The sequence below is a fragment of the Nannobrachium achirus genome (genome assembly GCF_963921795.1).
Source record: "Nannobrachium achirus genome assembly, chromosome: 9".
Taxonomy (NCBI): domain Eukaryota; kingdom Metazoa; phylum Chordata; class Actinopteri; order Myctophiformes; family Myctophidae; genus Nannobrachium; species Nannobrachium achirus.
The window spans coordinates 31,572,490-31,644,578 of record NC_137818.1 but is presented as its reverse complement, the minus strand read 5'-3'; the positions used below and the strand labels follow the sequence as shown (position 1 = coordinate 31,644,578).

Sequence of the window (72,089 nt, the reverse complement as noted above, 5' to 3'; positions counted from 1 at the left end):
AAATCAAAGCACTTAATTCCAAACGGGGAGTGGGAAAGCTCAAAACTAGAGAGAATTAGTCTTATGAGTAAATAACACAGCTTAATATGCTGCATTTCAACCAGTGTGAGATTTGTATAATGTTGTTTAAGGCAGAATTCTTGTGTATGCCAGTGATACACTTGCGAGTCCCACTAAACCACAACCTCTACGTGTGCAGAAAGAGGGGAATCCCTCCCTGTCCCTGCCATGTTTTTCGATTGTGCATACACCTCAAGCTCTCCTGCCTGGTACTTGTAGGCACATGCCTAGAATCGACTGGCCCCACACAAACATCTTATTTTCAGCTGAGAAAAACGTTGAAAATGCTCAACACGGTGTGCCAACACGGTCGTTCGATGAAGTATAAATTGGCCTTAGCCTCTGTCCCTTCCTCTCTCTCACCCCTCCCACCCACCCTGCTTTCCATGCCCCTCTGCTGTGCCCAGTCAGCCTGAGCTGACTCCACACATGTGGGGAGATTAGAGGGAGAGAAAAGCAGGGCTCTATTGATTACCGAAGCTGTGAGATGACAACTTTGGTCTCAGATCATCCTGTTTACAGCTGATACACAGCAAGCTGGGGTTTTTTTGCTTTCAAAGAAAGGCAGACAATAAAAAAGGGAGGAGAGGAGAAGTAGAGAGGAAAATGTATCCTTGGACAAGGCGTGGCAGATGTTTGCCTGTAATTGCATTGTATATCAGAGGCATGTACGAACAATCCATATCAATGTGTATATTGTTTTGGTTTGCACAGAGTAATGCTTAATTTGATGTGAGTGTGACGCTTTGTTAGCTTGTAAATCTGCTGTATCCGGCGAACTACACTGGAACACAACAAAGCATACTGTAAATCAATGTCTCCCGACCTGGAGTCTGGGCCTCCCTTGGGGGGCGCCAAAGGGTGTGTGTGTGTGGGGGGGGGGGGGGGGGCAGTCCGGTGGTCTAAGACAGGTCTTCGATGAATAACGGCGTAGAAAGGTGGTGGTGTAGCATGGCTTGACGCAGAACTGCTAGGTCAGATTGCAGTGGATGCACATGCAGGGAAGAGGACGGTGAGTCACGGTGGAATTTGGAGGAGCTGGGGGGTTACCAGCGGATGAAAGCCACTGTGCCTGCAGATGTGAGCCACAGCTGGGGCAGGCGGACCCAAAACTGCAGCACTGAGGAGAGTGGGGATGAAGGGTTGTTTTAGGGTGGTGGGGAGGGAGTGCTCACTAGGACTTGGAACACGGTATGGCTACATTGTCAGGAAAGTCCCTTTTCTCTCACAACACACACCCACACACATGCACGCACCCACACACGCACACATGCACGCACGCACACTGGACTCAAATCAATATTAAACTGTACCAGTAAGACGCCCTAAGGGCGAGAAGTGAAAGGGCAAGGTTGCGCACATGGGTGCGTGCACATGAGCTGCTTTGGCATGTATACCCTTCTGCTGAGCTGTGATGTCAGAAAAGGTCAGCTGCATATAGTCTGTGGGGTCAGATGAAGTCAAGAGGTATTGACCTTGCCTGGTTAATAAACCAGACCGAACACAACAACACCCCCTGGCGGTAGTGGTGTTGTAGTACGGTCTGGCACCGATCCATTGAGATTCTATTTCCTCAACCAGCTTCAAGGGTTGGCCAATCAGGATTGTATGCTTGGGGCACGTGGTTTCTGTAGGCTTGGGGCACGTGGTTTGGGGCAAACCCCAGAAATTAAAACTCTTCCTGAAATCCCAGACTCTCTTCCCAAAACTAAGTGTGTGATAGAGGCTGGCAACGCCAGGCAAGTATTGACCAGCTCCATGTATGGAGATCTAGGTCAGAGTTTCTCAACCTTTTTCGAGGAACACCAGTCGTCTCCATGTATGGATATCCAGCGTTTGATGAGGTCAGTGTTGTGATCCTCATATATGGATATTCAGGTGATGATAGTCAGCTTGATTTTCAAATGAATTCTGTCTTGGCCATATGGAGCATACATATATGGGCATTGCCAAATATGGGCTTAATATTGATAACATCAGGGATCTCCATATCCTCAGGGCGACATGCGACCAAGGGCGAGGTCGCGCAAACAGTTGGCCATCTGGCCAGTGATATATCGGACCGGTTACCCATATATGGAGATCCATGTACAGTATATAGTACATCCCATTTATGCCCATACATGGAGATCCCTGTCCCTGTCTGAACCAGCAGCCGCACAGCTATGGGCTGTCTTCCTCCATATATGGGCATTCCCATGTGAAGTCCTGTTAGACATGGGTTTAATATTGATGACATCAAGGATCTCCATATATGGGCATAAACTGGATTCTGTTAGAGTGGTTCCCAATCCCATGACATCACAACATACAATATATTGTATGCCCATACATGGAGATCCCTATCTGAACCAGCCACACAGATATGGACCATGTCTAGGCCATCTGGCCAGTGATAAATATATCGATTGACATCAGGGATCTTCATATATGGGCATAAAAGGGATTCTGGGGACTACCCATATATGGACTTTTACATACAGTAGGTGATGTCACCTGTGATGTCACAGTGATGTGTCAAGGGAACCAACCCATAGACTGTAAAAATGTGTACACACAAGCTGTGACATTTCTCATGGTAAACTGCGACCTTCGGTCGCAATGATTGCCAGAACAGGCTGTCTTGGTCATTGAGTCAACAATGTGATGTCACAACAGGTCAGCTATTGACATTGAGGCGTTACCTACTGACCCACTGGTTTGTGGGTCGCATTTTCATGATAAAAAACATTTTTTCTAAGTAATTTCATGAATAAATAAAATACAAATCTAAGAAAGTCCATAAATTAGAAAACAAATGTTGAATAAGTAGTGAAAACAGCCGATCTGTGAGCTTGTAGATCTGCTGTCTTCACCTAGTTTGGGTCACAAGCTAAAAGGTTTGAGAACCACTGCATTAGAGTAACCAAAGCTGGCCAGGAATACTGCTGCAGAGGCGAGGAGGAACACCAGGGCTGGAGATGTGCAGGTAGCCCACACTAACATCTATGCCTGCAGCTGACTGCTTGAGCTCTGATGATGCTGGCTACTGGTTAAAATCCTATGTAACATGTCATTACGTCGAACACCCTTTAGATCGACCACCAAACTCTAACCCAAACCCTAATCCTAACCTCAGTAAAACTATGCTTAACTCTAACCCTAACCCTAAACTTAACCTCACGGGTGATTATCTAACCTGCCAACGCTGTTCGACCCAACGGGAGTTCGACCTATGGGGTAGTCCCCAAATCCTACACATGAACACTGATTGTGCAGATAGCTTTAGTGAATTTGGCCATGTCACGCACGCACGCACGCACGCACGCACGCACGCACGCACGCACGCACGCACGCACGCACGCACGCACACACACACACACACACACACACACACACACACACACACACACACACACACACACACACACACTCACACAGAGACACACATATGCCATCCCTGCTACCACCAACTGATGTTACACACGATTGAACCTGACATCAGTCTCTAAACCCTGACTCTTTCTGACCATTGATGACCATATTATCCCCGATGCCTTGAAGTAACAGTGACACAGGAATAGGTGTTGCTGTGTTGAAGAACAACACAGCAACATGATAATCAGGTATTAGGATTATACTTGGAGGAAGGATTTTTTTCAAAAAAGTAGTATTAAGTATACCTGGTTTTCAGGTGGGTGGTGACCCAGCTGAAGTTAGCCACACCCACAGTGAGGGGATGATTTTATGATGAGGTTTTTAAATCAGTGTATTTCCATTGGGCCTTTTGACTCGGGGGCTTTCAGCTTTCAGGAAGAAACCAAAACTACACAGGGAAGACATATTATTGACACATTATAACCACACCTGGGGGTTTATTTTAGAGTAACGTTAACTCCATAGACAAAACAGAAATGTAATATTTATTGTCATAACCATGCTGTCCTATTATAGGCTATTCAAGTTAACCTAATAATTAACACACTTAAAGAGCATTTGTGTTTAACTTTACTATTGTTATAATGGACATCATAAGTCAATGGGCATGTTAGAGAGTGGCACCAACACTCCTATCTATGCATTGTCTTGATTAACCACATGATATCTACCTGTAGCGTCCCTATTGGGGTAAACATTTGGCCAAAATAGATCCTCTAAAAGCTCACAACACATCAGGTTATGACGCGTTGTGACTGTGAGCTTGTAGATCAGCTAAGAGATTTGTTGAAGAAGGAAAATAAGGAGCATGCCTACTGTAGTATAGAGCCTTGGAGGACCACGGTCACCTAGGGTTTAAGTGGTTAACCAGATGTGGAGCACTTGTCCTTATAGATTCCGTCCGCTGTCTTTGTGAATCAGTCTTATGGTGGTGCTGTCATTGGGACTGTGGACATTAAGGGCTGACAGTTTATCGACCGGCCTGCCAAGCCCTGCTAAACCCCCTCTGGCAGCTTTTTACCAAGACCAAAGCCTTCCTCTCTCTTTTATTCCAGACAACAAAGTTTCATCCTTCCCCACACCTATTTATCCACCTCTCAATTTACGTCTCCTTTCATTTCTCCCTATTGTCTCCGACTGCCTCTCTGCGGCTCTGCCCATGTGCTCATGTGAGATGCACGTGAATTTATGGCAGGTAGCCCCCCCCCCCCCCCTCCCCCCCTTCACCCCTTCACAAGCATGCAGAGATTTCATGAATTGCATCCTTAAGGAACATCAAGAGCCGCCCATTATGCTGGTGCCCGGCTCAAATAGTATCGCTGCTGTGCTTCAAACATCATCTCGCCTCCGCTGCTTTCTGACTTATTGTTTCTCCTGAGGTGCTGTTGAGGGACAATAGTGAGCAGGGGCAGCAGGGAGGGGTTTATATAGGCTGCGTGTGTGTCCATCATGTGTCATGGCCGATCCTGGCTTTCATGTTCTGTCTGGCTGAGTCTCCTGCTCCAGCAGTCTCAGTTTCCTTCACTAAGAATCGATGTCCCTTAGTGGCGAGAGCATGCTCTCTCCTCCTCATCTATTTCGGCTTAACTCAATGTAGCTGCGCTCAGCTCTCACCTTGCTGACACCAAGTCCTCAGCAGACACCTTCTCCCCTGGACAGGCTCAGCTGGGTTACTGGCAGCTGTCCGTATGGATGACACACTTTACCCCGGAGCCACCCACACTAAAGGCCAGTGGTTCTCAAAGAGGGCTCTGCGGACCCCCTAGGGGTTCCAGCCACCGCCCTCCTTGTGAGCTTGTGGATCTTCTATTTTTGAAATACTAAAACCTTAAAAATCTCTGCAGAATTGTGAACAATTTCAAAAATGTTAACAGAAAACCTCTATTACGGGGCTTCCTGGCACACGTTTCTTTTTTCAGATGGGGGTCCGCGGTCAAACACTTGTTTGGGGGTCAATTTGGGGGCCATGAAAATGTATGAGAACCATGGCTACACTCTCCAGCATCATGTTGTTTATGGGAATGTGTTAAATACACTATGGCTTTGGTATGCCTGAAAACATTTGTTATCTAGAAGAATACCTCACATTTTGATCAAAACATGTCACACTTTGGGTTTTTTGATTGCATAAATTCTAAAGCCTTTTGTCAATAAACTCTAATTAACACTTTTTGCAAACATTTGTCTTCTGTCAGTTATAGAGCAGCAGAGTTTGTGTTTCCATCACTACATCCTACTGATGAATCCTTGAAAAACATGAATTATTTTGCAATACATTTTGTGTTTAAGAACCCTATAGAGTCCCTATTCATGGGGCGAAGATTTGGCGAAAATAGCCAAATGTTCACAACGTGTCACAGTTTTACAGGTTGTGAGCTTGTAGATCAGCCTTTTTTTTAAGAGATGGGGACAAGGGAACCAAGTATATAGACCCCTGTCCCCCAGTCAACTAAGTATAGGGTTTAAGTGGTTAATTGTCTGTTCATTTCAGTAACATAATAATTACAAAAAACATGGATATTGTCAGCAGTCAAACAAGACTGCTATTGTCTGGTTATACTGGCTAAGCGGCACAAATGTGACGTGATGCCAATCTGTGGGTTGGCAAATCAGGAAAGACAGATATTTTATATACATCTACATCTTGTACATATATATATATATATATATATATATGCTTAGGAATGCTACAAAAACAAATAAAAACTCCAAATTGACAAATTACTTTTCTAGTTTCAATTGGGAACACATACAGCAGCGACTAAGAATTTAGCAAATAATGATGCGATAACCAAAGGTTATCGCGTTGATTTTCTTATTTTTCCATGAACTTTTCCCATAACTCATTATTACTTTAACCATTATTTTATGCTAAACTATTAATAAAAAATAGCAGATATACAAGTTCCAAGCACCGAGTGCCGCGCTGCGAGCTTGTAGATCTGCTATTTTTGAAAAATCTGCCTTTGCAAATCTTTGAAATATATCTTTTTTAAAGCAAACTTGTAACTCAAAGATTTGTCTGTGGGGTCCCTGATACATAATATTTTGAGATGGGGTCGGTGGCCATACTTACTCTAGGGGTCCTTGACATTAAAAACTTTGAGCACCACAGATAAAGAAACATATGTTTTTCAGAAAACCATTAGGATTTGGAAGAAATGTTTTAGGTATTTTTTTTACATTTGTACTCTCAGTGTTACAAATTGATAATTTAACAGAGTTAACGCTGATTATTATTATATACTAATTCTTGGCATCTTACTCGATGACCTTATGGAGATTTTTCTTAATCTGATACTGACTTCTTTATCTCGTTGTGGCTCTCATCACATAAATCCCTGTTGTTTACTTTTTAAACTTACACACAAAGAAAAATCCTGGGGTTAATTTAACTCAGGAGAGCGTAAAGATGGACCCGTAAGGGTCCATTCCATCGTGCACAATTGAGACGTCCGCGTGTTTGATTACCATGGGAACAAGAAAATGCAGTCACCAGGGCCACAAACAAGCCAGTGGTTGATGAAGACAAATGTGCAAACACATGTTGGCAGAATTGCTTTTTGGTTGAGCGTGATCGGCTGCACTCAGGAGGGCGGAACCGCGACTCGTGATTTATAGTTTTGTGTTGTCCCTAGACCAACACTGTCTGCTGCCTCCCACTACTGTAATTACATGTGTCTATTAGAATAGTGCTGCTGCCCACCATGTATCACCTCAGCCAGGAGGAGAGGAGAGAGGAGAGGACTGAAGGTGGGAAATGGCACTTCTTCTCAGCAATAGTATTGTTATTCAAACAGTGTTCTCTGCAAAATGACATGATAGAGAGGAAGAGGGGGAAGCTAAAAATGCACTGCAGATGATGAGATAAAGGTCAGAAAGAACCCTAGTGAAAGGTTGGATGTAAAGAAAGGAATGATAAAGGCACAAGTAACACAGGCTACAGTTCCAGTTTGTCGACAGCTTTATTGGAGCTGTGTGAAGCACAGGCTCCCTATACGTGGCTGTGTGGGTCTGTGTGTCTGTCTGTCTGTCTGTGTGTCTGTGTGTGTGTCTGTGTGTATGTAGCCTGAACTTCCTAAACTTCGGCACGCCACTAGTCCCACAGTTTTGCCACCACACACTCGCGCCATATGTCAAATCGACCGCCTTACTCGGGAATCGTGGGCTATTACTTTTCTAAGAGAAAGGTTCTATAGTTTAATTGATATTAATTTATTAGTGAATTAATTTTCCCCATTGACTTATAATGGGAATCGCAAAAACTCACATTCAATTATTTGTCTCTCGCAAACCATAGGGCCTAGAGTTTCAAGACTTGGAGAGGAGGTTCATAATGATTTCAAGGATTAAATAAAAAATAATTGTGTCATTTGGCCGCATGGTGGCGCCATAACACCCCACTTTACGTTTTGGCCTGTAACTCTTGAACCGTAGGTCGGAAAATTAAAAATATTTTTTCCCTGGATTCCTTGGGTCATGACGCATCTCCCCATATAGGCCACGCCCATTTGCGCCATGATAGATTTTCCGCCATCTTGAATTTTCTCCAAAACACACTTTTTGCTCCTTTTCCTACATATTTTCTTCAAATGTCACAAAAATCGGTACACATGATCCACACACACACACACACACACACACACACACACACACACACACACACACACACACACACACACACACACACACACACAGCTCCACTTCACACGGGTGTGATTGTTTTTTATATTTTTGGAGCTGTGTGAAGCACAGGCTCCCTATACGTGGCCGTGTGGGTCTGTCTGTGTGTCTGTGTGTCTGTCTGTGTGTCTGTATGTAGCCTGAACTTCCTAAACTTCGGCACGCTACTAGTCCCACAGTTTTGCCACCACACACTCGTGCCATATGTCAAATCGACCGGCTTACTCGGGAATCGTGGGCTAGTAACTTGCTAAGAGAAAGGTTCAATAGTTTAATTGATATTAATTTATTAGTGAATTAATTTTCCCCATTGACTTATAATGGGAATCGCAAAAACTCACATTCAATTATTTGTCTCTCGCAAACCATAGGGGCTAGAGTTTCAAGACTTGGAGAGGAGGTTCATAATGATTTCAAGGATTAAATAAAAAATAATTGTGTCATTTGGCCGCATGGTGGCGCCATAACACCCCACTTTACGTTTTGGCCTGTAACTCTTGAACCGTAGGTCGGAAAATTAAAAATATTTTTTTCCCTGGATTCCTTGGGTCATGACGCATCTCCCCATATAGGCCACGCCCATTTGCGCCATGATAGATTTTCCGCCATCTTGAATTTTCTCCAAAACACACTTTTTGCTCCTTTTCCTACATATTTTCTTCAAATGTCACAAAAATCGGTACACATGATCCACACACACACACACACACACACACACACACACACACACACACACACACACACACACAGCTCACTTCACACGGGTGTGATTTTTTGTAATAAACTGAATAGAACTTGAGCTATATCTAGAAATGTAACAACATCAACAAAGTAAAAACAACAAAATTATGTTTAATGCTGACCTGCTATTTACTGTACATGTTTTGGTGAACATAATTCTAACGATGCACAACGCATTCCAATGTCACCCTGCTACAGTACTGTATGTGCTTTTTCTGTAGTTTAATTGGTTCCATGATAACTGGAATATGGACTTGTTTTACATAACCCTGCATTTTAACTGGATAGATCTCTGCTGCTACTTCCTGGTGTGCTGCTGGTCTGGATTTAGTTGGCTTTTGCCTTGGGCCTTTTAGCATCTCCTAGTGGGCAACCTTCCTGCTGTTTTCAGCCCCAATGAAAATTAATGCATTCCCACCTTGTAGGCTATAGATTGACACAATCAATACTTGGGGAACCTTGACAGATGAAAAAATGTTGACGTGCTTTCTCGTCTCATTTTGTGAGGTGGATTTTCATGTAGTATTTTCCATTTTTATAAGACATTTTATAGACAGCGTGCTCGCCTATGTGCATGTGCCACGCTCCACTGCTTACAGCTAACATTATATATTTTAAGGCAGTTGCTTTCTCGGCTAGACATAGATCATTTTCACGATGAGATCTTTTTGCACCATAGATCTACTTCAAAATATTCAAAAACACACTCTGCTGTATATATATAGTTGCTGTTGGTCAGAAACCTTATCTCCATATTTAATCTTTATCATGTTTTTTGATAAATGAATGCCCTATTTTATGGTCAGTGTAAAAGTTGTGAAAATAGCAGATCTACAAGCTCACGTCACAATGCATCGCCATGTGACACGTTGCAAGCTTTTAGATTGGCTTCTTTTTTTAAAAGTTTTTTTATGTTTGGGATTTCCAGGGGGTCCCCCGGCAAAATGAGTTGATATGACATCAAAATCAGGTTGACCACTTAACCCTACACATCGCATTTTTGAAAATAGCCGATCTACAAGCTCGCAAAAGTCAGATGGGGTCCTCGGCCAAATATCAATTTCAGGGTCCTTGACCTAGACTTAGATCGGATTTCTCCACATACATTTCCTTAGATGCAAAAAGATGGCACAGGAGGTAGAGCAGCAGTTTTGGAATCGGAAGGTTCTCGTTTTGATCCCTGGCCGTTCCTGGCTTTGTGTCGAAGTGTCCTTGAGCAAGACACTATTATCTGCTCCCAAGAGCAGACTGGTGCCTTGCATGGCTGCCTCTGCCATTGATGTGAGAATGGGTGAAACGCTTACATTTTCGTCTGAATGGTAAAAGTAATGTCACCTAGCACTTGTCTGTGAAATGAGGTCAGTGCCATTCATGATGTCATTGGCCCAAGGGTGTAATAAAGACTGACACCCAATGCTAACATAACTTATAAAGACAGGACTGAGCAGGTACTGTAACAGTACAGTATAGCTTCTATAGCAGGGATGTCAAACTCAAATGCACAGGGGGCCAACATTTTAAAATCACACCCGTGTGAAGTGGAGCTGTGTGTGTGTGTGTGTGTGTGTGTGTGTGTGTGTGTGTGTGTGTGTGTGTGTGTGTGTGTGTGTGTGTGTGTGTGTGTGTGTGTGTGTGGATCATGTGTACCGATTTTTGTGACATTTGAAGAAAATATGTAGGAAAAGGAGCAAAAAGTGTGTTTTGGAGAAAATTCAAGATGGCGGAAAATCTATCATGGCGCAAATGGGCGTGGCCTATATGGGGAGATGCGTCATGACCCAAGGAATCCAGGGAAAAAAATTTTTTAATTTTCCGACCTACGGTTCAAGAGTTACAGGCCAAAACGTAAAGTGGGGTGTTATGGCGCCACCATGCGGCCAAATGACACAATTATTTTTTATTTAATCCTTGAAATCATTATGAACCTCCTCTCCAAGTCTTGAAACTCTAGCCCCTATGGTTTGCGAGAGACAAATAATTGAATGTGATTTTTTGCGATTCCCATTATAAGTCAATGGGGAAAATTAATTCACTAATAAATTAATATCAATTAAACTATAGAACCTTTCTCTTAGAAAAGTAATAGCCCACGATTCCCGAGTAAGCCGTTCGATTTGACATATGGCGCGAGTGTGTGGTGGCAAAACTGTGGGACTAGTGGCGTGCCGAAGTTTAGGAAGTTCAGGCTACATACAGACACACAGACAGACAGACAGACACACAGACAGACAGACAGACCCACACGGCCACGTATAGGGAGCCTGTGCTTCACACAGCTCCAAAAATGGTACAAGTCGAGGGCCGGACTGGTTCAATGTTTATTCAAACGCGGGCTTGTGGTCACCGGCCCTCGATAAGCGCCAATGCACTAGCAGTGCATTGTGGGACTTGGAGTATTATTAAGCCTGATGGCATCAAAAGTCTAATATCTCCCCCAGTCCATAGAGATATCCCTTTGGTCTGATGGGTAAGATGTTGGACTTTCATGCGGGAGACTTTGGTTCGAATCCCAGGCATTGCATGTGCAATATACCAGTGGCCAGTGGGCCAGTTCTAATAGTAATTAAATATCATCCCGCGGGCCGAAGATAATTCAATCACAGGCCTGATTTGGCCCCCGGGTCTTGAGTTTGACATATGTGTTCTATAGGGATAGCTAGTACGATCCCCACGCCTGGGTCTCGGTGCAAGTACTTTCCCACTTGTTATTGTGTCATTTGCCATGGGAATGCATTGGGTGGATTTATTTGTAATTGTATAGATGTATTTAGAGGAAAATATGGCTGAGAGTGGTAACAGCAGGATGCCCCCCCCCACCCCCCACCCCCTGCCCAGCCCCTTCTGTTGCTCCTTTGAATTCCTTTGAGTCCTGAACCTGTACGTCACAGCCTGCAAAACATCCCTGCTGAAGGTGCTTTGTAACTGGACCAAAGCCAGACATCCAAATTAGTTAAACGGTGTATTCCTCATGACCACACACATTCGTGTGTAGTTGTCACTGCTGACTCACCTGGCAGTGAGGAGCCCCCACCGGGAGGAGGACGACGTACGTAGAGCCTTCGTCCTGTACTTCCTCCGCCCAACACTCCCTGTACTGCTGCTGACAGGTGCCACCCCAGCCCGTTGGATTACACAGGCCAATTCTGTTTGTGTAGACCAGAGGTTTTCAAACCTTTTTGACTCAGGGCACCCCTGTAAATATTTTTTTCATCCACGTTGTGAGCTTGTAGATCTGCTATTTTTGGTGAAGAGGGTTGGCCGTAGATGGAAAAAGAACTCATCGAGTCCGGTGCAAATCAGGTCTGTTTTACTACGCATAGTGAAGTGATATTGGTGAATTCCAAATGTTATCAGATTCTTCTGCAGCACCCCTGGACTGGCATCATGGCACCCACTTTGGGAAACCCTGGAGTAGATACTAAACAAAGCTGGATATGACAGTGGATTTAAACCCACAACCTCTGTGGTCGTAGCAGTGCACCACTTGAGGGGCCGCTGATGTCCTTTTAAATTACATAATATAACATCACAAATAACCTAATATCAGTTGCCAGCGTGCTTCATTTCCATCCGTCAGCACAGTATAAATCAGCTTCATCATGAATCGTAAGCATCTGATGATCACTGCGATACAGGTGTAATCATAAGTCATTATAGCTGTAGACTATGACTAGACATGGAAGCCAAAGGTGGACAATGCTGTCCACAGAGCTCATTAGAGAAATAGACAGTGTGGCCTCAATTGATCTCCATGACCATGAGCTCAAGTGGTTCAAGCCGAATTTGTTGTCCATTGATTTCTATGGCTTATTAAAGGTATGAGTAGCTTACTATACAAGAGAGATGTGAAAGCAGGATTACTGGGAAATAGAGGTATTGATTGGGAGGGGCATAACAAATTCCACCAGGCAGAGAAGATTTGAAGGTATAAAACTGTGCTGACCGGAAGATGAAGAAAGATTTTGCTGAATCACATACCATGTCTGACTCACACATGTCGCATTTTCTTTCTCTGATTAGCATATCAATTTCATACTCTATCATTATTAAAAGCCATTAAGACCTGGAAAGCAACTGTGTCACTTTATATCTTAAAGGAGTAGTTCACCCCCAAAATGACTTTTTGGAGCGGTGAAAGCGCTCCCAATAGACAGGTATGTCCGTGGGTATGTGGCTGGGTGGCTGGCTGGGTGGCTGGCTGGCTGGGTGGCTGGCTGGCCGTGTCCGTAGTCTGGCAATACCTTGAGTGGCCACACACAACACACTAGTTAAAGGAGGGGCGCTGTTTTGTGCAGGCCAGGCACACTCACCACTCACTCACAGGCACAGTTTACAGTTTAGGCATTTAGCAACACACACAGGGTATAGCTGCTCAGATTCACCGCTCCACTTCGAACCGAGGTTTGATTTTTTCTATTGATTAGTCATGCCATGGAGACTAGAGTTCAATATCACCTTTCTATACTAGACCAATTGGAGGCAAACCTAAACCAGAATGTTTAGCTACATATTCCCACAAACACCTCTCACAAACATAGCCACCACGTCGAACACACGTGAAAATTTTAAAATGTCCACATTTTAAACATGCCACTCTTTCAAACGCATTTCTTTCAATTTAACAAAAAATGCCTCACGCAGAGCAGTCACTCCTGACGGAATGATCCAACGTTATGCACAGTTTTCAACTCAATTGAGTCTATATCTGCCAAGCAGTGCTGTGTGACTGTCTACAGCCACTTTTGCCTCAAAATTGTATGGGTGTACTTTTACTCCACTAGAATTATTTGACAACTTTACTATAGTTAATTTGCAGAGATAAATTATTATATTATAAAACATACATTTCATTTGTCCATTTCAGCCCCAATTCTTTACCTACAGTATTTGACAGTATACACATATACATCTACAACCTCACAATTAAAATAATAATTATGCCAATACTTACTTTCAAAACAGTTCAATACCACTGTGTTGATACTTTACTTATTATTTATATCTTTTATTTTGGCCACATCTTGGTATGGTAACACACCATGCCCCCCACATTCTTGTGCTCAATGGGGAAGCCTCTGTTTGTTTACTCTGTCCCTGCCCCCTGTAGCTCGCCTTTGTGTGTTGGTTGTTAAAATTCCTACCACCAAGCCAGGCATCATGTATACTGCACTCCCTGTACAGTATGTAACGCATCCCTACATCATGTATATTGCTCTGTATGTAATACATTAAACAATACATTTAGCCCAATGCCATTTGCAGATATAAATTATTATATTATAAAACATACATTTCATTTGTCCATTTCAGCCCCAATTAGTATTTGACAGTATACACATATACATCTACAACCTCACAATTAAAATAATAATTATGCCAATACTTACTTTCAAAACAGTTCAATACCACTGTGTTGATACTTTACTTATCAAGCAAACTTTTTTTTTCTCAAAAAACTTTTTTTTCTCAAAAAAATGTTTTTCTCAAAAAAAGAATTACCCATATTTGGCCATTACACACACCACACTGCCGCAACATGGCGGTGAAGGCCGCACAGCGGCCTGAACTCTAGACTTTTGCGGCCCGAAGGGCCGCAAACTTCTAGTATATATATATTTTTTTTGTCGCATTCCTAAGACAAAAATCTGATAACAATAAATTTACCCCCATTCATTCCGGATGGTGACCCGTTTCGAAACCATCCGGAATCAATGGGGGTAAATTTACTCAAATCAAATTTTTGTCTTAGGAATGTGACAAAAACCAAAAAATATTATTGAACTCTACTCTCCATGGCATGACTAATCAATAGAAAAAAAGTCATTTTGGGGGTGAACTACTCCTTTAACCACTTTAACCATAATTTTATATTTGGCTATTCAAAAATAGAAGAAATACAAGCTCATAGCACGGCACGACTGCCGCACTATTGGCTTGTAGATCTGCTAATTTTTTTAAACCATGAAAACTTAAGCAAATCTTTGAATATATATATTTTTAAAGCGAACATGTGTAACTAAAATCTTTCTTTTTCGGGGTCCCTGGAACTAAATATTTTGAGATGGGGGTCCATGGCCAAATACATAATAACTCTAGGAGTCCTTGACATGAAAAAGTTTGAGCACTGATAAAGAAAAAACGTTTTTGTAGACCATAGCACTCATTCTTGTGTCAGGGGTCAAAATAAGTTTTTTGCTACAAATATTTTACTTTGCAGTGCAATGTAAAATATTTGTAGCAATCCTGTTATTGTTTATGACTTGTCTTCCTATTTCTACTTTCAGTGTCAGCCTATATGTCAACCAATAGGTGGCAGTGTAAGTACACATTTCTTGATTCAACGGCAGCCTGGAGGAAGAATAGTCCCCGGGGCAAAGGCTTTTGTTAAAGTTCATAGTTCAGGAAATATTAGTGAGGAAGGGAAAAGAGGAAGGGAAGTGACATTAGCAGAAAATGAAGGTTTAATGCAAGAGGAGGAAGACAGCGAAGATTTACTTAATAAAATGTTTACAATGACAGAAATGAATCGTGCCTTAAGGAAAACAAAGATGACAGCACCAGGGAAGGATCAGATTTGCTATGTAATGATAAATAAGTTAAGTGAAGCATCGAAGGAAACATTGTTGGAGCTATACAATAGAGTTTGGAGGGAAGGGAAACTGCCAGAGAGTTGGAAGGAGGCAGTTATTGTACCAATACCCAAACCAGGGAAAGATAAGTCAAACCCAGAGAATTATAGGCCGATTGCATTAACGTCTAACATATGTAAAATAATGGAGAAAATGATAAATGAAAGATTGACATATTATATGGAGAGTAAAGGATACTTATCAACTTATCAAAGTGGATTTAGGAAAGGAAGGAACACAATGGATCCAACCTTATGTCTGGAACATGAAATTCGGAAGGCACAGATAAACAAAGAAAGTGTAGTAGCAGTATTTTTTGACATTGAGAAAGCATATGACATGATGTGGGTAGAAGGATTACTGATTAGACTAAAGAAACTAGAGGTAAAGGGGAGAATATATAGATGGATTAAAGATTTTTTAATAGGGAGGTCTATACAGGTTAGAGTGGGAAAGAGCTTATCAGGTAAATTTAAAATAGAAAATGGGACCCCACAAGGAAGTATAATTAGTCCACTATTATTTTCGATTATGATAAACGATGTGTTTAAAGGAATAGAGAGGGGTATGGGCTTCTCATTGTTTGCAGATGATGGGGCAATTTGGAAGAGGGGAAGAAATGTCCAATTTATAGTAAAGAAGTTACAGGAAGCGATTAATAAAGTCGAAGAGTGGTCATATAGATGGGGGTTTAAGTTTTCAGTAGGAAAGACAAAAACAATGTTCTTTACTAGGAAAAGAATTGGAGATGAGGTTAAATTAAAAATATACAAACAAGAACTGGAAAGAGTCAAGCAGTTTAAGTTATTAGGAATATGGTTTGAAGAAAGATTAACATGGAACATACACATCAAGAAAGTTGAGGAGAAGTGTAAAAAGGTTCTAAATATAATGAGGTGCCTAGTAGGAAAGGAATGGGGGGCAGATAGAATGGCGCTAAAGGCCATTTATAATGGATTAATTAGGGCCATAATAGATTATGGGAGTGTTGTGTATGGTGCAGCAGCAGATACACACCTGAAGAAATTAGATAGTATTCAATACCAGGCATTGAGACTATGTACAGGAGCCTTTAAATCGACACCTACGGCAGCGTTACAGGTGGAGATGGGGGTCATGCCCATAGATTTGAGAAGACTGCAGTTGTCAATCAATTATTGGGTAAATTTAAAGGGTCATAAGGAGGACCATCCAGCAAAAGAGATATTAAAGCCTAGCTGGGAAAAGGAAAAAAAGGAAGTAAATAACTTTGGATGGACAGCAAGGAAAAGAGCAGAAGAAATAGGAATTGAGAAACTGGAGTTTAGTCCAACAGTGCCAATGTCAGCAGTGCCACCCTGGATTTTACCAGATGCGACAGTTGACTTAGGTATATTGGAAAGGAGAAGGAAGGAAAAGGAATTTGTATGTAATGCGCAGAGTGTCCAAGAACATATGGAGAAATATTATAGCTATGTCAAGATCTACACAGATGGATCAAAAAGTATAGATGGGAAGGTAGGGGTAGCATTTTGGGTTCCAGAATTTCAGGTGAGGGTGGGTAAAAGGATTAGTGATGAGGTGTCGGTGTATACAGCAGAAATGGTAGCAGTTCTACTAGCAATACAGTGGATAGAGGAGATTAGACCTTTGAGTGCGGTAATATGCTCAGACTCAAGTTCAGCTTTACAGAGTATGCAGTATAATAAATCTGAAAGTAGACCGGATATACTACTAGAAATTCAACAGGGATTATACCGAATAATGATGATGGGCATAACGGTGGTGTTGGTATGGGTGCCAGCACACATTGGAGTAAGAGGGAATGAGGAGGCAGATAGAATAGCAAAGGAGGCCACACAGTGTGTAGACGTAACAATGAAAGTTAATATTAGCAAGATGGAGGGTAAGAGTATTGTAAAAAGAAGGATGAAAGAAAGATGGCAAAAGAGGTGGGAGGAGGAAAGGAAGGGAAGATGGTTTTATAACATTCAGAGGGGAGTAGGAGAAGTGAAGGGAGCAGGAAGGAACAGAAGAGAGGAGAGGATAATAACGCGTTTAAGACTAGGACACACAGGTTTAAATGGAAATTTACACAGGATAGGGAAACATGACACAGGACAATGTGATCATTGTGGAGAAGAGGAAACAGTGGAGCATGTGATGATGGAGTGCAGGGAATACGTAGTGGAAAGAAGTCAGTTAAAAGAGAAATTAGCAGAAATTAAAGAGAGATATGAATTAGTAGATATATTAAGGAAGAATTCAGGAAATAGGTGTTATAAGTATATATTAGAGTATCTTAGGGAAACAGATTTAATTGGGAGAATCTGAACGGTTTTCTGTTTTTGTTTTTATTTTTATTATTTTGTTTTCTTTGTTTTGTTTTGTTTACGTTTGTTTTATTACAGTAATATAAGGATCAGTATATATGGGTGACTCAGGAATCCAATCACACGTAGGGAAAGTAAAGACGAAGTAAAGAGTTAAGTAGGTGGCGGTAATGCACGAGTATGTTTGCCAACCGCCAATAAACCCGAATAGAAGAAGAAGAAGAATAGTCCCCGGAAGTAGGGAGCGGAAGATAATTAAGTGCGCAGCAATTTGTGACATTGTCCAGTTTGTTGACATAATGAATGTCTAACTGGAACAACATTTACCATTATCATCGCTACGTAAGTTAAACGCTTTGCTCTCGTGAGTCTTTCACATAAAATGTCTCTAGATTTAACTGTCTAACTGAAATGTTAGGTTATTTATCTAGCTAGAATAGATGGCCTGCTGTGTAGCATTATTACAGATGGTAGACATTAATGTATTTTTAATGGTTCTTCCTTTTTCTGCAGCAGCAGATATTTCCTGTGGGAACATGTCGTCTGGGTCTTTCATGTCGTTCACAACCCTGATTGTGCTTCTGCTGATTGTTATTGCAGAGGCTAAGGTACGGGTAGCAATAGCATGACTCACAGTCACAGCAGTCACTGCAGGTGTTTTTAGAATTATCATTTGATAAAATAATTGTATAATGGAAATCTCCTCCATTTCACAGAACTTTGAGGATGTGCGCTGCAAGTGCATCTGCCCGCCGTACAGGAACATCACAGGACACATCTACAACAGGAATGTCTCCCAGAAAGACTGGTAAGAATCCGACTGAAAATTGGATTATACTTTAACCCCCTGACCTTATTTCTGTTTAGCACTATTTTTATAAAGCATAAACTCAAAGTGATGCATATTCAACAAATAAATAGGAGTAAAAATGCATACATATTTGCACATCTTGCACTACAAACAAGTATGGAAATAAGAAAAAAAGAGTAAAGAAGAATAATTATGTTTTCCAGACTGCTTAAACAGTGCTGACATTTGGCTGCTCAATTAACAGCCAAAGGTTAATGGACTTTTGCTTTTCTAGTTCACTGAATTGTACTTTTCAGTATTGGTAGGGGTTGAAGGTATGCTGTCGAAGTTTACATAAAAAAAACTAAACCTATTCTTGCACTTTTAGCATTGTCTGGATTTGGTGTTAAACTATTTTCAACATGCTGACCCTATTTTGGGCATTACATGAACATCTAGCTGTTTGTACTCGGATGTCAAATATGGTTTGACAAATCTACAGAGAATTCTGAAGATTTGAGTCAGGAAAAGTATTGAATTTTAAAATGACAAATGTGTAGGAAGCCTGCTTCAACCTTTATGGTTGCGTTTGTCATCGTTTCTATGGATAAATAATGAGTAAACAAGGCAGCACAATGTTTAAACAAAATGGAGGAAAATTAATATATGTATTCTGTGTTTTGAGGGGAAATTATATAATTAACACTACACTGGTTAGTTTACTTCCTCTTTGGGCAGACATATTTGACAATTTAACTTTCTGGGTAGGAATGAGTTTTTATTGTTATATGTTTACCAGAGTCTAAGTATGTTTTATGTTTTGCCCCATCTAAAGTCATTAGACTTAAGTTCTATTTTCTAGTTCCGTGGTGAATTGTACTTGTCTTGAACATCCCTTCCGTTACTGTAGGGGTTGAAGATGTACATGACAAAAACTGAACAACAGCATTGAACTTTGCACATTTGACTCTGTGACATTGCTGCTATTGATTAGATATGCACTGTCCCTGTACACTAATGGAACTGTGTACCCAAGACTATGTAATGTATCTAAGACTAGATCATATATTTGTTTCTCACTCTTCATTTTCTTATATTATTATTTCCCTTACTTAATATATTATTACGTTTTATGAAGTTGGAATTTTTTTCCCAACAACATTTCATATGAAAACCTTCTTGTTCTTGGTTCTCGATAGTGTCTGAGTTTGGTGTTAATTGATTTGTATGAGTTGCAGAGCAGTACCTAGTCGCAATCTTTTGACCCTAAAGCAAGCAAACAATACTGTATATGAAATAACACAATGTCTGTACTGTACTTTTGTCCCCCCACTCCCCTGGATGAGCAATTTCAACATATTTGTTTTGGACTATCATTGCAGTACCTGCCTCCATGTAGTGGAACCTATGCCTGTGCCTGGCCATGACGTGGAAGCTTACTGCCTGTTGTGTGAGTGCAAATATGAGGAACGCAGCAGCAACACAATCAAGGTACTACTGTGCTTATTTACTCTGAAAAGCTGCTTTATACTCCACAGTAAAATCTTCACTCTTGAGTGTGTTCTGGTTACACTGAGGGCTGTACAGTGTAATCTGATGTTGCTCTTAATCTTGTTTGTCTCATTAGTCATTACATAAATCCTTGTTGTTTCCTTTATTGTACTTTCTAGTACTTTGAGTTGAAGCAATATAATCTTCAGTACAATCTTAAATTGTATACGTTGTAGCTAGGTGTTTGTGGTCATTCTTAGGCCCCATTTAGAGGACAACGGTCTCAAGAGAAAACTGCAAAATAATATCAGATGTGCCTCCCGTTTACGGCAACGACATTTTTGGGAGTTGAAACCGCAACAAAGTGAAAACCCCTTCTAGAGTGGAAATATTTGAAAATATCGTGTCTCCATGTAAACAGGCAATATACGGGGAAATGTCAAAACGTGTGACGGCATGCTATTACATCGGTGTAAACAAACAGCTGTGATAGGAAGTAAACCGGAAGTGGTTCTACGCATGCGTGACTATCTGGCAGCGCGTTACACCGCCACCTAGTTTTCAATCACATTGGCGTCACCGTGTAAATGCAAAAAAAGTGTTGTTACCGTGTAAACGTGGCCCTATAGGCACATTCCTCCTTAGTGCTGAGCCAAACTGTGTGAGTTCCTAACCTCAGATCCCAGTCTTGCTTTCTCATTGGGGTTTGGCCATTGACAGTTAAAGGGCCAGTTTACCTCTGGGACAACCAGATCTTATTTTATTGTTGTTTGGGATAAGATCAACACAATCCTGAGTTATTTTTTGTGTTCAATTTGTGTTTTGAGATATTTTAGTATTTTCATGCTGAAATAATTTAATTCTCAAAACACAGATTGAACACAAAAAATAACTCAGGATTGTGTTGATCTTGTCCCAAACAACAATGAAATAAGATCTGGTTGTCCCAAAGGTGAACTGGCCCTTTAATGAACCATTTCACATGTGCACATATCAACTACCCAGTGAAACAAACTTCAACGGTCTTTAAATGACGCAATTCTGTGCAGTGCACATACCTCAAGCAATGTTTTCATAAATGTCTCTACACTTCAATTTTTTCTGATCGATTAACAATAAGTAGTTTGATCTAATTTTGGTTCCCACCCAGTCAGAAAAACACAGACCTACTAATGATCCTCCTAACACTCTACATCACCACACAATCACATTTTACCCATGCCCAGTGAGGGAGCTGCTCATTCATTCTGTCCACTGTTTCCAATTAGTTTCTCCAGACTTTCATTCAAGAGTAAAGCGATTTTGGATGGCTCGCCATGCAAGACTACAGGTATCCAAACAATAAAGATGGATTGCAGCTTTTGTATGATGCTCCAAACATTAATGATCCCTTTTACCATTTATGGATGAAAATGTTGTATTTGGTCAAATTGTCTTTGGAGCATCTGATGAGTTGCAACTTAAGCCTACTTTATCATTTGGATAGCTATCTGGCCATGATATAAGCCCAAATATATACATCTTGTCAGTCACACAGATCAGAATCAGAATTCTTCTCATTTTATGCTCTGTGAGCAAGCAAGCAATTGTGTTACCGTTCATTCTCATTGTAATGAAAAACAGGTCCCCAAATCACACTTTCATAAATGAAAGTGAATAAAGCAGATTCTGCCAATAAATAATAAAACATGTCCTGGTATGTTCCTTGTTTCTGCCTATTTTGCCTACTGACAGTGGCAGCATTACACAGATATATTGACTTTTGTTGTGCAAGAGAACTTCCATCTAGGGTAATATAAAATGAATACAGCAATTTCACCCCCAAAATGTAGTACTCAATGTTTTATTGTCTGAATATGATTAGTTTGCCTTGTAAATGTGCTATAAGTGTTGTTTTGAGACCTGTTGTTTTGCCATACAATGAGAGAGAATGGAATTGCAACTCTGAAATATTTTGATAAGCAGGATATACATGTATCCTGCCCAGGTAGCTATAGCTATACAACCCAAGATGTCTACTAAAGTTCATCATTGCTCAGTATATAGTTGCAAAACAGAAATTTCCCACTGTCTGTTTTCCCTCCTGTAGTTTCTGTTCTTGTTGTTGTTTCGTTTTAGTTTTGTTTCTTGGTCATGTCCAGTCCTGCTTGTGTTGTGCCTTGTCTTGTCTTAGAAAACTGAAAAGGATTCATGGTGATATGTCATGATGTATTGCAATATAATCAAATTTGTTGTACCACCTATGTCTCACCAATATATATATATATGTTACGGTTAGTTTGGGTAACTCGGTTAGACTGTGGTAAGAGCGCTTGTTTTGTCGTTCACCACACACCAATCACCACCAGATGGCGACGACAGCCATTCACTAGTGAAGGCGCTGACGTCACTCGTTTGCGACTCTCTTTCTTTATTTACTAGCCTAGCCTAGCCTAGCCTAGCCTAGCCTAGCCTAGCTTGCCCAGGCCTTACGGCCTGGGCATAAATATAACGATTGCATTCACCACGGCTTCGTAACTCGCGCGGCGCTCCGCCGGCCGCGCAGCCCTAGCCCGCTCTTCGCGGCCACTCGCGCCTGCGGCGCTCGGGGGCGAAGAGCAGGACCAAGGTCCGCTGGCCTTCCCGCCGCTTGCAATGTCGTGGACAATCGAGCGGCTCCGCCTGGAGGACGTTGTTGTGGCGACCGCTTGTTCCGCCCCGTGCCGCACGGCGAGCGCTCCGTTTCTCTATCTAACCGTTTCTCTATCTAACCGTGACATATATATTTTTTCCCACTGTCAGCTGATCGCAGTTCAGTAAAGAGAAGATATTCACCTGGCGGCCATGTTTGAAATTTTCTTTGAAACCGGGTGGCATTTCATTAACTTAATGGCAAGATGGCTGCCGTGTGAATATGGTCAATAATGTCAAAAGAGAGAATATTGTGACCTTTAGTGTGTTGGGTTGAATTAGATGAATTCAGTACAAAGGATGACCCCAATGAAAACAAGACATTGGCTTTCTTGGGATTAAAATCCTATTAGCAGACCTTGTATTATACTGTACTTTCCTGTGCTTGCCTTTGCAAACTGTTAATAAAGTATTCAATCAATCAAAGGTGACCATCATAATCTACCTGTCTGTGGTGGGTGCTCTGCTACTCTACATGCTGTTCCTACTCCTGGTGGACCCCCTTATCCGGAAACATGACCCCTACACCCAGCCCCTGCATAACGAGGAGGACTCGGAGGTACACACACACCCAATAGTCATTTGGAAGATGATAGAAGTAGTCAGAAGTAATGTGTAGTTTGTTGTTATTTTTTGAGCGGTGGTAAACCGCTCCATAGAGTGGCTGTGCGTGTGTCTGTAGACACTTCCTCAGCGTTTTGCCATAGCAATGTGTTTTCCTCAGCGTTTTGCCATAGCAATATGTGTGTGTGTGTGTGTAGCCATATTACTTCATATTACATCACCAATTACATGCTAGACCTATCTGTAGCCACTTTTCCTCAGCGTTTTGCCATAGCAATGTGTTTTCCTCAGCGTTTTGCCATAGCAATATGTGTGTGTGTGTGTAGCCATATTACATCACCAATTACATCCTAGACCTATCTGTAGCCACTATTCCTCAGCGTTTTGCCATAGCAATGTGTTTTCCTCAGCGTTTTGCCATAGCAATATGTGTGTGTGTAGCCATATTACATCACCAATTACCAATTGAAGACGTTATGCAAGCACGACCACCGCTCACTTCACATTGGGTGTGATTATTTCTTGACAATTGAGTTGTAAGTGTTCAGTTCCTGATTTAAAACGTGTGTGTGTGTGTGTTCAGGAGATGCGTCCACCAGTTGACCCCGCCCAAGCCCGGGGCAACACCATGCTGGAGCGAGTGGAAGGGGCCCAGCAGCGCTGGAAGAAGCAGGTCCAGGAACAGCGCAAGACTGTGTTCGACCGCCACAAGATGCTTAGTTAAACCCTGCCTGTCACAGCAGGGCTCATGGAGGTAACCTCACCAGGCTCAGTGCTCTGACAGCTGCACCGTTGTTGTTGTTGTTGTTGTTGACACCACACAGTAAAATCCTCACTGTTAGTTTTACCGTGAGAGTACGCAAATGTAACCATTTACATTTGTTTACTCTCAGAGTTTCAAATGAATAAATTAACACAGATTTTACTGTGTTGCTGTTCCTTTCTCATTTCAAAGCATAGAGACTCGCAATCCATCACTTTATTCATTAGCTGCTTGTCAACAGCATGCCTTCTGCTTTGAGCTGGTTAGCTGGGAGAGGACATTTTTGGAAACAAATGATATGGCTATTGGCTATATTTTAGTTTTTTGCAATATGTATTGCAATATATATTTAAAAAAAGTTACATAATTTTAAGGAAAATTAGATACATTTTAGTATTTTCTGGCCTCTGCGGGAGGGGGAAAGGTTTTTAGGGGCGGGGGGTTAAATGTTTTTTCGCTCAGTGACACCGACTGGGTGAGCCAATATAAAATGAATGTCAACAGCTCCATTTGCTTGCCGTTGAGCAGTATCATCTACTCTGACACATCCTTTTTCCTAACCTCCCAACATACAGTACTTCCCTATTTGTACTTATTGCTAAACAATTCAAACCATTGCTAAGCTTATTTTTCAAGTGTTTTGAGTTTGACTGATGGGTCCAATTTGCCTTCCATTGCATCCTCAGTGAGCCAATTGCAGACGTGCACATGTCAATGATAGTTGTGATACAACAATGATCATGAGTACTTATCGCACTCTGATGAAAAATGAACATTGTAATGTATTACTCATTAGTAAGTTGTGGCTGGACTGACATGACATGACACACTAGCTCGGCTCACTGTTACTGTGGACAAGCAGTTATTTGGAATACTTTTAACGGTACTTCAATGGAAATGGCTGAATTAATGTTGCTATTTATTGTTATTCAAGTGGAGCCATGGTGTACAGGTCATACAGTACTATCTCTGAGGGTATTTAAAACCATTGCTGTCATTTCACCAAGCTTGTCAAACTGATAATACGGTATACAGTAAATTTTGAATTTAAAAATGTCATATTAGCAATTATTTGGCCGTTTAGGAAACGCCATAAGAAACAACTTCCTCACTTTCCAAGCTATTGAATATTTGTATTTGTTTATTGTGTTTTCATTATTGTCTAAAGCTACTTCAGGGCATGTAAGCCATATGTGTCACTGGACAGGGTAAAGTGACCCTACTTTTCATCACTGGTTGCCAAACAATGCACATTCCCTAGTTAACCACTTAAACCCAAGTGCTGATCAGTTGTCAATGTACTTGGCATGCTCTTTTGTCCCTTCTACACCAAATCTCTTAGACGATAAAAGTCACATCCAAGTGAAGCCTTTTTATGAGTTAATTTCATGAAGTATCCTGTGAAGCTAGGCCAATGCCCAGCTTTGCGGTACGGACATACATACACTGTACAACAAAGCTAGATGTAGGAGTGGTAAATACAAGCTCGCAATGCGGTGCATTGTGACATCTTCTCAGCTTATAGATCTGCTATAAGCCAAGCTTTGTTCGAAATTCAAGGGTTCAAGTGGTTAACACCCGTATTTAATTATTGACGTTTGTAAATTGTGGCTTGATAGCTTTTGTTTATTGTTTAGCTTTATGGGTTTCAGCAAATGTGTTCAATATCGCTTCCCTATTTTTGCTGTTCCTCAAAGAAAGAAACCTACACTGGCCTACAGTACATGACTTCATGTTACACACAGTGAGAACTACTGAAGTTTATCCATAGTTAGTTAATTATTTATAATGCTTTGCATTTTACAGTTTTTGGACATAATCTCATGTCAATGGTATGGCCTTTTTTATGTTTTTATTTTATCCATGTACTTTATTTATGTTTGTATCCCTAATCTGACTGGATTATTACATTGCACTGAATGTCTTCGCTCATACCTATGAATTCTGCCTGATGTATAATTAAAAATTCTGTTAAGGTTTCTCTTGCCTTTTTTTTGGTTTTGTTTTAGGACTACGTAACTGGGCTTGGTTACAATTGGTCCCTTCTCTTCTTTGTGTCTGGGTAGCTCAGTCGGTAGAGCACTTGCTCCTTGACCACAAGGTCGTGGGTCTGACTCTAAACCCGGGCACCGCCAGTTCCATGAATGAGTAGCATGACTTGGGTGTGGCAACTAAGTACTGGGAGCTGATGGTAGGTGTTGCGCTTCACCACAGCGACTCCCGCGCACTGGCTGACACCAACACGAAGCCTCTCCGACCTACATACTGTCCCTTTAGACCTGGAACACCTATATGATGTTATACCTTACATTTCTGAAGTGAAAACTGATGTGAGGATTTAGAAGGTGAATCTGCCTCAGGTATACATTTGTACTACAAGTAGCACTAGATGAGCACTAGAGGGTGACAAAGTACACACTATGTTTGCCCTCCAACTGCAGTGAACTGAACTTACATGTGTCTATCAAATTTGTGTCTGTCAAATTTCTAAGTTGGTAAGATGCTGCAGAATTCTGTGTATGTCATTTAGTTCTTTTGCACCTAATGACTAACTTCTAAGAAAATGGAACCATGGAACGCTGACCAGTTTAAATTCTATGTTGTTATTTTGTCAGTTGGTTTCTCCCGATTTAGTTCCCTTATACAGGGCTTACCCCTACTTGTTGGTTCATTAAAGATGAGCATGTGTCACCTAGCCTGGGATCCAGACTGCTTGCTACGTTCAGCAGATTTTATTTTCCTCGCTTGAGTGGACTTAGCGAAGCAGTGTCACCACCTACTGTATACTCGTGCCAGTCTGCTTATTTTCACCTCCCATGGAAGAGTTTCACCAGGAGGAATTGCCATGTGCGGAGGCACGCGCTGTTCTCATTCCAGCTCCCCACTGAACAGGCACCCTGACCAACCTGTAAGAGTTGCTAGTAGTGACAAGTTGTCCTACAGTATGCACCCAGAGGATTCAAACCCAAGTCTCCGTGGGGGTGGGCAGGAACTTTACCCTGTGACACCCGAGCGCATGAATTTAGAATTCTGTGGCTGGTATCCCAAGAGCTCCCTTTATTCGTTGGTCTTTATTTGGACTTCATTGGTCTTTATTTTCTTGCCTGTCTTTGTCATCCATCCCTATGGAAAATCTTTACACTGGTCTGCACATATCTCACAAACGTAATCCCCACCCTATGTATTTCTAATGCCCCACTCGGTTTAGAGTTCTAGCCCAGTGGGCTGCAGGGAAACGGCTGATTTCTCTTTTGAAAGTGTGTTTGTGTCTATTGACACAACACAACACGCCCCATTCTGCATTTTACCCCTCTCACTGTGCTCTTGGCAGCTACTACTGCCCCCCCCTCCCACCCCAGCTAACCTCTCTCCCCCACCTCCTAACCCCACCCTCTCTGCCATCCCCAAGCATGGCCAGTCAGTGGTCTACGGTCTATATTTAAACTACACCGGGGCCAACTGCTCCCCCACTGACTTGGGGCGCCTATCACTTTTCCCTGCCTGCTGTACATTTGTGTCAGCCCTCAGCCAGGAGGAGAGGCCTGTGGCTCTCTCTGCAAGTAACTCAAGGGACTAAGAAGAACCGGGGAGACGGAAGTGGAGGAGGACGGAGCACACATTCACTTGTGGACCAAAGGATTTGGAGCCCAGGGGCCTTCACGGCACGGAGTTGTATTGCACCTCATTTGTTGGAATATTTTTTGCCAGTGGACGCATTTCTCCAGGATAGGGGTTTGACTTAAGGCGGCATCAAGATGGCAGACGCCAAGCCGATAATCCTGAATGAGGAGGAGTTGAAGAGGAAGCAGAGGGAGAAGCTGAAAAAGCTGCAGGCCACAGGGGGAAACCCTCGACCTGCCCGAACCCTCTTTATGTTTGGGCTCAAAAACCCTGTCCGCAAGGCCGCCATCAAGATTGTGGAGTGGAAGTATCCTTCTAATATCTCGTCTTTCTCACACGCACGCAAAAACACACACACACACACACACACACACACACACACACACACACACACACACAAAATTACTTTGAGACTTGAGCTCAATAATATTTTTTTGTTTTATTATAATACATTTCCCCCATTGATTCCGGATGGAGACACAAATGTATTTGCGTCTCCATCCGGAATCAATGGGGGTACATTTATTATAATCAAATTATTGTCTCACTCAGACAAACAAACAAATATTATTTACCTCAGTCTGAAGTCTCCATAAGGTGATTAATCGGGGGGGGGGGGGAAGTCATTTTGAGGGTGAAATACTCTTTTAACTACTTGAACCGTTGTGCCCCGATTCTGGGGGCGAATATAGCTGACTTGTTGTGAGATTGTAGATCTTGTGAAGACATTTGGTGTATAGGCAAATACTAGCAGACATCTTACAGAGCCCTGGGGTAATCCAGTCAACTAAGTACACTATATAGTTGCAGTGGTTATTAAAATCCTTTTAAACCATTAATGTTAAAGATGAATCGTAATTTTAGGATGTATGCTGTTGAGCCTTTTAAAGGCACAGGGACTTTAAGATCACTGAAAGATGTCACCTCACCTGTCGTCGATATTAGCAGAGCTTGTACACAGAAACGGTGTGAATGCCAGGTGCTAGGTTGACAGCTGCTTTGTAGACCAGCTGTGATCAGCATGGTCAAGCTCTCTTCCAAACGTCTGCTAAGGGCCTTCCCCTCAGGTGTTAAGACTTTTGTTATGTGTGAAGCGGCCCAACGTCCACGTAAAGCATGCAACCCCAGTGTTTTCACTGCGAGGGCTGCTTAACCCCAGTCTATTTACAGCTGGCTGACAGAAACTATTAATGAAGCCCTTTAATTTAGTGATAAGTAACCTGGGGCTGGTTGGCATTGTGCTTAATGTGGAAAAAACCTGCTCTGTGAAGCCTGTTGTTTGCCCGTGTGGCTCCTGTTGGGGATTTCCATCCTGTTTTTAGTCTGAAGTCCATTCCCACTTTAAGCCGTGGTTATAGTTACAGTAGAACTGAAATAGATAAGGCTCTCGTTATTAGTGTGGCATCAATATTCCAAGAATAATTGTGAAGAAGGTGTTGAATTGGCTGAGTTCATCTGGCAGCAGTGGTCTTCATAGCTTTTGAGGTTATTTAGATTTATTTAGCTTTATTTCACCAGAGACTATAGACCATATTTTTTATTATGTTGTGCTATTGTGCTTTGTCTAGTACTGTATGACCTTGAATTATAGTCACTCACCACCAACTCAAGATAACGTTTTATTGTAGTGGTTTAATCACATTGCTATGTTTCCACAACCCAGGTATTGAAAACCAAGGAATGTTCCAGAAATAGAATAAAACAACTCAGAATAGTTATATAAATGTGATATTTATTTTCTCCTAGCGATGCTGTTGTGTTGACAGCCTTTGGGGAACAACATGTCACAGAGTGGAAATATCCTATCGCTTTTCTTGATAAGTGGAGTGTTTTTAAAAAGCCTGTGGTCATATTCTGGGGCTTTGCAGCTGTCCTGTGGCATCACAGATGAGACATGATGCTGAGTTAGCAGGGGAATTCTATTAGGGTGCCCCCTATGGGTGGGAATTGACCTATACATTGTACAGCACTAGACACACACACACACACACACACACACACACACACACACACACACACACACACACACACACACACACACACACACACACACACACACACACAGCAAGGCCTGCAATAGGATATATTGGTTGATTCTACAGTGTTGTTTGATGACAACAGTTTGCACAGCTGTGGAGCTGTTGTAACTGTAACACTATTGTGAATGTGTGTTTTTTACCTCATGCAGACAATGAAATTAACTCACTCAGATAATTACACCATCATGGACCTAAGAATAGCGTGTGCAATTGACACCTGTACATTTCTTTAGTGTTGTGCATGTACACATTTAGACCAAACTTCAATGCGTATTATGCAAGTCCCAATATAACTAATATGTTGTCACATTTGAAGTTGCATACATCCAACCAGGCTCATGTGCACAACTAAAAAGAAATGTTTACACTTAGTGTTTAATTATCCACCTTGTGTGACATTTCAAGCTCTTTAGCTTTTCTTCCGATGAACGTTTTTGCGAAGCGTTCCCACGGCAGGTGAAATAAAACACACATCTGTGAGTCGGGCTGCAACCATTCATCGATTTAATAAATTATAAAAAATAATCTACGTATTGTGAGCTTGTAGATCTGTCATTGTATCTGTTTTTAGTCTTAAATAGGGCTAAAGTGGTTAATCAGACTAATCAATTTAGTTGATCATAAAAAGTCATGTAGCATTTATTTGCGTCAATTATTAACAATGACCCAAAAAATGGTCTTCTCAATTATTCATTTAATAAAATTTAAAGTAATATAGAATAATCCCTAAGGAAATGATGGGTAGTTGAAACTGTGTTACTGTACTGTATGTCCGTGGGGACCACCAGTGGTCCTTGAGGGGGTTCCAGGTGATGGAGAGTCGGTAACCAAATGGACCCTTATAGATCTTTTAACACTTGCGGCTCTCAAGAGTTAAATTATTGTTAAACATCTGTATTATTTAATTAACAAGAAGTCTACACAATTAGAAAATGTAGAAGAATTATTAGTTTGATCAATGTTTGCCTGTTTATCTCTCCTACCACAACAATACAGCACGGAATTGTGGGGAAACCTTCTTATCCAACTATAACAAAATATTTTAAGTCTTGGGTCTTAGAGGCGACATCTTATCAAATGGTGGTCCGTGGCTCAAATGCCGAATATATATAATGGACCTTGATATGAAAAAGGTTTGAAAACCACTGCTGTATGTGGTTGTTGTGGTCCTGTGTTAGTGTACACTGCTGTATGTGGTTATTGTGGTCCTGTGTTAGTGTACACTGCTGTATGTGGTTGTTGTGGTCCTGTGTTAGTGTACACTGCTGTATGTGGTTGTTGTGGTCCTGTGTTAGTGTACACTGCTGTATGTGGTTGTTGTGTACTGTATGTGGTTGTTGTGCTCCTGAACCGCTTCCTGCAGACCCTTTGAGATCATCGTCCTGCTGACCATCTTTGCTAACTGTGTGGCTCTGGCCGTCTTCCTGCCCATGCCTGAGGAGGACAGTAACAACACCAACACCAACCTGGTGAGCAATGCATGCTTGTGGACACGCACGCACGCATGCACGCACGCACGCACGCACACACACTTACATGTTTGTATTATTTGTATTATCACACTACTGGTGTAATGTCATCTGGGTGTGATTTACAATACAAATCCCAAAATCAATCCTCCAGTTCTAGGCAACACAGAAGGGGGGAACTTTTATTTCACTTCCACACAACTCCTCTAGGGTATAATGACATGGTTCAATATTGAAAATGGGTGGTCTTCCCCTTTAAATTCTTTAGGATGGAAAATAGGCAAGTTGTGAGTTTACTCAGCTCATAGGTGCGCCGTTTATTTAATAATTAAGTTATCTATTTTATGTCTCTTAAGGAGCCAAAACTCTTTCTCCGAATCAGAGGTTAATCCTAACCCTAAACCCAACCCGAACCTTTTCTTATTCTATACTTGATTTGGCCCCACAAGTATAAAATACTACTAACACAAGTACACACGCACACAATTACTTACAGTTTCAGTTGTCTCTTAGGTTTTCCAGTAAAACTACTTGGGGCCCCACGACAACACAGAACACTGGATTTATTATATTTAGGAAGCAACCAAATCTGTGAACCATGACATCCTTGATGGCCCAGATCATTCCAGGCCCCATGAATTATTGTTACTTCAATGTTGGTGGAAGGAATGTGACCAATGTCTGTTTTTTCTGATATGTTTGTATGACATTGAAAGGATATCGTTGGTTGGAAAACTTGTATGTCCTTTTTTATTATACATTTTTTATGGTGAAAATAGGCAAGTTCACACCGACGTGTTGTGAGCTTGTTGATAGGCTATTTTACTTTTGTGCGACCCTCTTGTATGATGAAGTAGGGCATCATTTCCCAAAAAAATAACACATTGAAATATGGAGACCATCCACTGATCATCAGATCAGTGGATGGTTATGCAGCTCTGTTTACCAAAGGGACATGTCTGTTTTGAGACTGTGAAGTCAGACTCTGCATATTAACACTACTAGCTACTGCAGTGTTTCAGCTGGTCGCTGGTAAATCCCCCTGATCTCCTCTGACTACATGTACATGCTTCCACCCCCATCTCAGCTGTATGTAGCCTTTATCTCAGAGCCAAATAATGTCCCTTTACAAGGCACGATGCTTTATTAGGTTGCTGACTGTGACAACATGCTTTGTCCATCTCAAACATGACTTGTTGAATCACGTCATGTTTCAAAGTCATTTGCAGTACTGACTATCCATGCTCTTTCTTCATGCTCGCGGTATGAAGTAAAAGCATAATAGCCGGTGTGTGAGTGTGAATATGGTCATTAAAGGGATATAGTTCACTCAATAATTACGCCGATACGCCAATAATTTGATGACCTACAGCGGTTCCCTATGGAGACATAAAGGAGACTATTTGTGTCTCCATAGGAAACCACTGCTGGTCATCAAAAGAAATTAAATGAAGTAGCTTACTGCATGTGTTGGTCAGGACTGTGGTTTACCTCTTCCCTCTCTTGCTGATTATGGATCTCAGAAGGTTTCCTATACTATAGAGTAGTGTAAGGTTAGCTGGGTGGCAGGTGCTGCTGGCTCCCTGGATGCTTTTGAAGCGTGCCCTGGAGCTTTTATATTTAGAACTCATAGGTGTGTGTATTGACACTGTCTCTGGGGGTTTGGCAACGTTGGCTAGAACTGAAGACTGTACAATAATGGCTGACATCTGTTTGTGAATGAGAGCAAAGAGCAAACATGTATTGTACAGTAAGTGAGCTTACTGTGTTTACTTTTATTGACAGAGGGAATTTGGTATAAAGCCAGACCGGTATTTGGTCTTGCCAATATATCGGCTGTTGTTTGCCTTTTTTGACAACATCGATATCTGCCATTATAAGCGGGCACTTGTTCCAAAAGCTTTTAAAATAATAGACCTACCAAGCTCACAATGATGCGTTGTAAGCTTGTAGATCGTCTGTTTTTGAAAAACATTGAATAGGGCTTACAGTAAGTGGTTGAAAACAATGCATTCTAGTTAATTGTTCTGAAATAGAAACTTGCATCAAGTGAAGTCTACGTTTTTCTAATTGATTGGAACATTTTGAAACGTATCAGTTAAAGCATCTGTAATCGGTAAGACTCTCCAAAATCCGGATTGGCATTGAACCCAAAGATCTGGCTAGGCTCTAATACAGTATGTCATTGCAGAGGCTAAAAGCCTTACGGCGGTGGATGTTTATACAGTTGGTCTAGAAGAGAGCTACAGTTGATGGAGACGCATCCACACATTGCAAAGATGTGAGGTTTCACTTGGAGGTCTGTGACCCCACTTAGGGGGCCTGACCTTAGTGCGTGTGCCAACATTTCAGCGGCCCACAGTCAGCCACCGCCTGCTCCTCAAATAGCATTTAATACACTCTACCTGTTACTTCACACAATAACACACAACCCCAATGTCCATTTGGAACACAGCCAGTTGGCCTACACTCCACGCCAAACCTACCATCATATTAAATTTCCTCTGGACCTCATCCTGACCCCATTTCTTTACAAATCCTGCCACGGGCCCCAAACCTACCTCATCCCAAATCCCTCTTCGAACTACTCAGTGGGTCATTCCAGAGATGTTAGGGGTGTAAGAAGAGCTGGGGGAGGATCCATTCCCCCACGTCAAACCCTGGCCGATGCAGTCATAGAACTAGACTGGCCCAAACAGCACCACCCTGTGGAAGCAGAGGGTTGCCCGAGAGATCTCAGTCATACCACTCCATGTAACCCAGTAGTTACTCATTAAATATGAAAGGTGATACATTTTTCCCACTACTCCTAGTGTACCACACAGTTATGGGGTCAGCCCTATGTTCATTCTGCCCTTTGTTCCCTCAGTGTAGACCAGGGTTGGGGTTGGGGTTTGGGTTATGGCATGAGGGAACATAGCGCTGAGGGAACGTAGGTATGCGTAGGTATGCTCCGACGGTTAAACCCTCTGGGATTAATTTAACATCTGTTCTTATCCTTTCACTCAGTAAAATGTATGTGTTTAGGTAATCTAAAAGTGAGATTGGCCAGGAATCTTAAATTAGGAGGAAAGACTGTGAAATGTAAATTGATCTTCCTGCAGTTAAAACATATGTTTCTTTTCTTTGATGAATGTCGCTTTGAGGAGCAAAACCAAATACCACAAGGTCTATATCAAACTATTTGCTTACATGCATCTCATCTTATTTGTAGGTCTGTGAAGGGAGAATATACTGTATGTTTTTCACAACAAGTACTCAGCAATGCTGCTGTGTTTAATCATTTTGGAATGCAAAAATAACTCCCTGCTTTATTTTTTATTTTTTTGCTTAAAAAAAGATTTTGTCTTTTTGCGATTATTGATAGATTACAGCATTCTGACAGGAAATGGGGAGAGAGAGAAGGGGAGTGACATGCAGCTATTTGGATTGATTGATTGAATACTTTATTAGCAAGTTTAGGTACGGCAGTATGGTAGTACATAACAGTTCATTAGTTTGTTTGTACTCGATTCATCAAGACAAACAAAACAATATATTACACATCAGCAACAGCACTAAAAGCAGTTCTAGATATACTGTACTGGGCAAGGGCGAGGGGCAGAAGATGTCACCTTCCATGGAGCTTGCTGAAGGAGTGTGTTTGACTCTCTTGGGGCAAGACAGTATGGGATAAGATTACCTCAGTCCATTTATCATTTGAGGACAGACATGTTTTTAGGTCAGTTTTAAAAGTGGGTGGGGAATCGAGACTTTTAATGGGTGTTGGCAGAGCATTTCACACATGTGTTTGAGGCAAGTAGCCGCTACAGTATGTTGTGTTTGCACACACACACACACACACACACACACACACACACACACACACACACACACACACACACACACACACACATACAGTATGTATGTAGGTATACAGATTACAGGTCTGTCAGACATTTATTTTCAGGGGGGGGGGTTTCCATGGTTGGACTAGCGTGTGGAAGGAACACGTTATTCCAACCAATTCCTTTCCCCTCCATCAGTCGCTTTTAAAAAAGAAAATACAAGACATACTGAATTGAGTCAGACATTTCTGTTCAAGTCCTCTTAGGTCCTGTTTAATCCACACCAGGATCAGGCTTGTAAACTGAATCCTTTCTTTCTTTTTTTTCCCTTTATTCATTCAGGGAAGCCCATTGAGAGCAACCTGTCTTTTTCAAGGACGCCCTGATCACAGCTATATAAAACACAATACATATAATGAAAATAGTTACAAACATTTGAACCACATTACAACGTCATAGATGCAAATAAATATAGTGGTACAAGAAACAGGTGCAGTTACTATGTAGTGTGTCCTCAAGAAGCACCCTAAATGTCTATTGAAAGAGTCCTGAAGTTTGTTCCATTTGTGTGAAGCATAACATTGTTCACTGTTCACTGTTTTTATGTGGACTGGTATATCTAATGTGTTTGTGAATGTTCAAGTTCTTTAGTTCTTTATTCGGATCCCCATTAGCTTCCGCTGCCGCGGTTGCTAGTCTTCCTGGGGTCCACATAAAACATCACAACATCAACATACAATATTCATACAAACAACAACTGACACTCGTCAGTCTGAATCTAAAATGCATTAAAATACAAATATAAAATAATACAAGAAAATGTAAAAAAACAAAAAACATATTGATTATTCAAAGTGTGTTGTCTCTCATTAATATTTGTTTAATAGTTCTTTTGAATAAGTACTTACTTTTGATTTGTTTCATATTGACAGATAATGAGTTCCATTGTTGGATGGCTCTATAAATAACAGCTCTTTGTGTTGAATGTCCAGTACAAAGGAAGCTTACCACACAAGGCCTTGTAAATAAATAAAATACAAGAACTGCCAAGAGATACAAAATACAATGATGGGTGTGATAATCATGAATGAGTTCATGTAAGTAAGTACCGTAAGTAGGAGTCCTAGAGGCTAATTGTTTGTATCAGCCAAAGCACAGGAGTCGATCTTCAGTACCAACAGCTCCCTTTATTTAGCACACAACTTGTCACACCCAAGCCGTGCTACTCATACGCTGAGTTGGCGGTGCCCGGGATTGAACGCATGACCTTAAGGTTGAGTTCATGTAATTATACTAGCAGAGCTTTCACAGAATTCCTATTGCAGTTCTCTTATCTTGGAAAACAGCTCAAATGCCGGAATGTTTCTATGTCTCCTCCAATCTACTTATTGTTCACTGTATTCAGCACTTGTATATATTTCTTGTAAGTTCATGAGTAATATGCAAATGAGACTATGATTATCACAACATCTATTTTGTTTTTTCGTCTTTCAGGAGAGTCTCGAGGGCATTTTCATGGTCATCTTCACTGCCGAATGCTTTCTGAAGATAGTGGCGTATGGGCTCGTATTCCACGAGGGGGCCTATTTACGGAACTGTTGGAACATATTGGACTTCGTCATCGTGTTCATGGGGTAAGATGAGCTCTGGGCCGCACATCACCAGTCCTCTCTGGCCGCATTGGACACCCCTGGTCACCAGTGGTGCCAGATTTTGCGAGAGAAATAAGCAACCTGGTTTATGAAAACAAGCCCAAAAGAAGCGACCTAGGCCAAGAGCCCTTTAAACGTATATTATAGGCCTACATCCACTATTTGAAAATAGCCGATCTACAGACGTGTATTCTGACAAAACCGGTTGCAGCACGGTAGATTCGGACCCACAACATATGTGTTGTTTGTCAGGGATGAAAAAAAGTATATAATTTTGAAACATTTGAACAACACAAATCTGGTCACAAATTATAATGTCTGTGGACAAAATACACATTAATTTATTTTTTGGGTCTTTGACATGAAAATCTTTGAGAACCACTGGTTTAAATAATAATCAAAAACATTGGAAGCAAGTCCAAATAAGCAACTGCACTTTAAAAACAATCCTCAAAATACCGCAACCTGCAACTACCAATATTTACAAGCAACTTTACAGAAAAACAAGACCAACGTTTTTTAGTGAAAATGTTTGTTTTGTTAAAGATTTAATGATGTGGGCGGCGATACATTGTTGATCAAAATAGGCTTACCTGCTGTAAATTGTGCATAAAATCAAATGGTGACAATTGTTGAGAGATAATAATCACTGATCAGTGTTGGAAAGTAATTTACTACATTTAATTACTGTACTTAATTTTGAGGTATACTTTACTTGAGAATTTCCAATTTCCAATATATTTACTTCTACTCCACTACATCTCGGATTCAAATATTGTACTTTTACTCCATTATTTGTTACTAGCTACTGATTATTATTACAAAACATACATTAACCACTTCAGCCATATATACATTTTGGCCATTCATTGGAATTCACAAGCATTGTGAACGTGTAGATCTGCTATTTTTAAAGATGTTTGTACATTAGAGAATTTGAAATGGGACATTCTGCACAATGAGTACTTTACTTTTGGTACATTTGATACCAATACTTTTACTCAAGTAGGCTACGTTGTTAATTCTGGACTTTTACCTGTAACAGAGTATTTCTATATTGCAGTATCAATACTTTTACTATTAAAGAATATGAGTACTTTTCTGTCACTGATGGCTTCATTGTGTGTTTTTTTCTCCCAGCCTGTTCACCTTTGCCTTGGACACCATCAACATGATGATAGGTGTGCCGCTGGAGAAGGGTGGGGGCTTCGACATGAAGGCTCTGAGAGCTTTCAGAGTCCTGAGACCCCTACGTCTGGTCTCTGGAGTCCCCAGTAAGTACCTGTACCTCCATGTAGATGGTGAAAGTGGTTAAAGGAATGTTTCACTACCAAACATGTTTGGGGGTCATTTTTGTGTCTCACTCCAGACAGTTTTCAAGTTGCTAGATTTAGGTGCTGGCTACATGAATCTGGATATTTCTGAAGCTAGACATTTCTTTGTGCGATTGGAGCTAGCTTGCAGCCACACAAAGCTGGATATTTCGGCCGCGAAACTGGATACTTTTGAAACCGGATAAATATGTGAAGAAGATATTGAAACATATTCGATTCACTGGATCCTTGTAGGCATGGAACACGGATATCTCTGAAGACTTTACTGTGTGTGTGTGTGTGTGTGTGTGTGTGTGTGTGTGTGTGTGTGTGTGTGTGTGTGTGTGTGTGTGTGTGTGTGTGTGTGTGTGTGTGTGTGTGTGTGTGTGTGTGTGTGTGTGTGCTTTCCCCCTAGTGGAGGTCTGGGGACTCAGATTATATGTTAGACCTAGATTATTTATCAGACATGCCCTCTTCTTGTGCAAACTCATTGTAACTCCAAACTCCATTTTATGATGGATTCATAAAGAAAAAACACAATTTCTTAGTTCTGTTGACTGTTGTTGTCCTTCTAATAGGTGAGGGGGCCATTTCTTTCAATTATCTTCTTATATTTTTGAGAAAAGAAAAAAAAAAGAAAAGGATGAAAGTGCCCACATTAGACGGACAATATCATGGAGTTACAATGGGTTTGTATAGGAAGGGGGTGAGTCCGTCTGATCAAAATAATATCACATATCTAAATACAGAATCAAGCAACTTAAAAACTGTCTGGGGTGCTCATATAAGCTATACTAGAATAGACGTTAAAACTACCCCAGAACATGATAATGGTGTGTAAATCAAAAATGTCCCTGTGTCCGTGTACAGACATATATTGATGACCCCTGATTGTTCTCCTCCAGGTCTACAGGTGGTGATGAACTCCATCCTCAAAGCCATGCTTCCTCTGATACATATCGGTCTGCTGGTCTTCCTGCTGGTCACCATCTACGCCATTGTGGGCTTGGAACTCTTCAAGTGCAAGATGCACAAGACCTGCTACTATGTCGGCACAGGTAGATAAACAAGGCACAGTCAGAGACCGTTATGGCGGCACATGATAATCATTATCAGATGATGAACCACTGTGAAACCACTGTGAAACCACTAGTGAAAACAGCAGATCTACAAGCACACGTTGTGTGCTTGTAGATCAGCTGTTTTCACTAGTTTTGTGCGACAGTCTTGTATGATGAAGCAGGGCTTTGCTTTACCAAAAGTACACATAGATGAAAACCCCTGCCTTACTGCATATGGTTATTATCCATTTCTATCTTCTAGACATCTATGCCACAGCAGAGAATGAGCTGCCGGCCCCCTGTGCCCAGGCTGGAAATGGGCGGCGCTGCCACAACGGCTCGGAGTGCAGGCCGGGCTGGGTAGGCCCAAACCACGGTATCACCCACTTTGACAACATTGGCTTTGCCATGCTCACAGTGTTCCAGTGTATCACCATGCAGGGATGGACAGAAGTGCTCTACTGGGTGAGTGACGGCAACCCTTCCTCTCCTCAAATTAGTTTTTGGCAGTTAATCCTTTCCACTTGCCCTGTGCACTCATTTAAGCAGGGTTCCCACGGTCATGAAATTCCTGGAAATATTTTGAAATTAGAAAAATATTTTTCCAGTACTGGAAAAGTTTGGGAATTGATCAAGGGTCCTGGAAGGTCCTGAAAAAAATAGCTATGCATTGTCTTTGGTTATTGACTTTTTGTTAATGACAAATTAAACATTGGCCAAATTGTCAAATATTCGAGGCAGAAATTGTGAAAATAGCAGATCTACGCGAGGCGTTGTGAGCATGTAGATCGTCTATTTTCACAATAAAACTGTGTTATACAAAGTTCCTCAACTCTTCAAATATGATTATTTTGGGGGGTCACAGCCTGAAAAGGTTAAGAACCACTGGCATACACTACCTGTCTTTGGGCATTGCACATAGGAGTAAGCGACTCGTTATTGAGCTGAATTATTGTTATAATTATATAGTCCTGGAAATCTGGTTAAATATTCTGGAAAAGTTTTGGACATTAATTGGTAAAGATGTGTGGGAACCCTGTTTAAGACATATTCTGTACAGTAAATACTTACCATTCGTTATTGCATCAACTGAGGATCGTAAACTTTTGGAGGAGATTTTGACAAACAAGAGTAATGTCAAAGGAAATCTGTTTGTAACTGAGTGACCCACTTTTATCTTTCAGGTGAACGATGCGATAGGGAACGAGTTTCCCTGGCTCTACTTTGGCCCACTTATTCTAGTGGGTTCCTTCTTTGTGCTCAATCTGGTCCTGGGTGTGCTCAGCGGGTAGGACACCTCTCTCTCTTTCTCTCTCCTTAGTTTCTACTGTAGTTCTTCCACAGAAAATGGAGAATCACGTTGACCACCATCCCTCTGTTTTGCCTTACCAGAGAGTTTACCAAAGAACGAGAGAAGGTGAGGTGTCGCGGAGAGTGGCAGATGTTACGAGAAACGCAGCAGCTGGACGAGGACCTGCACGGCTACATGGAGTGGATCACTCATGCCGAGGTCCTGGCCCTGGATTCGGACCGGGAAGGTAAGAGGACGCGATAAACCCACCGTAGAACCCTATACATCCAATGTTTCATCCTTTCTCTATCCTGTCTCTTTTAGAGATGTAATTAATCATTAAGCCTTTTAGACCTGGAACGCAGCCATGTCACTCTAGATTTCTAACCATTATTTCATGCTTTAACTATTTAAAAAAACACACCTGTGCGAACTGAGCAGTGGCGTACTGTATGCTGTGTGTGCATGCGTGTGTGTGTGCGTGTGTGTGTGTGTGTGTGTGTGTGTGTGTGTGTGTGTGTGTGTGTGTGTGTGTGTGTGTGTGTGTGTGTGTGTGTGTGTGTGTGTGTGTGACTCAACACCGCCACCTGGTCACCAGCGGTATTGCTGTTCATGCTAGGGACTAACAAATTACCTAAAAAGAAGAGATTTTTAGGTAATTTTCAGGTCTTGGGTTAACTTCAATCTTTCTGCTCTTGTCAGGTCTCCTGCCGCTGACTGCCGATGATGAAACGGACAGCCTCTATGGCCTGGACGACAAGAAACCGCTTTACTACTAGTGAGTCTTTTGCTGTTTTGGTCTTTCATTCACAGACCCACCCAAGCCCTATGTTCACTTCAGTCAAATGGTTTTCAACCCTTTTCTTATCAAGGTCCATTATTTATTCGGCATTTGAGCCACGGACCACCATTTGATGAAATTTAGCCTCTCAGACCCAAGACGTTTTTATTAGAGCCCGACCGATACCATTTTTTCCGACCGATACCGATATATACCGAGTGCTAGAGCACCGATACCGATACGATACCGATGTTTTGTAAAAAAAAAAAATTATTAATTTAAGATCATTTAATTGACAGCTCGCCCCTCGGATAAATGGTCAGATTATTGCTTTTTTTGTGCTTTTCATGTCAAACTTTAAGTTTGGTCGCAGTTATCAATTTCTATTGCTTGTTGGATAATAATACTCTTTTAATTTGGGGGTTCTGCTGTGTTTTGTCTCGTTTATGAATTAATATGTGTCTTTTATCCAAACGTAAATGCATTGCCAAGCAATTAAACAACACAAGTTCTATAGTCTATAGTCAGACATCTATATTTCTCTGTGGATTTTCACATAGGCCTACACACCTTCCTCCACCGCAACATGAAAAATCAGAGTTAGACAGTGCATGTGGTGAGTGAACGACACACGAGAGGCAGCAGCTCCAGTAGTGTTGGCTTGCATCTTGGACTATTATACTGCACTCTGCTGGATAATTCTGGTATTGCCCACACATAGGCCTATATAACTCAGGGTTTCATGCTCTATCCGCAGACACGTTACAGACAATTAACTCAGTTACTGCCAATTAAATATGCCTTCTTTGGGTTCTCCCTGCCATAAATCTCCATAGACTTCCATGTAATTTATAGTGCACAGATCATGCACGCCCATGCACAGAGCATGCACCATGTTTGTGCAGGCTGTTCACAGCTTTCAAACAAAAAAATCAGATTGGAAATCCGTTCAGGCATTCTTGAGAAAATAGCCATTATGTTTTACGTTTCATGTTATGTAAGCAAAGATGGCTGCCCTGTATGAAAGATGGGGTTGTATGGGGGGTGGAACATGCAAAATCGCGATTGAAATCATGTTTACTAGATTTAATGGGGTCAAAAAATAATAATAATAATAATAAAAAAAAAAAATATCGGTATCGGTGGAATAATTCACCGATACCGATACCGATACCTCCAAAACGACCGATATATCGAATTGACCGATATATCGGTCGGGCTCTAGTTTTTATACGATTTTGGCCACAATTCCATGCTATATTGATTTTAAATGAACTTAGTAATGTTTAACAATAATGTAACTCTTGTCTTGAGAGCATAAATGCATTCTCTACAGCAGGGGTTTTCAAAGTGGGTGACGGGGCACCCTGGGGTGCCGCGACGGCAGTCCAGGGGTGCCGCAAGATCATTTGATAATATTTGGAATTTATTTGGACACTTGAAGAAATATTTAGTATCATTTTAAAGTTGAAGTACAAACACATTTTCAGTCAGTTCTAACCAAAATGGTTATTATCTCAACGTTTTCCTCGCAACATAATCACTGAAATATTGTCACTGTCGGGCAGAAACCTTGCATAAAACTAGTGAAAACAGCAGATCTACAAGCACACAACGCCTTGTGTGCTCGTTGTGTGATCTGTGTGATCGTTGTGTGATCTGCTGTTTTCACTAGTTTTGTACATTTTATATATGCTAAATACAAAATGAACGGTTAACTTTTGGACATACTACGTTTCCACCCGACAACGACGATATGCTATAAATGTAAGGTGCTGGGAGTGAAAATTATAATGTAGGGATGCCTCAGATTAAAAAAATATTTATGGGTGCCCTGAGACAAAAAGGTTTGGGAACCCCTGCTCTACAGTGAACCCACATTATGCTAATATTTCATATTTACTGTCCATGTGTAGTCGCCTGGCCCGACGCTGGAACCGTTTCTTCAGGATGAAGTGTCTGGTTTATATAAAGACCAAGGCCTTTTATTGGGCGGTGATGTTCCTGGTGCTCATCAACACATTTTGCATCGCGACAGAACACCACAACCAGTCTGAGGGGCTGACCACATTCCAAGGTTTGTCATTCATATTATCATTTTTAATTAGCTTATTAGGGATAATTCAACTGAAGAAACTGTTGCTCAGATGGTTATGTTGAGAGCTTGAATATGGTCAACTAAGTATAGTGTTTATCAAGGGTGGGCAACATTAAGTATCTGCACTCTCACCAGTAATATACTGGTAAACCCCATCATTCAATTAGCTTGTAATAGTCACAAATGTTAAAAAATAACTTTCATAACTTTATGAACTTAAATACAAATAAACAGGACAGCTGTTGCGAGCTGCGTGCGTGCGTGCGTGCGTGCGTGCGTGCGTGCGTGCGTGCATGCATGCACGCACGCGAAGTTCACCCAACTGATCCCATAGCCTGCGGGGACCGTAACCATGACAACAGAGCCTATAGCTCGTGGGCTCTTTTGTAAACGAAAACGCCCAGAGCTTGTGGATCTGCTACTTTTGATACCTTTGTGCGATGACACTGTAGAATGATAAATTAGGGCGTACATATACGAAAGAACACAAAAAGTTATAATATGGAGATAAGAGGTTTCTGCTCGACAGCAACGATATGCTGTTTTATAAAACTACTCTCTCTTTTCCGTCTCTCCTCACCAGACGTTGTCACCAGGATCCTGCTGGTGTTGTTCTCCATAGAAATGTTCATGAAGATCTACGCGCTGGGGCCCAGGGCCTGCTTCATATCCATTTTCAATCGCTTTGACTTCTTTGTGGTGATATGTTCAATCGTGGAGATGATCCTGTTGTCCGTGGAAGCTGTGTCTCCGCTAGGCATCTCCGTCCTCAGGTGCATCAGGCTGCTGCGGTTCCTCAAGGTCACCAAGTAAGTAACCTGCATCTTAAACAGCACAACTACATGTTCTCTTTTGTCTTGCATTGCATTTTTATATTAACCATTGCATTTTTATATTAACCACTTGAACCCTAGTGTCCATATTCTGAGAACTTTAGCCAAAAATAGCAGATCTACAAGCTCACAACGCCTCGCAGCGCAAGGCGGTGTGAGCTTGTAGATCGGCTATTTTCAGCAAAGAGGTTTGGTGCAGAGGGTAAAAAGAGCAGACTAAGTACAGAGTGAAAGGTCAAGTTTATTAAGTATTGACAGTCAAGTGGTTAAATATCTGAAAACACAAATTGACATGAATCCAAAATACACTGAAGATTGTGCTGTCAAACAATGAAACTATATGGAATCTCTGAAAACGTCTTGATCCCGTGACTTCAAGAGATGATGTGTAATTATTTGTTTGAATTTTTGGACCGTATTTGTAGGAGTAGTAGCAAAGAGTGTGTTTTGATTGAAACATTTTGTTTCAGTCATACGCTGGTAACACCTCTCTCTCTCTCTCTCCTCGCTCCCCAGATACTGGAAACCTCTCAGTAACCTAGTGGCCTCCCTCCTCAACTCTGTGCGCTCCATCGCCTCCCTCCTGCTGCTCCTCTTCCTCTTCATCGTCATCTTCGCCCTCCTGGGCATGCAGGTGTTTGGGGCCAAGTTGAATTTCCTCGACACCAAACACAGACGCAGCAACTTCGACAACTTCCCCCAGGCCCTCATCAGTGTGTTCCAGGTGAGTGGAACTAAATCAGTGTTATTCCTGAGCATTGTGACCCATGGTTGTGTCATGGACTGTTTTTTTATGGGGCGTGAGTAAATACAATTTTTTTTTTTTTTTACCTCTCGTACAAAACAAATATATATATATATATATATATATATATATATATATATATGTATATATATGTATATATATATATATATATATATATATATATATATATATATATATTTAATTCTTTCAAATATAGATAATTTAATTTACATTATGTATTTATTATTTCAATATTTCATTTGTGTAAATTGTTCTTATTGTGCAGCTTTCAGTTATTGTTTTTGGTGTCTTTTCATCCTGCAACGATGGGTCTTCAGACACAAAAATAAAGTGAATTCATTCATTAGCTTATGTGTTGATGTGTGCTGTACTGCTGCTAATTTAGTAGCGTCTCTCATCCATTTTGTTGACCCTTCCCCTGTGCCAGGTCCTAACGGGAGAGGGCTGGAACACCATTATGTACACTGGCATCAGAGCCCACGGAGGCCCTGCCTTCCCTGGCATCCTGGTCAGCATCTACTTTGTCATCCTCTATGTCTGCGGTCACTGTATCCTTCCTGTGCACAACTGCCACAACAGTGTATACACTATTAGCACTTGTACGAAAGAAAACAACTCACCAGGGGTTAAAAATGCAATTTCCCACATATCAATGTACTTAGTCCCAACACTGCTTATAAGTGTGTTAAAATGCGTTATAAATGTGTGTGAGGGGGTAGTACAGCCTGGTTTTCAAGTGGACCCTGATCCAGAAAAGCTTGAGGACCACTGGTCTACAGCTTTAAAGTGCAGTACAGACTAAGTATACATCATTGGCCACAGCATTTCTGTTGTCACCGTCATTGATGTTTGTTTTTCCTGAGCCGGTTGCAAACCAGACATCCTCCTCAACGTGTTCCTGGCCATCGCCGTTGACAACCTGTCCCAGGCTGAAAGCTTGACTGCAGCCCAAAAGGAGAAGGCTGTACAGAAGTTACAGAAGAAGTTGCAGAGGTGAGACCATGTGGAACTTGGATGGTTCTTAACCCCATCAACGCTAGCGCAGTGGTTCTCTCCTCTAGTGGTTCAACTAACACTTGTTTTAAGAAAATGTGCAGCACCTTTAACACTCAGGACTTAACAGTGGATCTCTGTCAAGCTCCGCTCTCCTGTCCATGTTTATTCCTCCAGAAAGATGCCTGAGAAGACGGATGAAGAGAGAGAGAGGATAGCTAAGAAACTTGCAGAGGGCAAGAAAGTTGAGGGCATGCCCACCACAGCCAAGGTTAGTACGGTAGTTCTCCTACTGGTTAACTCCACCAGCGTCCATTTTGGTTCCATTTGTATACTTTCACATTTAAATTAAAACCTTAGGTTTTCCACACAATGTTCCATGCTTAATACAGATTCTTCCTTTTTCAACTTTCAGCTAAAAATCGATGAGTTTGAGTCCAACGTGAATGAAGTGAAGGATCCCTTCCCCCCGGCAGACTTCCCAGGTAAAAAATGAAAATAAAAAACGAAACTCAAATTCCTTCGCTTGTCGGTTGTCACAAATGTTGAAGTCATTAAACCGGCTGCATTGTAGGGAAGGAAGGGAAGGGGAGACCTTTGTTAATCCCACGGGCGATATTCAGTTTCAGCTTCACCAAGCTGATGGCTGCTCAGATGTTCATGATAACAGAGGAGCTGTTAGGGGTTTAAGTGTCTTGCTCAGTGGCACTAGACACATAAACATGGGTGGGCTGGGAGGCGAACTGGTGACCTTCTGATTTACCAGACACTCAGACAGCCTCTCTACCCACTACTCTTGTTGCAGTTATAATTATAGTAGCACATCATTACTATTAGAGGCAGTTAATTCCCTCATGCATTTATAGTCAGAGTCTAAAGTTAGGCTATTTCACATACTCTGGCCACTACCATATACAGCCTACTGTACAAGTCACTACTGGGAATTACGTAGTTTCCTCTCCAAGAATCAAGATGGTTTGTTTTCGTCACTCACTCACATGGAGCAAAATGTTGAGTCCCAGCTAACTCTAGCTAACAGGAGTGCTGTATTTGTCTTTCTCTAAGTTTCTCTGGTCTCTGTGATATTATAACAGGCTTATCAATTTATCACATTAAGCTTGTGCCAAGAGAGGAATATTCACCATAGTTTCTAATTGCACAATATATTTACACAGTTTGTATAAAAACCCGCAAATGAGATTTTCACCGCAATGTTTTTCCCATAGGGTTTTAAAGCTTATGCAAATAATGAGATCTGTGTAAGCCTTTTAGAGAGTTTCAAGTTTCGCTGTAAACCGTGTTGATTTGTGGAGATTATCTTGTTCAAATAAACAATATCATAATCATTTGAAATGTGCTTTGAGTAAGAGCCCCATGGTGAGAGGAACTTCTGGGTTGAGCCTAATTTATGCTCTGTCACATAACAGCGACATGTGCCCAAAATAGTCGACCTACAGTACAAGCTCACAATGCGTCACAGTCATGCAATGATTAATGAAGTATGAACATTGGTGGAAGAAGTAAACAGATTATTTACAAGTATACTCTGTTACAAGTAAAAGGCCAGTATGCAAAATTTTAACTTGATTACAAGAGTATTGGCTGGAAGGCAAAGCTCTCTGTCTACCGAGCAATCTTCGTTCCTACTCTCACCTATGGTCTTGAAGTGTGGGTCATGACCGAAAGTATAAGGTTGCGGGTGCAAGCGGCCGAAATGGGTTTCCTCAGACCGGTGGCTGGTATCTCCCTTAGAGATAGGGTGAGAAGTTCAGTCACCCGAGAGAAACTTGGAGTAGAACCGCTGCTCCTACACTTGGAAAGGAGTCAGCTTAGGTGGTTCGGGCATCTAGTACGGATGCCCCCCGAGCGCCTTCCTAGGAAGGTCCTTGATGCACGTCCCACTGGGAGGAGAACGGGGTAGACCAAATACCAGATGGAAGGATTATATCACCAAACTGGCTTGGGAACGCCTCGGTATACTCCCTGAGGGAGTGGAGGAAGTTGCTCGGGATAAGGAAATCTGGAAGTCTCAGTTGGAACTGTTACCCCCGCAACCCGATTCCAGAAAAGCGGTTGAAGATGGATGGATGGATGGCATTAAAATATACTAACTTACAGTACTAAATATAAAGTATTATAAACTTACAACGTGTCGCAATGCATTGTGAGATTGTAGAATGGCTATTTACGAATAGACACAGTGTCAAATTGGGCCTAGTTGGTTAATTTATGTTTTGTAGTAATAATCAGAATCTACAAAGTAACTTGTAACTATATAGTGGAGTATATACTGTACAGTATATAAAAATCACACCCGTGTGAAGTGGAGCTGTGTGTGTGTGTGTGTGTGTGTGTGTGTGTGTGTGTGTGTGTGTGTGTGTGTGTGTGTGTGTGTGTGTGTGTGTGTGTGTGTGTGTGTGTGTGTGTGTGTGTGTGTGTGTGTGTGTGTGTGTGTGTGTGGATCATGTGTACCGTTTTTTGTGACATTTGAAGAAAATATGTAGGAAAAGGAGCAAAAAGTGTGTTTTGGAGAAAATTCAAGATGGCGGAAAATCTATCATGGCGCAAATGGGCGTGGCCTATATGGGGAGATGCGTCATGGCCCAAGGAATCCAGGGAAAAAATATTTTTAATTTTCCGACCTACGGTTCAAGAGTTACAGGCCAAAACGTAAAGTGGGGTGTTATGGCGCCACCATGCGGCCAAATGACACAATTATTTTTTATTTAATCCTTGAAATCATTATGAACCTCCTCTCCAAGTCTTGAAACTCTAGCCCCTATGGTTTGCGAGAGACAAATAATTGAATGTGAGTTTTTGCGATTCCCATTATAAGTCAATGGGGAAAATTAATTCACTAATAAATTAATATCAATTAAACTATAGAACCTTTCTCTTAGAAAAGTAATAGCCCACGATTCCCGAGTAAGCCGGTCGATTTGACATATGGCGCGAGTGTGTGGTGGCAAAACTGTGGGACTAGTGGCGTGCCGAAGTTTAGGAAGTTCAGGCTACATACACACAGACAGACAGACAGACACACACACACACACACACACACACAGACCCACACAGCCACGTATAGGGAGCCTGTGTTTCACACAGCTCCAAAAAGAGCAGACAAGCTTTAAAGTAAATTAAGTACAGTACTTAACGTGTCTGTCGGGTGTAAACCTCAAATGTCCAAAACTATTACTTTTCAAGATTCAAATTCAAAACCAGTATAAGATTTGCTTTTGATGTTTTGAGTGACGCTGGAGTGTGATCAAGCAGGTTTCATTTACGAAAAAAAAAATGTAAAAGTTTGAATATGGAGATAAGCGATTTCTGCCTGACCCAAACGTTATGTAAATGTGTTTGGTTCCTCTCCACCACTGAGTGGGCCTTTGGCCTCTACCAAAACACTGAGCACCTGCACATCACTCTGCACTGCAGGTGACGACGAGGAGGAGGAGCCAGACATCCCCATTAGCCCCCGTCCTCGACCAATGGCTGACCTGCAGCTGAAGGAGGAGGCGGTGCCCTTGCCTCAAGCCAGCTCCTTCTACATCTTCAGCCCTACGAACAAGTGAGAACCACACAGTATCATGTCCTGTACTCACCACCGTGCTTCACTGAGAGCTTGTATATTGGTTTTCAGTTCGGTTTGTGTCGTTTAAAAAAAAAGGTTAATTCTGTTTATTTGTATAAACATTTTAGATTTTAAGTTAATGTTCTCAAATAGAAACAGTACCCTAATGCTGCATTCACACAGAGAGAAGCCAAGCTAATGGTTGGCTTGGTAATTCAATATAATCTCTATGCAAACCAGCTTTAAAAATGTCCAAGCTTTTTTTTCCAGCTTGGAAATTTTAACCACAAGTCATACTGTACATACTGTACTAACAAAGATTATTGAAGAGGTCGCTGTGCACAAACATGATGTATTGTAAATACAATTCATTTGTGTGTGTGTGTGTGTGTGTGTGTGTGTGTGTGTGTGTGTGTGTGTGTGTGTGTGTGTGTGTGTGTGTGTGTGTGTGTGTGTGTGTGTGTGTGTGTGTGTGTGTGTGTGTGTGTGCGTTTGTATGTGTGCTTGTGTGGATTAGGATCCGCAAAATTAGCTACAAGATCATCAACGCCTCGGCCTTCACCAACTTAATCCTCCTGTTCATTCTACTGTCCTCCATCTCGCTGGCTGCAGAGGACCCCATTGACCCCAAATCCCCCAGAAACCAGGTGCGTCTGCAGGGAAATCTTTATAAAAAAAAAGTTTTGTAATTGTACTTTTGATCAATTGTAAATTGATCCGAATGTAACATGTGCATATTAGACCAGTGGTTTTGTGGGTCGGGTACCCACAAAACCACTGTTTTTTTTTTTTTTTGGGGGGGGGGGGGGACACTCCCCAACTCCCCAACTCCCCAGATGATTGACTTAATGTGCAACGTTGTTTTCTCACTCAACAGTAAAAAAAGTGTATATATAGGGTATCTGCATATTTCAAAAGTGACAATACTTAGTTAAAAGTGACCTTTTAATACATCTAAAATGACAAATTAAACATTGGCCAAATTGTCTAATATTAGAGGTAGAAATTGTGAAAATAGACGATCTACATGTAGATCTGCTATTTTAACAATAAAACCTTGTTAAACAATTTGTCTCAAGTCTTGTCAGGGTCAGGGTCCCCAGTTAAAATATGATTATTTTGGGGGTCACGGCCTGAAAAGGTTGAGAACCACTGTATTAGACGACTAATATGGTGACTGTGTGTGTGTGCCCTTCCTCTTAGATCCTGGCCTATGCTGACATTGTCTTCACCACTGTGTTCACCATTGAGATCGTCCTGAAGGTAAACCCATGGAAGATGGTCTAGTTTTAAATGTCCCTATTTTGGGCTGATCCTAGGAGAAATGTGCAAAAGTATTGCAAAGAATTCAACATTCATTATAATTATTATCAGTAGCAATTTGCTATTTGTCATAAAATGAAATATACAGTATATAGCTTATGTAGTTAACTAATTTACTGCCATAGCCTGAGTTTCTAGTACTACATTCCCTGCCAATCCCGAGTTTCCTGAGATTTACATTTATTTAATTTGATAACAAAACAAAAAAAATCTTAAATGAGAATTTAAGATATCCACAATGTCCGATATCAAAATATTAAATCAACAACATTAAATCAGTTGAAAGATATGGCTACAATGCAGACATAATGGTCACTTGTTCTCGTGTTTTCATTTCTTAGTTTTTCCAGACCAAAGAATATTGAGAATGTAATTTACACAGGCCTGAACACAGGCCAATTGTGTTCGTATAGACGCTCTGCAAAGCCGGATGCACCATGGTGGATTCTAAACCCAGACTCTGTGGTGGCGGGCGGCTACTTTTCCACTGCGACACCTTTTCATTTAAACCCAAGCCAGTTCATGTGTAACTAATACTGTGCTTGTATCGGGCCAACAGATGACAGTGTATGGAGCGTTCATGCACGAGGGCTCCTTCTGTCGTAACTCCTTCAACATCCTGGATCTGATTGTGGTCACAGTCTCCCTGCTCTCAATGGGAATGGAGTGAGTTCACCTTTTGACACAGTTTCATAGTGATTTCACCACATATTCATTTGTTTAAATCCCAACCTTGTGAACTACAGCAGTGGTTCTCAACCTGTGGGTCGGGACCCCCAGGGGGGTCCCCAAATTATTTTAGGGGGTCCCCAGATGATTAACTTAATATGCAACATTGTTTTCTCACTCAACAGTAAACAAACCAACATAAAGTTTTAAGTGTATAGAGGGTATCTGCACACACTAGACTAAAGGGACAATTTAAGGACTTCTTAATACCTCTAAATCTGCAAATTAAACTTGCGCCAAATTGTCAAATATTAGAAGCAGAAATTGTGAAAATAGCCGATCTCCATGCTCACAACGCCTCGCAACGCGAGGCTTTGTGAGCATGTAGATCGGCTATTTTCACAATAGAACCGTGTTATACAAAATGCAATCTGGCTAGCCACCGTCAAAGAAAAGTTCGGTCCACTTTTCCCTTTTGCAGCACTGCAGAAGTCTGTAATCGAGAGACTATACAAAATGTAATGCCTCAGATCTTAGTGCTCGTCAGGGTGGGGGGTCCCCAGTTAAAATATGATTACTTTGGGGGTCGCTGCCTGAAAAGGTTGAGAACCACTGAACTACAGTAGCAATATCTCAGGAATGCTTTGAAACCTACACTTGGACTCAAGTTCCAGGAAGTAGGTAGTTAGTGTGGTCAAGGGTCAAGCTTTCTGTGACCTCTCCATATTTCACCCCCCGTAATTTAAGGCCCTACTTCATCATACCAGCATGTCACACTAAAGTAGTGAAAGTAGCACATCTACAGTATAAGCACACATTTCAATTTAAAATAAATTATGTTTATTAAATAAATGGTTTTGGACATAAGGGATTTCTAGCGGTGATATATACAGCAACTGACTTGGTGAAGTCAGACAAACTGCGTTGCTGTGTTTCTAGGTTTTTTGCTCAACCTGAGTGTATCTGATGTGTGCAGGTCCAGTGCCATCTCTGTGGTGAAGATTCTCAGGGTGTTGAGGGTGCTGAGGCCTCTCAGGGCTATCAATCGAGCCAAGGGCTTGAAGGTAAAAGGCAAACCTTCACAAACCTGTACCTTTGAATCTCTTGCTGAACACATTGATAGTCCAGTCATAGGAACTATTTGTTATACCTTTGTTTGTTTTCTTTTCTCTTGTATTGACAGCACGTGGTCCAGTGTGTGTTTGTGGCAGTTAAAACCATCGGTAACATAGTGTTGGTTACCATGCTCTTGAATTTCATCTTTGCCTGCATAGGAGTGCAACTCTTTAAGGTGGGATTTTGGTAGTTCACATTTTGTATTTCACATAATTATGTTCATATTATCATAGAATGTTCATATATCAGATAATTAGGGTCATTTATTAACGTCAATCAAATCTACATAATTAATAGTTTAAACAAATTATCATATTTCCTTAATTCTCAGGGTAAATTCTACAGCTGCACAGATGCAACCAAATCAACTCCAGAGGAATGCCAGTAAGAGAAATACCAAGTGATTCATCAGAATAAAGTATGAATGTTATTTCTTTGAATAATCAATGTTCCTGTCTCCTCTCAGGGGGATTTACATGAAACACGTAGAGAACTCTCTCCAGGACACAGTGTTGGCTGAGAGACAATGGATCAACAGTGACTTCAACTTTGACAATGTGTTCAAAGGCATGCTGGCTCTATTCACTGTCTCCACATTCGAGGGCTGGCCAAAGTGAGTATGAAGGGCTCTTGATGTGATAAATCACAATCTAATTTGGTCCTTTAAACCCCTTGCCTTTGACAGAAGGTAGAAACATCTAACATATAATTTTCCGAATGTCTGTCTGTCTGAGTGTCTGTCTGAAACCGCGTTTCTCATCAGTGGCTGGAGCAATTGATCTGAAATCGCATCACCATAAGCATATGAACACACCTGACATAACTGTGAAGCCCGTTTGTCACTTTCGCAAATCGTATGCTGTATATTTGCATTTTTATGGTGTATCTATATCTATTTAGCCTACAGTACCTTTTGTGACCACACATGTTAAGGGAGGGGCGCTGTTGTTCAGGCCATGCACAATCACACACAAACCCACACACACACACACACACACACACACACACACACACACACGGGGGGAGTGTGTGTGTGTGTGTGTGTGTGTGCAGGCAGGCGGGCGGGTGTGTGTGCAGGCGGGTGGGCGGGCGGGCTGGGGGGGGGGGGGGGGGGGACAGTATCTCTGTAGCCATTAAAGGAAACGGGTTTCTTACATTGATGCTCCTACATCATGCAAGCACCAGTTAAAGTTACTTTCCATCCCTCATATACTGTGTGCACAGTGCACATCCCATAACCCACACACTGCACATCATTTTGGAGCTCATATCTTTGAACGGGTAAGGGCTAGTGGTATTAATAAGTATTAATAAGAGTTTGTGTTTAAATAATAACTACATTGGATCCACAAATCACCCTTATAGACCATTATTCACATGGCGGCCATGTTTGAAATTTGCATTGAAACCGGGTGGCAACTGGGGTGGCATTTCATTAACTTAATGGCAAGATGGCTGCCTTGTGAATATGGTCATTTGGATCTCTCAGCTTTGATATGACCTTTTTTCAATAAATCTCACCTTGTGTGCTTGTCTCTCTCTCTCTCTCTCTCTCTCTCTCTCTCTCTCTCTCTCTCTCTCTCTCTCTCTCTCTCTCTCTCTCTCTCTCTCTCTCCCCTCCCCTCCCCTCCCCTCCTTCCTTCTTCAGGCTGCTGTACACAGCCATAGACTCAGACAAAGAGGGCATGGGACCCGTCTTCAACAACCACGTGGACCTCTCCCTCTTCTTTGTCTTCTACATCATCCTCATCGCCTTCTTCATGATGAACATCTTCGTGGGCTTCGTCATCGTCACCTTCCAGGAGCAGGGCGAGTCGGAGTACCAGGACTGTGAGCTGGACAAGAACCAGGTACCACTTGAGGAGACCTTAGAGACAGTTTTCAAATGTATAAAGCATCTATATAATAGCATATCTACAAGCTCACAGCTTGTAAATCGTCTATTTTCAAATGACCAAAATGTATATAGGCCTGAAGTGGTTAACTCATTCAGGCCGGGAACACATTTTTGTGTAGTACAGTACATGTACAGTATGTAGCAACATATTTGTTTTTGTAAATTTTGAATAATATATATTTTTTTTTCAGAAAACTAAATGGGTTTTAATGTATATTTTGTAAAATCAAAATCTACAAAGCAACTAACTAAAGTTTTCAAATAATTGTAGTGGAGTAGAAGTACAGTACAAAGTACAAATTGGAAATACTCCAGTAAGTAAAAATACCTAAACGATTTACTTAAGTACAGTACTTGAGTAAATGTACTTAGTTACTTTACACCACTGCTTTTGAATTTTAAGGACCTCCATAACTCTGAGTGTCAACATACATGGGCAACAGGCGGCCCGGGGGCCACATGCGGCCCCCACCTTCACTTAATGCGGCCCTCAGGTTAATATCGGAATACTGAATATATTATTGATTTCAGCTGTTACAATTCCAAACATGACCTGCTTTAATCCCTTCAGTCAATATTAGTAGCTTAATGACTAATATAGTAGTATTCATTATTATTGTTTTATGTCCAATGTATTTGTATTTAGATTCATAAAGTTAACATGAGTATATAACTAAATGCGTTTGAAATTAAATAAAAATGTTACATTTCAGGATTCCAATTCAAAATTAACAAAAAATATTCAGGATTCCAATTCAAAAGAAGCAAAAAAATTGCCGATCTACAAGCTCAAAACGGAGCTTGTAGATCTGCTATTTTTTGCTTCTTTTGTATGAGATACTAGAATGACAAAGTAGAACGTAGCAATATGCAATGTGGCCCTCTGGAGTGAAGGTGGAAATATAGTGGTCCTCACCATCATCAAAGTTGCCCACCCCTGGTCTAAAGTCTAAAGACACCCAGGTCAATTCCGAGACAAGGTTACTTGAGTGCAGAAGGGAGAAACCTTTGCTAACAACGTAGCTAAACATGGTTCACATGATACAGTTGAGGTGCCTTTATTTTCTTGATCATCATTAGTTCAAGCTACAGCATAATAATTCCTCGTTTTTCTCCTTCCAGCGTTCATGTGTGCAGTACGCCCTGAAGGCTCGTCCACTGAGGTGCTACATCCCTAAGAACCCCTACCAGTACCGGGTCTGGTATATAGTCACCTCCTGCTACTTTGAATACCTCATGTTCCTCCTGATCATGCTCAACACCCTTTGTCTGGGAATGCAGGTACAAATGCTATACCGTTGTTCTTAAAAGCAATAAAGAAATGTTTTTGTGATGGTATTTGATACAGTATAAAATCGTCGCTGTCAGGCGGAAACCTTGTATGTCCAAAAACGGCTCACAACGCCTCGTGATTCAAGCAGTTGTGAGCTTGTAGATCTGCTATTTTCCACTGCTTTTGCGATACTCTTGTATGATGAAGTAGGGCATTAATTTACAACAAAACAGTTGAAATATGGAGATACAAGGTTTCTTTCTGCCTGACAGCAACAATATGAATGATTGTGGAGAAAATGTGGAATGCTGTATTAAAATATTTATTAGATTGCATTCAAACGTCACGGGTTTCCCCTTCAAATAGCACTGTAACCAGTCGAACCACGTCACCAAGCTGTCAGAGATGCTGAACATTGTCTTCACCGTGCTCTTTGCTGTGGAGATGGTCCTCAAACTCTTGGCCTTCAAAGTCAAGGTAAGGACCCTGGATTGGAAGCCCCTGGTTTAAATGCCACCTACTCTAATGTCTTTCTGACTGTCTGAGAACTGTGTATCTGTGTGCGCAGGGCTACTTTGGAGACCCGTGGAACGTGTTTGACTTCCTCATCGTCGTCGGTAGTGTTGTTGACGTCATCCTAAGTGAAGTTGATGTGAGTACAAATAATGCTAACCATATACAGTATATTTTTAAGGATAATACATCTATTTCTGACCCATTCCAATCAGTTTGACAGAAATCAGGTTCTCTGAATGTAGGTATATAAAGAAGTAAGTCCCGGCGTGTGTGTTGTCAACCATGAAACATTCGCAATCTCAATACTATGTGACACCATTTTAAATTACTGAATGTGCCATGTTTATTTACCCTGACCCAGTTGCATAAATGTGTGGTCCACCAACCGATTGGGGCTAGCAGAGCTAGCTCACGCGACATGGTCAGTACGATTGCTAGCCACCTCCACACCCCCATTGTCTCGTGAAATGCCCAAAGCATCTGCACCACTACGACTCACTCACTGAAATGTTCTGTCGCAAAAGCAGTTCACCATTTTCAGTTCAGTGATGCTATTATCATGCTTGTACTGTATGTTGTCCAGACAATTTAAAAGAGCACAATATTTATATAATAACTATTTTAATTTGGATTGGAATGTTGTTATGTTTAGTTTTTCAGTAATAGGTTTTTGTAATGCTCAGCAGAATCTTGTCTCCTGTCCATTGTTCTCCATAAACATAAACTCACTCATGGTGCACTTAACTGTCTCTCTCTCTTCTCTCCACCATTTCCTTCACTCTCGCACTCAACACCTTTTGTCACTTTGTTGTTCACTCACTCCCTCTATTTCTCCTCCTCTCTCTCTCTCTCTCTCTCGTTCTCCTTTTCCTCCACACTGTTAACTCCTCACCATGTGTCCTATATCCTCCTCAGGCTGCCCTGGCCTCCAGTGGTGGGCTGTACTGTCTCCATGGCTGTGCTGTAAATATCTGATCTGCACTGCATTGCACCGCTGCATGACAGCCTTGCTGTGTGTGAGCACCCCCCACTCTGTTGTCTGTGCACAACTACTGGGACTTAACCTTACTGCAGTGGTTCTCCCCCACAACACCCTCGACAGTAATCATATTTGAACTGGGGACCCTCCCACCCTGACAAGCAATTCAATTCAAAGGAGCTTTATTGGCATGAGAAAACATACGTTGCACTTGGAACTGTATGAGTTGAGGCATTACATTTGGTTTGACTTGGTTCCACAGATAAATATCGTGAAAATAGCAGATCTACAAGCTCGAGCTTGTAGATCTCCTATTTACAATATTTGCCTCTTTCTTATATTCTTTGACAATTTGGCCAATCTTTTACCAGTTTTTATAGTATAGTTTGTTCATTACTTTTTATGCAGTAATGGTCCCTTTTCTTTCTTTTCTTTCTTTCTTTCTTTTTTTTAAGGCAATATAAAAGTTATTAAATTGTCACTTCACTGGGTCATCTGGGGATCCCCCTAAATCATGTCGGGGGTCCCGTCACACTCTTTGAGAACCACTGCGTTACTGAACCTTGTGTGTCTCCACTGGCTCGTTTACTAATGGTGAGGCCCATTGAAAGCCCTCAATACCTACGGTAATTCGATAGCTCAGTGTAAGATTTGTCCTCAAGGTATTTGCTCCGATCTGTTCAAAAGGTTAATTTGAACATATTTTTCTAACAAGGTGTATGATACTGTCAAAGCTACCACCTTTTGTGTGTCTGTTTAATGAAAGACAGTGAAGTGTGCGTAGACTGTTTATTTTGCATGAGCTATAGTACATACTGTATTGCTGCCTCCCCTTTGGTTGTTGATCCCAGCAACCAAGACCTGTCTTTCTTTTAGTAGTTTTAGTAGTTTTGAATCTCATCAAGGGTGGAGTAATTGACTTGTATTAATGCTATGTAAGGACTGAAGCCCATCGCTCAGTATTGCTTAACAATTGATCTTGAATCTTTTATCTGCCTGCTCTAATAATATTCCCTCTGCCAAATATAACATACATAATTAATCATCTGTTCATGATATTTTCACAGGAGACAGATCCTATGGAAGCCATTAGGGTAAGCCAACATTCCATCTGTACATGCAGCATTTACCATTGATTTGCATTCCGTTGCCATTCTCAAGCCCTCTTTGTCTCTTTCGCTCGCAGAGCTCTGAAAATGCTCAGGTGTCCATCACGTTCTTCCGACTGTTCCGTGTCATGCGTCTGGTCAAGCTGCTGAATCGATCGGAGGGCATCCGTAATCTGCTGTGGACCTTCATCAAGTCCTTCCAGGTCTGTTGACCTTAGGCCGATTCTACAAATGGAGTGCATCTCTCCATTCCGACATGTCTCCTTTCCGACATGTCTCCATTCCGACACTAACCCTATCTCTTACCCTAACCCTAACCTTAACCTCTATGGAAGTGTTGCCACTCCGACAATAAGAAGTCACTGTCGGAGTGGCGACATGTCGGAATGGAGAGCACCCCCCCTACAAATGCCTTCTAGAAACCAGTAGTCCTCACACCTCCAAGATTTTTCAAAACATTTTCAAAAGTAGCAGATGTATAAGCTCGAGGTGCTGTGAACTTGTATGTCTGCTGTTTTTGAATAGCCAAAGCAAAAATCTATAAAATGACACAGATGCTTTCCCGGTTTTAGCATCATCGTTACCAGCATTCTGTACTGCCATACTCAGTAATCACTGTTCAATGACGGGTTCTTTCTGTGTGTGTGTGTGTGTGTGTGTGTGTGTGTGTGTGTGTGTGTGTGTGTGTGTGTGTGTGTGTGTGTGTGTGTGTGTGTGTGTGTGTGTGTGTGTGTGTGTGTGTGTGTGTGTGTGTGTGTGTGTGTGTGTGTGTGTCTGTGTATGTGTGTCTGTGTCTTTTGTCTTTCTCCAGGCCTTTCCTCATGTTGCGCTACTCATCATCATGCTCTTCTTCATCTATTCAGTGGTTGGAATGCAGGTGAAGTCTTTAAAATCAATTTTATTTTCATGCAGGAACATGCTAAAGGGAACAAATGAACTGTATCTGAATGATGTACAATATACACATGTGACATGTCTATCATATGCACGTTTTGTACTTTATTTTACGATGTTGCCCTGCCCTGAAAATAACTGATCTATTAGCTGATAACACATTGCGTCAGGACGCGGTTTGAGCTTTTTGATCGTCTATTTTCTCCACCGGACACCTTCGTACGACAAAGGGCTTCACTTTGCGTTTCATGAGAGTCCTGGCAGTATGCTCCATGAAAACTCTGCCTTTGTGTGTGCTTGTTGATTGACATGTTTCTAAATGAGATAATCAATATACATGGCATCAACCCTTCAGATCTTTGGAAAGATAGCTCTAGTGGACGGCACCCAGATCAACCGCAACAACAACTTCCAGACATTCCCTCAAGCCGTTCTGATGCTATTCCGGTGAGTCCGTGGGCCAGGTTCTGCCTTGGGGTTCAAAGGTCAAACACTGAGCAGAGACGTCACACTGTGGTGTGTGTCGGCCTGTCACAATTATTACATAATAATCGTCTAATCGCAATTATTTGACATAATCGCAATTATTTTGTCATAATCGTTGAAAATTTATCCACAGGTGTGCTACAGGCGAGGCGTGGCAAGAGGTCATGTTGGCCTCTATGTACGGGAAGAAGTGTGACCCCAAGTCTGACTTCCTGCCAGGGGAGGAGTTTACCTGTGGGTCCAACTTTGCTGTCTTCTACTTCCTGAGCTTCTACTGTCTCTGTGCCTTCCTGGTGAGAACTGGTTGGACGTGCAGTCCCTCCTTATTTCATTTCTGTCAACAGATTGATCAAATGAGTGTCTAGGAACTCATAAGCTGTATGGTACATTCATCTATATCTGTCTATCTGTGTGCACCTTCACTGAACCACAGATCCTGAACTTGTTTGTCGCTGTCATCATGGACAACTTTGACTACCTGACCCGCGACTGGTCCCTCCTGGGTCCTCATCACCTGGACGAGTTCAAGAAGATCTGGGCTGAATACGACCCTGAAGCCACGTGAGTCTACTCCACGTAACCACGCAGACATACAGAGATGCACTCATAAATCAACCCTATGTTCCCTTTTATCCCCCCCCCCCCCCTTCCCACCTTTCCATTCCTCACATTTCCTCTAGTTCTAGATATATGACCTATATCTGAGACCTATATCTCTTGGATCTAGGTCAGGTTTTTATAGGTGTAACCCAAGCTGATTCCAGTACATGTGTTTCTGTACAGTGGTGGACTGGACTGTAAATGTGTCTCTCTTGGCTCATAGGGGGAGAATCAAACATTTAGATGTGGTGACTCTGCTGAGACGCATCCAGCCGCCACTTGGCTTTGGCAAGTTCTGTCCTCATCGTGCGGCCTGCAAGGTATATAGTCATACATGAACCAAATGATCAGAAATATGGTAACAGGATAGCACCAAGAAAGAGTGGGCACCTCGCTGTTAAATTGACTATTTTGTCCAAAATGTTAAAACATTTAATATTTGGAAAAGTAAATTTAAGTAAAGTATACATGATTAAACCTGCTCAAACGTTCGACAATTAAGGTCTAATATTTCTACAATTGCTACAAATTGTCATGTTGGGGCATAAATAAGAAGTTGAATGATAACATTAAGTCTGATAATAATGTACCATGCATGTTATCATCATGTATATTTTACATTACTTAATTAACCATTTTTCTAATAATAAATTCTTTAACATTTTGGACAAAATAGCCAATTTACATCGAAGTGCCCAGATAATGTTAGTAATGGCGTTTTTGTCCAGAACTGGAAGGAATTTGTGGATTTTCTGATCCACAAACTCTGGCAACACAGAAGTTATATTTTCAAATTATTGTCTCCATACTGTATGTCCAAAATTATTACTTTTACTTATTCAAAAGTAGCAGATCGACAAGCTCGAAATGCTTGTGGATCTGCTACTTTTGATGCTGAGATAAACCCACAAAAAGTTAAAATAGGAATATTAGAGACAACCTGCTGGTGACCATTTCCTCTCCAATCTCTTAACGCCTCTGTCTTGACATCCTGTCTTTAGCGTCTGATTGGCATGAACATGCCGCTGAACAGTGACGGCACAGTCACCTTCAATGCCACGCTGTTTGCGCTGGTCAGAACTGCCCTCAAGATCAAAACCGAAGGTAATTACCCCATCATTATTTACCCGATGATGTTACAAATGGTCTTTTGTGTTGAGGTGTTTATTTCAGGTGTTTATTTGTGATGTTGATAACACAATGTTTGATGTCTCTATCAAGGTAACTTTGAGCAGTCCAATGAGGAGCTGAGAGCCATCATAAAGAAGATTTGGAAGCGCACCAGCATGAAACTGTTAGACCAGGTCATTCCTCCGATGGGAGGTGAGTGTCCATGGGCAGTCAGGTGGGATTTACCTGTATTAGACTAGGGCTGTCACAATTATTACATAATTGTCTAATCGCAATTATTTTACATAATCGCGATTATTTTTCATAATCGTCATAATCGTGAATGTTGCAAATGTTTCATATACATATTTTTTTTAAGTAAAGAATAGTGGAAATAGCAGAGCTTGTAGATCGGCTATTTCCACTATCAATGTTATTTTTGCCAGACCCAGGGGGTCGGCCTACATAAGGCTTTGTCGGTCGGTCGGTCGGTCGGTCCCTCTTTTCCTCAGTGTGCCTGTGTTTGCCTCTGACTGCTCATCTGCCCCTCCCTTCCCTTGCTCGGCTGATTGCCTTGAGTGCCGTCACCTGTACGGGACCAGCTGAGTTGAGTTGGCTGACGAGCTGCTGAGACTATAAATTCCTGTGTGTTCATGTGTTAGTTCAGTGCTGCAAAACATTTGCCCCACAGCCATACTAGTGAAAACAGCCCATCTACAAGCTCACAAACATTTCCAGCTGCTCAGCCTATAAAATCCTGTGTGTTCATGTGTTAGTTCAGTGCCATACTAGTCAAAACAGCCGATCTACAAGCTCACTACGCTTTGTTGCTGAGACTATAAAATCCTGTGTGTTCATGTGTTAGTTCAGTGCCATACTAGTGAAAACAGCCGATCTACAAGCTCACTACGCTTTGTTGCTGAGACTATAAAATCCTGTGTGTTCATGTGTTAGTTCAGTGACATACTAGTTTTCATTGCGGGTCTGGCACAACCAGGTGACCTGGTCTAGTTTAAGTAGAAAGTTGTCAAATATGTCCATAATTTCTTTGTATATTTAGGTTATGTGTCATATCATATCTGCCATGTGCAACTTCAAAGTCTAAAAGCCAAACAGAAATGTAATTATCAACGACAAAAACACAATTAAATCGTTAATCGCAATTATTTGAGTGACAATTAATCGTCATGTAAAATGTCATATCGTGACATCCCTATATTAGACGTGTACGTCTATGTCGGACTCACATCAATGTAACTTGTGTTGCGTTTGACCGCAGATGACGAGGTGACGGTGGGGAAGTTCTACGCCACTTTCCTAATCCAGGAATATTTCCGTAAGTTCGTCCAGCGCCAGGAGGAGTACTACGGCTACCGGCCCAAGAGGAAGACCGACGCCGGGCCAGAGATCCAGGTGTGGACATCTGCATATAATTACCTCTATTCCAGTGATTAGCTTAATGTCATTTAATTTTCTCACTCAACGTTAAACAAACCAACATACAGTATAAGTGTATACAGGGTATCTATCTGCACATTTATAAAGTGTCAATTTAAGGACTTTCAAGACCGTTTTAATACCAAACTGGCCAAAGAGGCGAACATTGTGAAACTGCGGTGCGTTGTGAGCATGTAGATCGGCTATTTTCACAATATTTATCTCTAGAACTGAGTCACATTAAATGTAATACCTACAATTCCAAGTGCTTGTCAGGGTGGGGGTCCCCAGTTCAAATCTGTTTATTTTGGGAGTCACAACCTAAAAAGGTTTGAGAGCCCCTGCTCTATTCCATCACCACGTCTCTGATGGGACTTCTGTGTTGTGTATCTGTTGCCATTCTGCATATCTGCATAAACTGCATCACACAAGGTTTAACATAAATATGTGAAAGTCGTTCAGGTTGAAGTCACATCCTTCCTTAAACAGAAGCTCTCCATCTCTTACCGTCACATTAAAAGCACTTTTCTTTTTTACAACCATCTAATTTCTCAAGACAGATTCAGAGCTCCGCATCTGAAAGGGCCAACTTCCTGTCATCCACATTCTATATTCTATGTGCCCCCCCAGGGGCAAATTCAAAGGAAAACAACAGTATAGTTTTTAGTTTTTCCTTTTTTTTGCCGATGGGTTCCCAGATTGACTACCATCATATTCAACCTTATCTTTTTTTTTTTTTTTTTTAAAGATTTATTTTGAGGCTTTTATGCCTTTATTGCGACCGTCAGGTCGCACTTACTATCAAAACCTCCACAAACTGTGAGTCAGTCAGTCAGTCAGTCAGTCTGTCCGTCTGTCTGTCACACCTCACACGTCACACTATTGCCCTGCTCATATCTCCGCAACCGTTGCCCCGATCCATGCCAAATTTTACACACACGCTCCTTGCCTGCCAAACTACAACCTCCAAGGACCCCCGGAGCTCCAGGGACCCCCAGGTCCCTGGGGGACCCCCAGATGTAAAAAATGACCAAATGTGCAAAAATGACCAAATGACCACCCCAACGGGGCTGCTCACGGGGAATTCCCGGGGACCACCGACTCCTGCTGCTCCAGAACGGATGCAAAAGTGGTGGCGCCCCCAGTGGAGGACCCCCTCCACTGCAGCTCACATTAAATGCCGTAACTCGGGCTAGGAGGGTCCGGGACAGCCGGGGCCGGTACCTATTCGTCCGCCAAGGCAACGCGGACACCCCACCCCTCATTTCTCACATGGCCCTCTTCTAGCGCCACCTTCAGGCCGATTTTTAAAACACATTTTTGGACACTGCTCCTACAGTTTTTGCCCTAAAATCACGCAAATCGCTACACAGTATGTCTACACTCATCCCATCAACATGAATCTGTCCCATATAGCGCCACCTTCAGGCCGATTTTTAAAAACACATTTTTGGACACTGCTCCTACAGATTTTGCCCTAAAATCACGAAAATCACTACACAGCATGTCTACACTCATGTCATCAACATGGATCAGGAAGATTTTGGAAAAACACATTTTTGCCCTATTTGTGGAGATAAGCGACCTACGGTCGCTTATCTCCCGATTAGGGAGTCTTACTGGTTGATAGGACAGTAGACTGACAGGAAATGGGGGGAGAGATGGGGAGTGACACGCGGCAAAGGTCGTCCGGATCAGGAATCGAACGGGCGCCGCCGCCAGGCATCCATGCGCCCGGAGCAGTAGGAGCAGTAGGCCAAAGCGGGCGCCACCTTATTCAATCTTATCTTTGTCTTTCTGGTCCTTGTCACCATGCATGGTGGTGGTCCTCCCCTTCACGTCCAACCCAGGCTGGTCTGAGGGCCATCGAGGACGAGGCGGCAGAGACCATGCACAGAGCCATCTCAGGAGACCTGCAGAACGAGGAGGAGATGGACAAAGCTATGGACGAGGCTGGAGAAGGCATCTATAGGGTGAGTCACCTAACACAGGATTTCTCAAAGTGCTGTTTATTTATTTATCTTTGGGTTTCAATGTAAATCGGCTATTTTCGCCCGACTGTTGGCTTGGTGGTGGTTATGGTTATATATATATAAAGAAATAAAAGAATTTCAACAATCGGTTGTAATTCTAGTCATGTGTATTTTATTTTTGCTGGTGTTGTCTGTTGCACACAACAGTGTTTTCAGTGGCCTTTGGCTTGTTTGTGTGTTTACCCGGATTGTTTTACTTCTTGTACTAAAACCGCGTCTGTACCATTTTAGATTTTCGTGTTGGCTATTCAAATGTACAAGCTCAAAGTCTGGCACTTTAAAAAAAAAATAATAATAATTATGAAAAAAGAACTAGTGACTTTTGTAGACATTTGTAGAATCAGCCTCAGGTCATAACAGGTAAAAAAAATAAAGAAGTAGAAGAAGAAAAACAGTCAATAAAAATACAATTGGATTCACTGTGCTTTTCTGTGTGCTTTCTATTGGCAGCGTACCCACGGTCTGTTTGGCAACCAGATGGATTCCTTCTCCTCTGAGCCTGCTGGTGTTCAGATGCCCCAGGCGCCCACCAGTCAGCGGCCCCTCCAGTTCTCTGAGAGCCAGCCTGAGTCAGACTTCTTCTCCCAAACTCCACCCAAGAGCAACACCAACAACAACGCCCTGCACTTCGCAGAGTGAGCACCCACATTCTCCTGTGTTAATTTTGACAGCAAACATCACTTTTTAGTCATAGTCTTTTGAAGACATTTTCATTTTAGTTTTAGTCATATTTAATCATATACTGTACACTACAAGCTCGCAACGTGTCCTATGGCCACGCATTGTGATTCTAAGTAGAACAGCTATTTTCAAATTGTCAACGTATATAGTATGTATAAAGTGGTTAAACTGATTTTGAAGCGATACAAACTCATTTTGCTGGGGACCCCCAAGGACCCCTGGGGGTCCACTGACCCCACTATGAGAACCATTGGTCTAAGCCACAGTCGCTAACCTACTGTAAGGCCTCTAGCTGCTACTTAAGAGCTCACTTATGTTTTTGAAGCGGTGAAAACCGCTTCCTATGAGTGGCTTTGTGTGTATCACGCCCATATATGGTAATTTTAGTCCAGAATGAACAGGCTTTTTCAAAAACAGAATGTCCGTTTAATTACCATATATGGTGATCTCAGTCCAGAATGAACAGGGTTTTTCAAAAACACAATGTATGTCACCTCATGTCCATATATGGTCACTACAGGCCAGAATGAACAGGTTTTTCCTGTCCCGTACGTGCAAAATATCAGTCCAGAATGAATAGGCTTTTTCAAAAAGCAAAATGTGTGTCCCATGTCCATATATGGTCATTTCAGTTCAGAATGAATAGGCTTTAACTGTCCTGTACGTCCAGAATATGTGTGCGGTGTCCCTCCCGGTCAGATGAATGGATACTTTGAGGATTGGTCAGGCTTCACATGATAATTTGGCCTTCAGGTTTTATCTGTCTTGTACATGAGACCTATTGCAGCAATGACAAATAGCCGCATAAGAGCAAAAGCCAAGGCACAATAAGAATATACAGATGCTAACAGAATGGTAAAAAGGAGCATTAAGGCAGACAAGAGTAAATACATTGAAAATCTAGCAGAAGTTGAAAAATTTAGTAGGCCACAAAGATAACAGAAACTGAAATAATTATAGAGGGATGCAGTTGACAAACAACTAAGAGACCAGCAAGCAGGACTTTTTATATATTTCTTTTAAAACCTATTATACCGGCTGTCATACCGGCTCTCCAGACAATTGTATACTAAGATTCACCGCTTCACTTCGAACCGAGGTTTGATTTTTATTGAGTGTTTTCGCTTTTTGTTGCAAAATTGGTGTCTAACTGGGTGTCAATGCTTGTTTCAGGTTTACATTTGAGAGAGAAGGCAGTCCTGATGACTTCTATAACCACAGGGAGGATGTACAGCCAGGTGGGTCTCCAGAAATCTGTGATGGGTCTGAAAAACAGTTGGACAGACACTGCTGTGTTCTTCCTTGTAGCCATCCTATTCCTCCTATTTGACCTAGACAGCAGTTAGGGACCCTTATTATACAGTATAGTGTATATGAATGAATGAATAAATAAACTGTATATGATTTTCTCTGCTCACCCCTGTCTTAAGTTAGAAACATATTTATTTGATACTGCTTACTCTACCCAATGATGGCTAAGAACAGCAAGGGCTTGCCTGGGCTTTAAATGAGCAGTGCTGTCACTTTTCTTTATTATTTCTTGTATCCAAGGTGGCTATATATGCTCCTTTATCTTATGTTAATTATATCTATTATAGTCTCCATCTCTTTAAAGTGCACTGTTGCACTCTTATTGTATTTTATTTATTTATTCTGTAAAGCACTTTGAGTTGCCTTGGGTGTAAAGGTGCTGTATGAATAAAGTTGCCTTGCCTTGCCTTTAGACAACAGACGCTTCTCCAACTTCAGGGCGAGGACAGACATCACACAGGTAAGGCTTCAAATAAGCTGACTTTACAATAAATCTCTATAGGAGAATACCAGCACTCAGGGAACTGTCCTTCAAGGCACTTTTATTTGAATACATAAATTGGCATGGTACGCTGCAGAGCAGCAGTCGTGAAAAAAGTACTCACATATTTTACTTAGGTAAAAGTATTCAATACTGCAATATAGAAGTCCGGAATTCAAAATCTACTTGAGTAAAAGTATGACAGTGTTGGGATCAAAATGTACTTAAAGTACCAAAATAATGTATTTTTGAAAATAGCTCACAGATTTACAAGCTCAAAACCTGTCACAATGTCACGCGTTGTGAGCTTGTAGATCGGCTATTTTCAAATAGCCTAAGGTATAAACTAGAAAGATGCAATTAGAAATTGCAGGTGTGAATGAATTGTGAATGAATTCCCAATTTCCTTATATGGAGATCCCTGATGTCATCAACATTAAGCCCATATCTGGGAATGCCCATATATGGACATGTCTCATGACATCTATTAAAGAAACAATGTAACATATCTCTAATCAAGGAATTGATTCCCGACGAAGCTGGTCGATTTGACATATGCGTGCCATCTATGAAGGGAAAGGTGGAATAAAGTCGGACAAGTAGAATAAAGTCGGAAAAGTACTATAGTACTATTACTATAGTATTATAAATAAATTAAGCATTAGAATGTTGTGGAGGAAAATCGCAGCTGTCTGAATTTCTCCTTTTCGACTCGCAGTTCCCCTATGACCCCAACTACGGCGACAGTCAGTGTCAGTGTTCCCATGCTGTTGACGGCCTGCCCGCTGCTGACCAGCTCGTCCAAGAGGTAAGACCTCACCTCACATAGCCTTTTACTTTATATCACATTGGCTGCCTCTGTTGGCAGGCAATGTAATCCCACAGTAATCTCTCGTAGATATGTGCCACATAAACATGACATTGTGTTTACATGATCTAAAATGTCTGATGAAATGGCTAGAGAATAACGGGGCAAAAGAAAATGCTGGAGAGAGATGCAGGTGGCTGGCCGATAATATCTTTAACCACTTAAGCCCTTTGTACTTTGTTGTATGACGCACCGCAGAAATAGCTGACCTGCAAGCTCACATCGTGACCACGTTGTGACATGCCCAAAATGGGGACACCAGGTTGAAAGTGATTCCATTGTCAATGATAGAACACAACGTGCACATGCTAAAAAAAGAAAGATGTCAATCCGTGCTCTCTCTCCCCCCAGGCTCTAGTAGAGGGCGGTCTCCATACTCTGGCCAGAGACCCAGGCTTTGTGTCGGCGACCAAGAGGGAGATGTCTGACGCCTTGCACCTCCCTGTGGCCGAGATGGAGGGCATGGCTCAGGGCATCATCAATGGCCGCACCGCCAAGAAGAGACGCCCTATCCCTGTCCTGCCCTCTGTCCAGCCCCCTGCCCCGCCATCCCCTACTCCGTCCTCCGCTTCCACTATGAACGAGCGAGAGCGAAGCCGGACGACGGACCCCGCTGTGAAGAAGAAGAGGCGTCCTATCCCTGTTCCTCCCACCGCCCCTGTTAGATCCGCGCGGAAGCAGCACACCGAGGCAGACACCCACGTTTGAATACCGTCACTTGAATTTACATTGTTCTTTTACTGTTGACCAGGCTGTGTAGGTGGTCGTCTCCTCACCTCACTTCACCCTGCGTTACCAAAGTTGTTGCCGTGGCAACAAATTACGCCCGCTAATGTGGCATCAAGGCCCAACAGGCAGGTTGGACTCATGTTTAACATGTGATTGTGATTGAAACATAATGGAAAGCTATAGCCAAGGAGAAACAACATTATCTGGTGATCAACTTCTCTTTACCGCTATCAGATTCATTACAACAAATAAAAACAACAACTTATCTCAGCACACAGGTTGATGAACCTTTTTTTTATTGCTTGCTGAGGTAATCCATTCCATAGAGTGGTTAAACGACCATGCGGTCTATTGAGTGTCTTACTGAAGAAGGTTGGAGTAGGTGGGATGATGTGCTTGGGCACAAAGTGACTGGTAAAGAATAGCGGGAGCCAGCACTCACTATTATTGTGGTGCTAGTGTTGTGACTGAGTTTATCTGCATCCAGGCCCATGTAAATGAATTTAATATTTTAAATTCCCTCTTTTAGAGGAAGGTCCTTTTGCACACCCACTAGGACAGGTGCGTAGGAGCAGGCAGCCAGTGCAACAATAGAAAAAATGGAAGTCCTGCACAATGTCCTCGCACACAGGAGTAGTTTATTTGGCTACTACTACGTTGTGTATATATAGCCTAATAAACTACTCCTGTGAGTGAAGACAGTGTGCGGGACTTCCATTTTTTCTATAGTTCCCTCATTTGGAAAGGAACCTGGTTATGATATCAGTGTACAGAAAAGGGGTCATAGTTTATTTTCATGTTCGGTAGTGTCATCCGATCCACTGATTTGAAGGCAAGGATTGCTTAACCTTGTTTTGTCTAATTGGGATTTATTTGACAGTTTCCTCCTGTTCACCACTGCTCTTTTAAGCAGTTGGAGTCAGCACATATTTAATAGGAAACAATCTTTTTTTAATATATGGGACAGAAGAGGAACTTTTTAGTTAACCTTTTTTTCCCTCACTGTGATTTATTTTGTATTTGATGTATTTAGGCTTTTGTTTAATTTATATGCCGATTGTCAAGTTGTCATAATAAGCTTGAAATCATTCTACTGCTGTATTTTATTTTATTTTTTTTTTTAATCTGTGTGCTTTATTCAACAATAAATTACAGTAAAATGTAAGGTTAGGTTAGATTGAATTTAGTTTCAACTATGCAAAGAATGCATACATCTTCAGCATACCTGGAGTATGGTGGAATACGTTTGAAAGCCCTCTTTTCATTGGAGCGTAGTAACTGCTTTGATTCAGTACTGCTTGAACATAAATTGATGCAATAATGCACTTTTGTGCTTTGTTAAGGGCTTTTTATGTCACTCTTAACAGGTCTTAAAATAAGAAAAATAATTTGAAGTCTTTCTTTTTTGGGCAGAAGTCTTTTTGTGGGTGCACTTTATAGCTTGTCCTGCCATCACACATCATCTCCTTCACCCCGTGATATTGTTCTGTTCTGTTTTATGTCTAAATGGTGTTCTCACCATTGGCAAAAGAAATAAACACCCAAAACACCCCGCTGTGTAAGTTGGCTTATTTTCTGAAGGACAGAAGGACATGTGGACATCGGAAGATAACATAGGCCAACATTTGGTGTGGGGAAAGCCTTGGCACAACAGGTGAGTGGTGATGAATAATTATAGTCTGAGTCATCATAAAAGTCCATGAAGGAGACTTGGTGAAAGATATGAGAATCATTTCTGAAGCTATTCTGGTTGCTAAACTCTGTAGACATTATTACGGTGTGAAATCGGAGAGCCTTAAGTATATAAATAACCCTGCATGTCATAAGTTGCACGCACTCCCGAATATGGAATGTAAACTGGTGCGCCAAAATACGCACACACATTTTCTATGACAGCAAACTGCACCACAGTACCAAATAAAATGGTAAAATCTTGGTAGGGTAATTTTCCCAACCTGCCAGGGAACTCTTTTCATAGTCAAAAGATCCCAGGGCACACCTGGGATACGGTGTACTGTATATGTATAGCCACACACACACACACCGGGTGTTTCGCCTTGATGGGACTCACTTTTCTCCGGGTGTTTCGCCTTGATGGGACTCACTTTTCTCCGGGTGTTTCGCCTTAATGGGACTCACTTTTCTCCGGGTGTTTCGCCTTAATGGGACTCACTTTTCTCCGGGTGTTTTGTCTTGATGGGACTCACCTTTTTCCAGGTGTTTTGCCTTGATTTTGGGACTCACTTTTTTGTATTTTTTTTTGTATTTTGGGTCTCACTTTTCTCCGGGTGTTTCGCCTTGATGGGACTCACCTTTTCCAGGTGTTTCGCCTTGATTTTGGGACTCACTTTCCTCCGGGTGTTTCGCCTTGATGGGACTCACTTTTTTCCAGGTGTTTCGCCTTGATTTTGGGACTCACTTTTTGGGGGATTTTGGGACTCACTTTTCTCCGGGTGTTTCATCTTGATGGGACTCACTTTTCTCCGGGTGTTTCACCTTGATGGGACTCACTTTTCTCCGAGTGTTTCGTCTTGATGGGACTCACCTTTTTCCAGGTGTTTCGCCTTGATTTTGGGACTCACTTTTTGGGGGATTTTGGGACTCACTTTTCTCCAGGTTTCGCCTTGATTTTGGGACTCACTTTTTGGGGGATTTTGGGACTCACTTTTTTCCAGGTGTTTCGCCTTGATTCTGACATGACATCATTTTTGATTGGTGCATGCATTGCTCCTAGTAGCATGCTATGTTTGTGTTTGTAGCATACACCTACCAGACGTCTCTTAGTAATGTTGAAGTGTTCTCTAATATGTTAGCTTTGAGTTGGTAAAGTTAAACACTCCAGCATTGAACCACAGGACAACCAGGATTTGAACATTTATGTAGACAGTAGACCAGTGGTTCCCAAACTTTTTTTTTTTTTTTTTTTGAGCGGTGGTCACACCGTCTCCATAGCGTGGCCGTGTGTGTATCCGTGTGTGTGTGTCTGTCTGTCTGTATGTAGCCTGTGGTGTATGTAGCCTGCTATACCTTTTTTGACCACACATGTTAAGGGAGGGGCGCTGTTGTTCAGGCCAGGCCAGGCACACTCACACTCACATTCACACACACAAATACACACACACGCACGCACGCACACAGCCTC

General features: G+C 41.7%; 2 protein-coding genes across 3 annotated transcripts; both read left to right on the top strand.

The window, feature by feature from the left end:
- The first annotated feature begins 17,414 nt into the window (after window positions 1–17,414).
- Window positions 17,415–26,099, top strand: tmem9 (transmembrane protein 9). Of its 2 annotated transcripts, none has more exons than XM_080733694.1 (6): window positions 17,415–18,184; window positions 18,359–18,450; window positions 18,559–18,650; window positions 20,015–20,123; window positions 23,221–23,352; window positions 23,941–26,099. In XM_080733694.1, exons 2-6 carry the CDS (start codon window positions 18,379–18,381, stop codon window positions 24,079–24,081), a joined length of 546 nt encoding a protein of 181 aa, XP_080589820.1. In that variant the 5' UTR covers window positions 17,415–18,184; window positions 18,359–18,378; the 3' UTR covers window positions 24,082–26,099. The 2 variants fall into 2 exon arrangements, with proteins under 2 accessions (XP_080589820.1, XP_080589821.1); XM_080733695.1 differs by having other exon boundaries at window positions 17,417–18,184; window positions 18,356–18,450.
- A 1,776-nt stretch (window positions 26,100–27,875) lies between these two features.
- Window positions 27,876–68,926, top strand: LOC308290777 (dihydropyridine-sensitive L-type skeletal muscle calcium channel subunit alpha-1-like; the record flags this gene model as incomplete). Its single annotated transcript, XM_080732686.1, has 45 exons — window positions 27,876–28,048; window positions 31,144–31,249; window positions 36,571–36,710; window positions 37,869–38,002; window positions 38,947–39,099; window positions 39,365–39,567; window positions 40,287–40,390; window positions 40,495–40,640; window positions 41,096–41,171; window positions 43,091–43,251; window positions 43,856–44,081; window positions 44,622–44,829; window positions 45,299–45,419; window positions 45,750–45,864; window positions 46,042–46,135; window positions 46,280–46,349; window positions 49,300–49,432; window positions 49,953–50,082; window positions 50,639–50,698; window positions 51,318–51,424; window positions 52,404–52,491; window positions 52,611–52,718; window positions 52,875–52,927; window positions 53,010–53,156; window positions 54,192–54,393; window positions 55,563–55,721; window positions 56,080–56,190; window positions 56,282–56,365; window positions 57,145–57,192; window positions 58,276–58,302; window positions 58,395–58,520; window positions 59,129–59,194; window positions 59,567–59,658; window positions 59,831–59,990; window positions 60,131–60,258; window positions 60,521–60,617; window positions 61,299–61,401; window positions 61,519–61,620; window positions 62,687–62,820; window positions 64,695–64,817; window positions 65,328–65,512; window positions 66,732–66,796; window positions 67,283–67,329; window positions 68,069–68,158; window positions 68,570–68,926. 45 exons carry the CDS (start codon window positions 27,876–27,878, stop codon window positions 68,924–68,926), a joined length of 5,562 nt encoding a protein of 1,853 aa, XP_080588812.1.
- Between the last annotated feature and the right edge of the window lie 3,163 nt (window positions 68,927–72,089).

What these genes read in the sequence shown, in the direction of transcription:
- tmem9 (XM_080733694.1), top strand. Translation starts at nt 18,379, where the DNA reads ATGTCGTCTGGGTCTTTCATGTCGTTCACAACCCTGATTGTGCTTCTG. An exon ending in AATGTCTCCCAGAAAGACTG is followed by an intron (nt 18,651 to 20,014) that starts GTAAGAATCCGA and finishes CTATCATTGCAG; the next exon opens with TACCTGCCTCCATGTAGTGG. An exon ending in GCAGCAGCAACACAATCAAG is followed by an intron (nt 20,124 to 23,220) that starts GTACTACTGTGC and finishes AATCAATCAAAG; the next exon opens with GTGACCATCATAATCTACCT.